The 72,089-nt window shown below is 36.6% G+C and overlaps 1 pseudogene; it reads left to right on the top strand.

Moving 5' to 3' along the window:
* The first annotated feature begins 47,595 nt into the window (after positions 1-47,595).
* LOC100669261 (olfactory receptor 2T33-like) lies at positions 47,596-49,644 on the top strand (annotated as a pseudogene).
* The last annotated feature ends 22,445 nt before the right edge of the window (positions 49,645-72,089 follow it).

Genomic DNA, 72,089 nt, shown 5'->3' with positions numbered 1-72,089 from the left:
AATACCGATCCAAATTGCAACAGCATTCTTTAATGAGATGGAAACACTAATCACCAAGCCAATGCGAAAAGGCAAGAGGCCTTGGATAAGTTAAGTGCTGCTAAAGAAGAACAAGGCAGAAAGAAGGCCTCGCACTACTGAATCTTAGAACCTACTATACAGGCATGGCAATCAAAACAGACTGGTATTTGTACGATGACAAACACATAGACCAATGGAACAGAATTTAGAACACGGATGTAAATCCGTCCAGCTATGGGCAGCTGATTTTTGACGAAGGACCAAATTTTGTTAAATTGGGAAAAGACAGTCTCTAACAAATGGCACTGGCAAAACTGAATGTCCATCTGTAGAAAAAATGAATCAGGACCCATACTTCACATTATAAACAAAAACTAACTCAAAATGGATCAAAGACCTAAACATAAAACCTAAAACAATAAGGATTTCATTTTACTTGTTTCAGCAATCAACATCCATGGAAGCGGCAGTGGGCAAATCTGCTACAAAAGACCTCCTTAAAGTGTTAAAAAGCAAGGATGTCACCTTGAAGACTAAGGTGCCCCTGACCCAAGCAATGAAAGCTGGATGATGAGTAAGGAAGACTGAAGAAAAATTGGCATCTGTTGGTGAAGAATATTGAATATATCATGATATGCCAAAATAAGGAACAAATCTGCCTTGGAGGAAGTACAGCCAGAATGCTCCTTAGAAGCAAGGATGGTGAGACTTCATCTCATATACTTTGGGCATGTTGTCAGGAAGGATCAGTCTCTGGAGAAAGACATCATCCTTGGGAAAGAATAGGGTCAGTGAAAAAGAGGAAGGCCCTCAACAAGATGGACTGACATGGTGGCTGCAACAACGGACTCACGTATAGCAATGATCGTGAGGATGGCACAGGATCGGGCAGGGTTTCCTTTTGTTGTGCATAGGGTGGCTATGAGTCAGAAATGACTCGAGCGCACCTAGCAAAAACAACAACAATAAGGAGATAGAAATTATAACAAAGTACTGAATACAAATTAACATTAATCTTTCTCAAACTCTTGCAAAAGAAAATAGTAGGGAACACTTTGTAATTGATTCTATGATAACATAATCACCCTGATACCGAAGCCAAAAAACCCCACAATATCCCTTATGAATATGAATGCAAATCTCCAACAGAGTACTAACAAACCAAATCCAGCAGCAAAATACTAGCAAACCAAACATAGCAGCATATTGAAAAGACTATAAACCACGTCCCAGTGGAACTTATCCCACAAATGCAAGAGTTGTTAAGCATAAATATCAATTAATTAAGAAAATGAAGGAAAAATGATTTTTTTTTTAATTTTTATTAAGCTTCAAGTGAACATTTACCATTCCAATCAGTCTGTCACATGTAGGTTTACATACATCTTACTCCCTTCTCCCACTTGCTCTCCCCCTATTGAGTCAGCCCTTACAGTCTCTCGTTTCGTGCCAATTTTGCCATCTTCCCTCTCTCTCTATCTTCCCATCCCCCCTCCAGTCAAGAGTTGCCAACACATTCTCCCGTGTCCACCTAATTTAATTAGCTCACTCTTCATCAGCATCTCTCTCCCCACCACTGACCAGTCCTTCTCATGCCTGATGAGTTGTCTTCGGGGATGGTTCCTGTCCTGTGCCATCAGAAGTTCTGGGGAGCATTGTCTCTGGGATTCCTCTAGTCGCAGTCATACCATTAGGTGTGGTCTTTTCATGAGAATTTGGGGTCTGTATCCCATTGGTCTCCTGCTCCCTCAGGAGTTGTTTGTTGTGCTCCCTGACAGGGCAGACATCGATTGTGGCCGGGCACCAACTAGTTCTTCTGGTCTCAGGATAATGTAGGTCTCTGGTTCATGTGGCCCTTTCTGTCTCTTGGGTTCTTAGTTGTCGTGTGACCTTGGTGTTCTTCCTTTGCCTTTGCTCCAGGTGGGTTGAGACCAATTGATGTATCTTAGATGGCCGCTTGTTGGCATTTAGGACCCCAGGCGCCACAATTCAAAGTGGGATGCAGAGTGTTTTCATAATAGAATTGTTTTGCCCATTGACTTAGAAGTCCCCTCAAATCAAGTTCCCCAGACCCCAGCCCCTGCTCCGCTGACCTTTGAAGCTTTCATTTTATCCCGGAAACCTCTTTACTTTTAATCCAGTCCAATTAGGCTGACCTTTCTTGTATTGAGTGTTGTCTTTCCCTTCACCCAGGAAAAATGATTTGATTAATGAATGCAGAAACATCATTTGACAAAATCCAAGACCCTTTCATAATAAAATCATTCAACAAACTAGAAATGTAAGGAAACTACATGTATCTGATTAAGGACACTTATGAAACACCCACAGCTAACATCACACGCATTGGTGAAAGACTACAAGTTTTCCCCTAACATCAGGAACAAGACAAGGATGCCTGATTTCATAACTCTTATTCTACATTTTTCTGGAAATACTAGACAGAAAAGTTAGGCTAAAATTTTTTTTAAAGGCATTTGAATTTGGAAAGAAGTAAAATTTTTCCTATTCAAGATGACAAGATCTTATACATAGAATATCCTAAGGAATTCTCTCTCTTTCTCTCTCTCACATACACACACCCACAAATATACAATACAAATAAAAAACAAAAAGAAACTATTAGATTTAATATACAAATTCAACAGAATGGCAGGATATCAGATCAACACACAAAAATACAGTTCTGGAAAGCCAAACTTGTTATTATTTATCTATTTATCCATCTATTTATTGATTTGTTGATATAGCTATCTCTTTACTTATTCATCTATTCATTCATTCATATGTCTGTCTTTCTGTATGCCTGTCCATCCATCCGTCCGTCCGTCCACCCATCCATCCATCCATGTGTTCATTCATCCATCCATCCATGTGTTCATTCATTTATTTATCTCTCTCTATTTGTTTACTTATTACCCTTTTGAGCTTCACATTTCTTCAACACCAAACTTCAAATTGACCTGGATTTTAAGGGAAAAAAAGATGTCAATGACTTCTTAATTATGCCTATGGGAAAAATTGATTCACTTGATTAGTTTTCTTCATGACACGTTTGCTTTAAATCTACTTTAAATTACTTCTCATTAAGCTTGATTCAAAAAAATTGGATGGTCTTTTTTTTCCTTATTTGTATGAATTTAAAGAGCTTAAATTTGGAGGAAAAGAGACTTAATGATTCTCTCTTGGTTCACTATTTTGAGCCCAAGCACCCATGTGTATAGACTCAGTGCTTCTCAGGTGGTGGCAAAAACATTCATTTGCCCTGTGTTGGCTATTAGGTAGGAAGGCTGCCCCTGGCTGGAAGGAGGTCAGCCCTCAACAGTGATCATGTCGTTGGGAGAGTCTTTGAACCTGAGCAGAGAGAGTGACTGTATTTATAAAGTTTATTTAAGTAATTCTCAGTGCAGAGAGTTTGTTCTATTTTTGTTTGTTGAGTTTTTAGTAGAACCATGTAACACAGGGGTGTAGAAAGCTGTTAAAAGGATTTGTGTCTGTGTTTGAGCAAAGCAATGCAGGTGATGCTTCCATCCCTGAATCTTAAAAAAGAATCTTAGTTTATGTAAAATAATAATCAAAAAAGCAGTAAAAACAGCAGCATCAATAATAATCATCATTAAAGCTGTTGAGTGTTTGCAGCATGCTGGACAATGTTGTAAGTTGTTTGCATGTGTTAACTAATTTACTTTTTAATAAACAATATTAGTGGTAGATGCTATTACCAGTAACACTTGAAAGTTAATAATTAATACCTGAATCAAGAGAGCAAATACCTTCTTACCTGTCCAGGCCCCTTCCAAGATTATATTGATTTTATATTTGCATTTTTATTTTCTGGTTCTAAAATCAAGTGCCAAAAACTGCACAAGTTTCACATTATTCAAAATTTACAAATGTCACCTTGATATTCTAGGTATATTTCCACCAGTGAACAAAAGTGAGGCAAGTGTTGACCATTCACAGGACTCAATTCTTCAGTTAAACTCTGAGATTTGGTTTCCAGAATGCTTATGTTTTATCCTATGACTGACTCAATGATTGTTTGACAACTGGAGTTTCTTTGTAAGGTGTTTTAGAGAATAATGAGATAAAATATTTCAAATTAAGAAGTAATTATGTTATAAATTATAATTGAGGAAAAATGAAGATAAGAACTTACTGATGTGACTTATATCTCTGTGTGTGATAGAGTTAACCTATGTATTTTCTCTCTAAACTCTGACCTACATCACCTTTCTTCTTAAGTTATTGCACATTTCTTTTTCCTACTTGAGCACAGCAGCTGTCTTATGTCATCCCATGGAATTAGGTAAGAGAATTGGCTGGTTAAAATCCCACTTCGCTTTAATTTTTCCAGATTAAATGTATCTCATTCAAATAGAACAACTTTAAGTGGGCATCATGCCAAAATCTAAATTCCTGTTTATGAACTTGGAGACATTTAAACCTTAGGGGCTGAAACATTTATATTGGATCTGTGGACTTTCAGAAAGCTGAGTCTCTTACTTCTATGGTCAAGCCAACTTGTTTATTTTGAGAATAAAATTATAGCAGTATTTAACATAATATCTCCTACATTATATAATTATCAGTATTACATGCATATTTTGTACAGAAAAAAATCAAAGTAAATATTAGTCGATTACTAATTACGTGGAGTCTAAATCTACACGCATATTTTAAAGGTAAAATAGAGTTAACTGGTTTTTCTTTTTTTAACATTCAGTTAAGATTCGTTATTTGATTTGTTTTTCACTTGAACAAATATATTTTGAGCCTTGACCCTTTGTTCTTTTTTTTTTCTCCCAGGAGTGTAGACACCAGGCCTCATAAAATATCACCTACAATTTCTACAATGTGCTTAATTGTGGGCTAGAGACCTAGTTTCCCCAGAAGGCCTCTGAGAAACAAAATATGAATTCCACCATGATTAGGCAGTCAGCCCATTTCTATCAAGAGGTTGAAAGCCTCATATAAGGATGAGAAAATGAGTTTGAACATTTCTTTTTTTAATAAAATTTTTCATGGTAAATGATTGAAGGCTTATTGTCTGAGGCAAAAAAAAAAAGGCAATCTTGCATACTCGTAGTGTGGTAACAGTTCCTGAAATGTGTTTCAGATTAGAGGTTTCTACAGTTTTGGATTCCTTTTCAAATCTATTTCTCTGCCACCCCGTAGAGGTGCCAAATAAAGTAGCTTGATTATTCATAATATATGCAGTTTGTCTCTGTGACTCTTTGATATATATAACCAACAAACAATATAATTTAACTTAAAACTTTGTGAAAGACGGACTTGCTGTGAGTATGTAACACTATCCCCAAGTGGGATGACAGGGAAATCTATTTAATTTTGCAGACCCCTTCCCCAGCGTCTTACCTAATGTTTTATTTCAAATAAAATTTCCTGGGAAAATGAAACATATCTCTATATGAGACACTATATATCTCAACTGAAATAAGTTTTAAAATTAATTACTTTATATCTGGAAAAGAATGTGGATGTCTACACATCTAATGAAGAAGAATGTGCTTTTCAACGCAGTAGCTTATTCTTCAGTTTTAAAAACATGACCCGCTGGATGTGAGCAGTCTCCTTCATAACAACAACCATTCAAATCTCAAATAGCTGTTTTAGGCCACTAATTACTCTGAATTTAACCTAAAATATTACAATACCTTGGAGACTTTACTACAATTCACATCAAAAAGATCAATATACAACTAATCTCAGGGACACTATTTAAAGGAATGTGTTTTATTTGATAAATTTTGTAGAGTGGATTGTATTGTTTTTTTTTGCACACTCATTTCCTTGATTCGCATGATATCTGGGCTGCCCAAATTATCCCGATTACATTTGAATGATTTCTGCAAAAATGAGTATCAAGGTAAGTTATGTGAGATTGATTTGACCATATATTGAATTGAAATTTTCTTGGGGCGGCAATCACAAAGCAGCAAGGGGAGAGACATTTCTTGGGAAGGTGAGATAAGGGTTAGGGTTTGAAGGTCCAGTGCAACCCCTACTGGGCAGCAAGGCCCTGCAGCTATCACTAGTAGTCTTGACTGGGGTAGAAAAAACATTTCTTTCTTATTTTTGCCTTACCACTTTACATTATGCTTAGGACATAGTCATGTTCAGGAATATTATTAGAAAGGTGAAAGGTTGTAAACTATGTAAAGTATTTCAAGCAATACAAACACCTGTTAAGAAACTTATGCAGTGGTATTAAAATATTTTGTAAATTGTTTTATTTTCAGTGAAATATATATGCTTATATGCATATGTATGTATGTGTGTATATAATGTGTAACTGTCTAGTTTTCATAACCGATTTTGAATATATGCACATTATCTCAACAAGTTGATGTTTTTAGTTGCTTTCTCCATTTTTATCACGTACCCTTCATTTCAAATTTCTCCTGTATGTTTAATGTATTTCTATAAATTACACAAGAAAAATTCCTAATATGAAACTGTTAGTTAAAAAAAAAAGCGGTTTCCATCAAGTCTATTCTGACTCAAAGCCACCCTGTAGGACAGAGTAGAACTGCCCAGTATGGTTTCCAAGGAGCCGCTGGTGGAATCGAGCTGCAAACCTTTTGGTAAGCAGCCCTAACTCAACGACTGCGACAGGTGTGAAAATGATCAAAGGTCGTGAGAAATGATTAGCAAGTTTTGAAAAGATCTACCGTGTTTTACCAAAACTATGCTACTGCATATCTGATAACGTTGCTCACAACATTTTTGGCCTAATAATTTAATAAAGTTGTTTTGTTTAACTAGGTTTTAATATTTTGGGATTATTTCTTTATTTTAAGCCTTCTATTTCATTTTTGATGTATCACTTATTTGTATATATTTTTTCTGCTTAGTCAGCTCTTTTCATTTTTATTAATTTTTGGTAAATTGGATTTTATTTGTGATATTAAAATTTTTTATTTATTTTAAGAATTTAATTTGGGTTCTTGTTTAGATTTATAATTCTTTACATGAAATTTTTTGGGGTAAAAACTACAAAATCAAAATAATGACCCCCACCTGATGAAATGGGCATTCCAATAGTTTGGAAATTGTTGCCAGTGTTCCCATTTTCTTTTTTTTAAATAAATTTTTCCTTCCATATATATGTTTATATTACTTTGTCATTCAAAAATTTATACATGATTTTTTTCATGGCATTGGCAGCAATCCCTATTGTGTCAGCACTCTCCCCCTTTCCACGCCACATTCCCACATTCCATTTGTCCAGTTTTCCTGTCCCTTCCTGCCTTCTCCTCTCTGTTTTTTGGCAGGTGTAGCCCATTTGATGTCATATACTGTTCTTTTTATAGGCCTGTCTTTCCTTTGGCTGAAAGATAAACTTCAGGGGTGGCTTCAGTTCTGAGTTAGAAGGATCTCCAGGGGCCATAGTCTCCAGGGTTCTGCTCTGACTGGGATTACAACAGAAAGTCCTGGACAGAGTGGGAGAAAATGTAGAACAAATGATCAAATTCACAAAAAGAACAGACTTCTCTACATATTTTATTGAAGGAGCCCTGGCTGTACAGTTGTTAAGCACTGGGCTTTAACCCAAAGGTCAGGGGTTGGAACCTACCAGGAACTTCAAGGAAGAAAGATGTGGCAGCCTGTTTCTATAAAGATTAACTAGATTCCAACTCATAGTGACCGTATAGGACAAAGTAGGTTTCGAAGGCAGTAAATCTTTACAGGAGCAGACTGCCACATCTTTCTCCCTCAAAGTACCTAGTAGGATCAACCCACCACCTCTTCTGTTATCAGCCAAACACATAACCACAGCACAAACAGGGCTCCTTCTGTACTGATGGTAGCTTTAGAAATCCTATGGGGCAGTTCTGCTCTGCCCAGGGGTCACTATGAATTGGAATTGACTCCAAGGCAATGGGCAGAGTATATAATTTATTGATGATACATAGTCATATAATAGTTATATAATTTCTATAAACCCACTGCCATGGAGTCAATTGCAACTCATAGTGACCTTATAGGACAGAGTAGAACTGCGCCATAGGGTTTCCAAGGCTGTAAATCTTTACAGGAGCAGACTGCCACAGCTTTCTCCTCCTGTTCAGCAGCTGGTGGGTTCCAACTACCGCCTGCCTTTCAGTTACCAGCTCAGTGCTAAAATCACTACACCAGAATCAAGACTACTGATAACTTCTACAGCTATTGTATTCTTACTTTCCTGTTTTTCTATCATGCCCAATTATCACGCTATTTCATCACATTTATATCCATAAAATTTTATGTGTTGTATTTCCTCCTCTTCATTCTCTGATCAACATTTTTTTTTAATTTTTATTTCTAACTCAATCATTTTCTTTCAGATTTTTATTAAAAAATTGCATCATGGTCTGAAATATATAACCTATCTTAAAATTTAGATTCTATTTACATAAATTGGTTTACAGTGAACTAGCTTGCAATGACATTTATTTTGTCCTTTCAGTTACATGTGTTTGCATTTGATATTTTTAAAACATAAGCCAGTTTTTTGGATAACCATATTTAAATAATATTTTATTATCATTGAGTATTGTTATTACTAATGTGAAAAATTTTAAGAATATTAAAAATATAATGTATTAGAATGTCGCTAACTATAAATTATAATTTATACAATTTATCAAACACTTTTAGCAAGTTAAATGTTTTTCATTTATTAGGTTTTCAAAAACAGTAAAGCTTTTAAATAGAATTTTTTTTTTCTTTTTTGTGTTGTTGTTTTTATTTGTCATACTCTATTTCATGGGTTAGAACATTCAAAAAAATCATAATGTTGTTAGAATAAGTCTTTGTTTTTTTCTGAATTATACAAACATCCATCATTATTTTATATCATTGTGTTTGCAGTTTTAGAGAAAAGCACTGTTCTTTGAGAAAGGCCTATAATGAAGAATGACGGTTCAATAGGATCAAAGCTTTTTAGAATATATGAAATATGTGTAGTATCTTTCCTATATAACTTAATGATATGATTACTTATAGTCAAATGTGCCTTAGTTTATACTAACTTGGCTGACTATAGATAATGTTAAAAACAAAATTTCTACAAGATTAGGTTTGTATATGAACCCATAAGTTTAAATTGCAATTTATGAATGGGAAGTTTCAGACAAGAGCTTTCTAATTCATGAATAGCAACTACAGGTTATGAGTTCTTATACAAATTTAATTTTGTAAAAATTTTGTTTTTAACAGTTCTGGTGATGGGGATGGGATTAATGGAATGTTTTGAACTTGGTTAAGCTCAGCAGGCAAGTCTTAATTGGTTAACTCACATTTTGGCTTCTGGGAAGGTCAGGCATTTGTAGGAACTAGACTTAGGTTTGGTTTGCTGATGTGGGGCTTAGCATAAGTGACTGCACCTTGAACCAAGTATAGTCAGGTCAACAATAAATAAAACTTTATGATAGATCATTGAGTTCTATATGCTAGAATTGTATTTATATTTGCATGTATGTATAATCAACCGTTGGTATTGTCAATTAATTTTCATATTTGTCACACTTTATATTAAAGCTGACTAGTTTTTACTGAAAATAATTTTAATTTCTCAACTTCGTTGAGCAATATTTGTAATAACAATTACCTAAAACTTTCAAATTTTAATGGGGCATCAATACCTTTTGACTCCATATCTCAACTGAGGAGCAAGTAATAACATTTTACTAACTGACATTTCATCCAAGTGCAGTTTAAATGTAAATTTCCCCTATTAATATAAAAGGACCAAGTCAAATTCAAAATGCCATTCTTGACATGTTCCTTGAGTTAAACTTAGATTAATAATTGCTAACGTAACATTTTAATGTTTCTTTCTCCAGCCCTTCTTAAAGGTCTTGCATATTTGTTTTTTGCCTGGGCAACAAATTTCCACATACAATTACAGATATTATAGAAATAATCACCAATTCATTTACAAGAGTTATAGTATTCCTGACATACAAATGGTAATATAACATTTATTACAACCTATAGCCAATATAATTTCAAAATTGAGAAATGGAGAAAGAAATTCTTTTTGTAAGAATATTATACCATATTTGAACATCACTGTCATGTTTAATTATTTAAATGAATGGAGTGAAAGATTTTTTTTTTCATACCAAGTAAGCACATCTCCAATCTCTCATCTTGAAGATATTTAAAAGGGGAGAAAAGACTCATGTTGGCAAATCATCTAAATTTTTATTTCCAGATAAAATTTTTTTTTTCAAATTGGCCATTGCTCAACAGACACAGATTCAGTGCATACATAGAAACAAGGGGAGAAATAGTCACCTAAAGTGATTCAAGGAAATTCTACTGCATTTAATAATCATTTTGTTTTCTTTTGAAGGACATTCAATGTTGTTTACACTGAATTTTCAGATATTGTCTGCTTTATTTTTATTTAAGCCATGAAGACAGAAAATCAAACTTTTGAAACAGAATTTATACTTCTTGGCTTTTTCCAATATGGCCAAATGAACACTGTCCTCTTTGTTACCATTGTGGGCCTCTTCTCAGTGACTTTGATGGGGAATATCATACTGATCCACCTCATCCGATTGGACACTCCACTCCACACTCCCATGTACTTCCTCCTCAGTCAGCTCTCCTTCATTGACATGATGTACATCTCCACCACGGTACCCAAGATGGCAGCAAACTTCCTGTCAAATAGTAAGACCATTACTTTTTTAGGTTGTAAGATTCAAACCTTTGTGGTTTTGACCCTTGGTGGAACTGAAGCTCTTCTTCTTGGTTTCATGTCTTATGATAGGTATGTAGCGATCTGTCACCCTTTACATTATCCTGTGCTCATGAGCAAGATGATCTGTTTGTCCATGGTCACATGTGCATGGGCCAGTAGTTCTATCAATGCTTTAATACATACACTGTATGTATTTCAACTTCCATTCTGTACATCTCGGATCATTAACCACTTTTTCTGTGAAGTTCCATCTCTAATGCCTTTGGTGTGTCAGGACACCTCCTAGTATAAGTATACCGTCCTCTTTAGTGTCCTTATCATTCTGCTACTACCATTCATGGCCATTCTGGCTTCCTATGCCTGAGTGCTTATTGTGGTGTACCAGATGAGCTCAGGTAAAGGGCAGACAAAAGCCATCTCCACGTGTTCCTCTCATCTGATTGTGGCAAGCCTATTCTATGGGACTGCTCTCTCCACTTTATCTTCCTCAGGGTAATGCAAGACCACACACCTTGCATTACCCTGAGGAAGATAAAGTGGTGGTGGTGTTTTACAGTATCATTACACCTCTTCTGAACCCATTTATCTACAGTCTGAGGAATAAGGAGGTCATGGGGGCTATGAAAAGAGTTTTGGGAAAATAGACATTTGTACAGAAAATATGACTTTAAGAACCCTTTATAGTTTGAGACTGAACAACATGATTTGATTAGCCTACTGTCTAGAGAGATGTAAGCTCAAAGAAATGTTTACAAAATAAATAATTAGACAAATGCCTTCATATCTCCTCTCTTCAGAAATAACTAAATCACTACTATTGGAACTGGATTGATTTACAATGTATAAGCAAGAGAATGGTTGCCATTATCTACGTTGTTTATCTTCTAAAGCAGTAGATTTAGTACCTATAAACACAATACTCCTATGTCATAGCAAATATTTTTTCTTCTTTAATTTGCTGAAATAAAATGCATAGAAAATATAATTTATTGCAAAATGCGTAATACCTAGATAATATATATGATGACCAAACTGTAGTATAGAGCAGATTTCATATATCCACTCATTCTTTCATTCATTGAACAAAAGTTTTAATGCTTTAACTTTGTATGTGACGCAATTATAGGCACTGGTGATATGGGATTGAGCAATATAAAACTGAGATAAATGTCTGCTCTCTTAAAGTTTACATTTCATTGTGAGGAGAAAGACAATATATAAAATTAATGCATAAATTGTACAGTATATCAAAAAGTATTAATTGCCATGAAGAAAAACTAAGTGGAAAATTGGAATAGGGAAACTAAAAGATGTTTGCAATTATAAGTAAAATAGAGAAGGGAGGAACAAGAATGTGACAATTTGTCAGACTAAAAGGAGTTAAGGAAGAAAATCAAGTGGACATCTGAGGAAAAGTGTTCTGGGAAAAGCAAAGAGCAAGTGAGAACTTCCGTGATGGGAACATGCCCTGCATAGTCACAAAAGATCAAGGAGTAAATTGATGAGACTTAGGCAATAGGTAGATGTAATGGGGCCAGAACATGTAGTATAAATTAGATCAGTATGAGGATTCTGGATTTTAACCCAAAATGCTGGGCAACCATTGCTGAGTTGTGAGTATAGAATTGATGTGAACACAAGGAGGCCATTACAGTAGCCCAGTTGTGACAAAATATGGCCTTGGATCGAAGTGATATTAGTGGAGGAGCAAAAGCTGGCCAGATTCAGGAGACTGGGAGAAAGCAGATATTTGAGTTTTGTGGACACATTGGGATATGAAACGCTACGAAATAAGAGGCATTCAGAATTGGGCTAAGACTTGGACTAAATAATTGGAAGTATGGAGTTGTCATCATTATAGTTTGGGGGAAGCCACAGGTGGAACGTTTTCATCATTCAGCATCTCTTGTGCTACTTTCACGTTGACTTCTTGGCCCCACAAACGCAGTCATTATTCTGACTTCTATCACCATTAAATAGAGAAGCTCTTATTTCTCATCACCATTGGGTAGAAACTTTGGAATCAGAAAAAAAAAAAAGTTCACTTTGATATCTGTCTTCTTTCAGTCAACATATTTAAAAGATCTAACCATATTTTTGTGTGTCTCTGTAACTCCATCATTTATATTACAAAGCTGCATTCCATTGTATGGTTCCTGAGCAATTGTTTCTGTTCTGATGCAGGAAATGTTTGGCTATCATGAATAAAACTGCCATAAAACTTCCTGCACAAATGCTTTTTGAGAACATATTAACTGAATTATCTTGTATATACATCAAAGATTGAAATTGCTTGGTCATATTTTAAGTACATGTACAGCTATGAATGTGTTATTGCAATGTGGGTTTAATCATTTGTATTCCATTCAGCAATACAAGAGAAATTCTTAGAGTCTAATTGTTGATAATAAATAATGCAGTGACTTGCTAAACTACCTGGCACTAAATATAAAATTGGATATAAGCCATGACAATAAAATCCAACCAGTGCTCAAACAGTGCATGAATAACGGTATTGGAAGAAAGTATACATTTTCTGTGAAGTATTTAAGATAATCACTGACAAGATTGTTTTTAATCCATTGTCAATAATTTTAATAATTATGGTTTGTAATTCACAATGTTCAGTTTTCCACAACAGCAACAACAAAATATTAGGCATGCAAATAAACAGGAGCACATGGCTCATTCACAGGAAAAAATAAATTTGAAACAATCCCTGAGTCAACTCAGATATTGGAATTACTAGAGAAATAATATAAATAAACTGTATTAAATATGTTCAAGGTGCTAATGCATACCATGTACAAAGGACTAAAGGTGACCAGTAAAATAATGTCTTAACAAATAGAGACTGCCAGTAAGGAGATAGAAATTATAAAAGGACACCAGATAGAAATTAACAATAATCTTTCTCAAACTCTTCCAAAAAATAGAAGGCAACTCATTCTAGAATGACATTATCACCCTGATACCAAAGCAAAAAAAAAAAAAATAAATCACAATGTACCTTATGAATATGGATGCAAATCGTCTATAAAATACTAACAAACCAAATTCAGCAGCAAATTGCAACAAAATACTAGCAAACCAAATATGGCAGCATATTGGAAGGACTATACACCACAACCCAGTGAAACTTATCCCATAAGTGCAGGAGTGGTTAAACATAAATACCAATTAATAAAGAGAATGAACAAAAATGATTATATTAATTGATGCAGAAAAATCATTTGACACACTCCAATACCCTTTCATAATAAAATCACCCAACAAACTAGAAATGTAAGGAAACTGCTTGTATCTGATTAAGGACAGTTATGAAATGCCCACGGCTGACATCACACACATTGGTGAAAAAGTAAAAGTTTCCGTAACGTCAGGAACAAATCAAGGATGCTTGACTTCACAACTCTTATTCCATATTATTATGTAAATACTAGCCAGAAAAGTTAGGAAAAAAAAAATAGGAAATGGCATTCAAATTTGAAAAGAAGTAAATTTGTTCCTATTCAAATGACATGATCTTATATACAGAATATCCTAAGAAATACTCTGGGCTCAAGCATAACAATGATTGTGAGGATGGCACAGGACAGAGCAGTGTTTCCTTCTGTTGTACACAGGAGTCGCTGTGAGTCAGAACAAACTCGACATCACCTAACAACAACAACAAAGAATACACACACACACAACAAACCAACAAAAACAAAAATGAACTATTAGATTTAATATACAAATCCAACAAAATTGCAGGATGTCAGATGAACACACAAAAATCAGGTTTTGACTAGAGCTCTGGAGAACCAAACTTGATAAAAACTTGATATCTCTGCTTATTTGTTTATTCATTCATTCATTTATCTCTCTCTATTTATTTACTGATTACTGTCTTATACTTTAGATTTCTTCAATACCAAACTTTAGCTCTTTGAACCTTATCAGAGAGAGTGACTGTATGTACAAGGCTTATTTTAAGTAATTCTCCCTGTAGATAGTTTGTTCTAGTTTTGTTTATTTTTCTCTTGAAACTTTAGTAGAACCATGTCACACTGGGATGGGGAAAGCTTTTAGAAGGATTTGTGTCCACATTTGAGCAAAGCAGTGGACAAGATGCTTCCATCCTTGAATCTATCTTAGTTCATGTAAAATAATAATCCAAAAAGGCAGTAAAAACAGCATCATCATTAATAATCATCATTAAAGCTAATATTTATTGAGGGCTTACAGCATGCTGGACAACATTGTAAGTTGTTTGGCCCCTGAGAGATGTCTCTCTTTTTATGCCACAGGAAGAGTTCTAGGTTTTCATGTTCTCATACCCATCCAAAGTAGCTGACAACTATCTGTGTATAATACACTTAAATATTTTTCTCACACAATATCAAGTGATAATAATAATAAAACAATAACAACAAGCACCACTTAAAGGTATCAAACCTAACTTCAGAGGTAGATTTTCATTGAAACTTAAGAAACTTGAACTGCAGATCTTCTCACCTGTGCAGGCCTCTTCCACAGTTATATCAATTTTATATTTGTATTTTTGCTCTCTTGTTCTTAAAGAAAATGCCAGAAACAGTACAAGTTTCACAGTATTCAAAACTTAAATATGTCACTTCGACATTCTAGAAATCCTTCCACAAGTGACTGAATGTGAGGCAAATGTTGACTATTCATAGGACTCAATCGTTCAGTAAAAATCTGAGATTAGGGTTCCTAAACACCTGTGTTTCATCCTAAAACTGATTCAGTGATTGTTGGCCCCTGGAGTTTTCTCTGGAAGGTGATTTAGAGAATAATGAGACAAAATATTTCAAATTAAGGAATAATTATTATAAATTATAATTTATGCATTATAAAATAACATATATATCATAATTGGAGAAAAATGAAGATAAGATCTTACTATGTGATTTACATCCCTGTCTGTACATGAGAGAATAAACCTGTGTATTTTTTTCCCAAAATCTAACCCACATCGAGTTTCTTCTTAAGTCATTGCAATTTTTCTTTTCCCATTCTTGAGCACAGCAGCTATTTCATGTCATCCCACAGAATCAGGTAAGGGAATTGACTGGTTAAAATTTCAACTCACTTCAGTTTTTACAGATTAAGTACATCTCGTCGAAATAGAACAACGTTATTGAGCACCATGCCAAAATCTAAATTCTACTCTACACGTGGGCACTTTAACCCTTAGGGATCACAGCATCTGTATTTGATCTGTGGACTTTCAGAAATCGGAGTCCCTTACTTCCATGGCCAAGCCAACCTTCCTATTTTGGGAATAAAATTATTGCAAAATTTAGCACATTAATAATATCCTCAGTATTTCATGCATATTTTGTATAGAAAAAAATCAAACTATACATTAGCTGATTACTATGTGGAGTCAAAATCTACGTACATATTTTAAAGGTAAAATAGTTAACTTTTAAAAAAATTTTTTAAAGCAATCAGCTAATATCAATTATTTGATTTTTTTTTTCACTTGAACAAATACATTTTGAGGCTTGACCCTTTGTTCATTCCCCTCCCTCCCCCCAGGAATGCAGACACCAGGACTAATGAAATATCACTTGTAATTTGTACAATGTGCTTAACCATGGACTAGAGGTCTAGTTTTCCCAGAAGGTCTCTGAGAAACAAAGTATGAATTCCACCCTGATCAGGCAGCCAGCCTGTGTCCACCGAGAGGTTTAAAGTCTTATATAAGGACGAGAAAATGAGTTTGAACGTTTGATTCTTTTTTCTACTAAATTTTTTCATGGTAAATGATTGAAGACTTATTTGCTGAGGCAAAAAAAAAAAAAGCAATCCTGCAAGCTCATAGAATGGTAACACTTCCTAAAATGTGTTTCAAATTAGAGATTTCACAGCTTTGGATTTCTTTGTGAATTTATTTTTCTGTCATCCTGTAGAAGTGTCAAGTAGCTTGATTTTCCTAATATATGCAGTTTTGTCTGTGACTTTTTAATATATATGACAAATAAATAATATAATTTAACTTAAAAATTTTTGAAAGACAGACTTGCTGTGCCTCTCTAATACTGTGCCCAAGTGGGGTGACAGGAAAATCGTCTGTGTAATTTTGCAGATCCATTTCCCAACTCCCTGTTTAATGATTTATTTAAAAAAAAAAAAAAAGTCTTCTAGGAGAATGAAACAGATCTCTATATGAAAGATGATATATCTCAATTAAAATAAAATTTTAAACTATTTTTTATATATGTAAAATAATCTATATGTCTAACTGGAAACCCTGGTGGCGTAGTGGTTAAGTGCTACAGCTGCTAACCAAGAGGTCGGCAATTCAAATCTGCCAGGCGCTCCTTGGAAACTCTATGGGGCAGTTCTGCTCTGTCCGATAGGGTCGCTATGAGTCGGAATCAACTCGATGGCAGTGGGTTTCTAATGAAAAAGAGTATGGTTTTCAACACAGTGGCTGATTTTTCAGTTTTAAAAACATGGCCTGCTAGAGTTAAAGCAGTCTTGTTCATAATAACAACCATTCAGATTTCAAATAACTCTTTTGGGCCATTTATTACTCTGAATTTAACCTAAAATATTATAATACCTTGAATACTTTGCTACAATTCGTGTCAAAAAGATCAATATACAACTAATCTCAGGGACACTATTTAAAGGAATGTGTTTTATTTGAAAAATTATGTAGAGTGAATAGTATTTTTCTTGCATGCCCATTTCCTTTGATTTGGGCAATTTCTGGGCTGGCTAGATTATCCACATTACATTTGGATGATCTCTGCAAAAATTGAATATCCAGGTATGTTATCTGAGATTAATTTGGCCATATATTGATTTTAAATTTTCTTAGGACAGTAATCACAAAAGAGCAAGGTAAGAGACGTGTCTTTGTAAAGCGAGAAAAGGGTAGGGTTTGAAGGTCCAGTGCAACCCCTACTGGGCAGCATGGCCCTGGAGGCATCACTAGTAGTCTTGATTGGGGTAGAAAAAAATGTTTCTTTCTTATTTTTGCCTTGCCACTTTGTATTATGCTCAAGGCATAGTCATATTCAACAATATTATTGGAATGGTGAAAGGTTGTAAACTATTTCAAGCGATACAAATTCGTGGTGAGAATCTTTGCAGTTGAATTAAAATACTTTGTAAATTGTTTTATTTCAAGTGAAATATATATGCATACATGCATGTGCATATATATTTCTATATATAATGTGTAGCTGTCTAGTTTTCATAACTGATTTTGAATACATGCACATTATCTCACCAAGCTGATATTTTTTAGTTCCCTTATCTGTTTTTATCGTGTACTCATCATTCCAAATTGCTTCTGTAAAATATATTAAGTTTACTATACTTCTACAAATTTTTTATACAATGAAAATTCCTAACATGATATTGTTAGTTCAAAAAAAAAAAAGTATGCCTTAGTTTATACAAACTTGGCTGACTATAGATAATGTAAAAAATAAAATTTCTACTAGATTAAATTTGCATATGAACTTATAAGCTTTATTTGCAATTCATGAATAGGAAGTTTCAGACAATAGCTTCCCAATTCATGAATAGCAGATATAGTTTATGAGCTCATATACAAATTAATCTTGTAGAAGTTTCATTTTCAACAGATTTCTGGTGATGGAGAAGGGATTAATGGGACATTCTGAACTAGGTTAAGCCCAGGAGGCAAGTCCTAACTGGTTAGTTTACATTTCGGCTTCTGAGAAGGACAGGCATTTACTGAACGAAGACTTACATTTTGGTGTGCTCATGTGACTGCAACTTGGACCAAGTATAGTCAAGTTAATGGTAAATATAACTGATGATGAGTCATTGAATTTTATATGCCAGAATTGTATTAGTACTTGCATGTGTATAATCAACAATTGTTATTGTCAGTTAATTTTGTGCTTTGCTGCTAACCAAAGGGTTGGCAGTTCGAGTCTACCAGCCACTCCTTGGAAACCCTATGGGGCAATTCTACTCTGTCCTATAGGGTCTCTGTGAATCGGAATCAACTCAACAACAAGTGGTTTTATATTAAAGTTGGCTAGTTTTTAATTGAAAATATTTTCTATTTCTTAACGTTGTTCTGCAATAAGAATTATCCAAAACTTCTGAATTTTAAAAAAGCCATCAGTAGTCTTTTGATTTCATATCCTGATTGAGCAGCAAGTGATAAACTTTTACTAATTGCCACTTCTTCCAAGTGCAGTTTAAATGTAAATTTCCCCAATTAATATAACAGGACTAAGTAAAATTAAAAATGCCATTCTTGACATGCTTCTTGAGTTAAATTTAGTTGAATAATTGTTAACTTCTATTTTAATGATTCGTTCTCCAAACATCCCTTAGGTCTGGCATATAGATAGATAGATAGATAGATAGATAGATAGATAGATAGACAGACAGACAGACAGACAGACAGACAGATAGATAGATGATAGGTAGGTAGATAGGTAGGTAGGTATGTAGATAGGTAGGTAGGTAGATAGATCGATCGATCTTTTTTTTTTTTGGAGGGCTTTGTCAATGAATTCCCATTTACACTTACAGATGTTATCTATATAACCACCAATTCATTTAGAAGAGCTAAAATATTCCTGACCCACAAATGTTAATATAATTAAAAACAAAATTTTTTCTTACAATGTATAAAGTGTAGCCAATACAAATTCAAAATTGAAAAATGGAGTCAAGAAATTTTTTTTAAAGAATATTATACCATGTTTAACCAACAGTGCAATTCTAAACTATATATATGAAGGAATTGAGTGAAAGATTTTTTCACAACACATGAACATGTCTCTAGTCTATCATCATGAAGATATTTACAAGGGGAGTAATAACTCATGATGGCAAATCATCTAAATGTTTTATCCCCATATTATATTTTTATTCTGTGATCAATTTTAAAGAAACGTTATTTTTATTTTATTTTTTCAAAATGCCCATTGCTCAATAGACACAGATTCAGTGCATAAAAACCCAAAACCAAACCCATTGCTGTTGAATTGATTCTGACCTATAGTACCCTATAGCACAGAGAAAAACTGCCCCATAGAGTTTCCAAGGAGTGCCTGGTGGATTCAAACTGCTGACCTTTTGGTTAGCAGTCGTTGCACTTAACTACTACACTACCAGGGTTTCCTGTATAAAAACAGGGAGAGACAGTCACCTAAGCTGATTAAAGGGAATTCTACTGCATTTAATAATCATTTTGTTTTCTCTCAAAGGTCAGTGTTGTTAATGGAATTTTCAGATATGGTCTGCTTTGTTTTGATTTAAGCCATGAAGACATAAAATCAAACTTTTGGAGCAGAGTTTATATTTCTTGGCCTTTTCCAATATGGCCAAATGAACAAGATACTCTTCGTTGCCATTACTGTCATCTTCTCAGTGGCTTTGATGGGAAATATCATACTGATCCACCTCATCCGATTGGACACTCTGCTCCACACTCCCATGTACTTCCTCCTCAGTCAGCTCTCCTTCATTGACATGATGTACATCTCCACCACGGTACCCAAGATGGCGACAAACTTCCTGTCAAATAGTAAGACCATTACTTTTTTAGGTTGTGAGATTCAAAGCTTTCTGTTTTTGACTCTTGGTGGAACTGAAGCTCTTCTTCTTGGTTTCATGTCTTATGATAGATACATAGCAATCTGTCACCCTTTACATTATCCTGTGCTCATGAGCAAGACGATCTGTTTGTCCATGGTCACATGTGCATGGGCCAGTAGTTCTATCAATGCTTTAATACATACACTGTATGTATTTCAACTTCCATTCTGCAGATCTCGGATCGTTAATCACTTTTTCTGTGAAGTTCCATCTCTATTGCCTTTGGTGTGTCAGGACACCTCCCAGTATGAGTATACTGTCCTCTTTAGTGGCCTTATCATTCACTACTACCTTTCATAGCCATTTTGGCTTCTTATGCGCGAGTGCTTATTGTGGTTTACCAGATGAGCTCAGGTAAAGGGCAGGCAAAAGCCATCTCCACGTGTTCCTCTCATCTGATGGTGGCAAGCCTATTCTATGGGACTACTCTCTCCACCTATACAAGCCACATTTCTTGCATTACCCTGAGGAAGATAAAGTGGTGGCGGTGTTTTACAGTATCGTTACACCTCTTCTGAACCCATTTATCTACAGTCTGAGGAATAAGGAGGTCATGGGGGCCATGAGAAGAGTGCTGGGAAAATGGATATTTGTACAGAAAATATGACTTTAAGAACCCTTTATAGTTTGAGACTGAACAACATGATTTGATTAGCCTACTGTCTAGAGAGATGTAAGCTTAAAGAAATGTTTACAAAATAAATAAATGTGACAATGCCTTGGTTTCTCCACTTTTCAGAAATAAGTAAAGCATTGTTATTGGAACTGGGTGGATTTGCTGTGTAAAAGCAAGAGAATGGTTGCCATTATCAACTTTATCTTCTAAAGCAATAGATTTAATCCCTGTCAACACAATGCTCCCATGTCATAACAAATTTTTAGTACCTTTTTTAATATTCTGAAATAAAATGCACATGAAATATAATTTACCATATAATACATAATATCAGGAAAATACATATGATGACCAAACTATAATATAGAGCAAAACGTATACAACCATTTGTTTATTCATTCATTGAGCAAGGGCATTAATGCTTTAACTCTGTATGTTTTTTACCAAAAAGTATTAATCACCATGAAGAAGAACTAAGTGGAAAATTGGAATCGGGAAAACAAAGGATATTTGCAATGTTAAGTCAAACAGAGAAGGGAGAACCAAGAATGCAACATTTGTCAAAAACTAAAAGGAGTCGAGGACAAGAGACAAGTGGATATCTGTGGATGAATGTTCTGGGAAGAGCAAAGAACAAGTGAGAATTCCCTGAGGTGGGGACATGCCCAGCATAGTCACAAAAGATCAAGGAGTAAATTGGTGAGACACAGAAAATAGGTATATGTTTTAGAGCTGGGTCTTACAGTGTAAATTAGATCGATGTGAGGATTGTGGCTTTGAACCTAAAACAATGGGGTACCTTTGCAGAGTTGTGGTAGAGAACTGATGTGGGCAGAAGAAAGCCATTGCAGTAGTCCAGCTGTGACAAGATATTACCTTGGACCAAGGTGATATTAGTGGAGAGGCAAAGACTGGGCAGATTCAGGAGACTGGGAGAAAGCAGACATTTGAGTTTTGTGGACACATGGGATGTGAAATACTATGAAATAAGAAGCTTTCAGAATTGGGCTAAAACTTGAAATTAACAACTGGAAGTGTGAAACTGTCATCATTACAGCTTGAGGGAAACCACAGGTGGAGCATTTCATCATTCATCATCTCTTATGCTCCTTTCATGTTAATGCCTTGGGCCCACAATTACAATCATTATTCTGGCTTCTATCGCCATTAAATAGAAGCTCTTATTTCTCATCACCATTGAGTCGAAACTTTTAAATCAGAAAATAAGTTCTCTTTGATGTCTGGCTTTTTTTCCTAAACATGTTTAAAAGGTTTAACCATATTTTTGAGTGTCTCCATCATTTTTATTACAAAGCTGAATTCCATCATATGGCTTAGAATAATTATTTCCATTCTGATGTCAGAAATGTTTGACTATAATGAATAAAACTACCATAAAGCTTCCTGTACAAGTGTTTTTTGAGAACACGTGAACTCTATTCTCTTGTACATATACCTAAATTGAAATTGCTTGGTCATAAATTAGGCACGTTTAGCTCTAATAAAAAAAAAAAATTTTTTTTTTTTTAGCGTTATCCAAATTGGATTTAATCATTTATTTTCCAATCAGTAATATATGAAAACTTCCTAGAGTCTGAGTGTTGATAACGAATAATGCAGTGGGTTGCTAAACTACTTGGTGCTAAATATAAAGTGGGATATAAGCCATGAGAGCAAAATACAACCAGTGTGCCATCAGTGCATGAACAATGGTATTGGAAGAAAGCGTACATTTCTGTGAAGTATTTTAGAGATTCACTGACAAGATTTTTTTGGATCCATTGTCAATAATTTTAATAATTATATGTAATGGCCTTTAGGAACACTCATTTTTGGTTCAAGACAAAATGTGTTTATTGGTCTATGAATGCCTTACTTCGGTCAGTTTGTTTATAATATAATGTATACCTGTAAGTTCACCACCCAACCCAACAACTAAAATAGTAAATTTATCTTTAGTGGTCCTCCAACTCATGGCGAGCCCATGTGTGTCAGAGTAGAACTGTTCTTGGTAGGGTTTTCAACGGCTTATTTTTCTAATGTAGATCACCAATCCATTCTTCTGAGGTGCCTCTGGGTAGACTCGAACCACCAAGCTTTCAGTTAGCAGTGACTATGTTAACTGTTCGCACCATCCAGGGACTCCTCATATCCTCCTGTACCTCCATCATCATTCTGAATTTTTGGATTTTTAATTCTCTTGCTATAATTATAATATAGAATTCATAGGGTATTAGAAAATATTTTTAGATGCTGTAGAACTTAATAAAGGGGTCTTAAGTTGTAGATAATCTTTTTGAAAATTGTTTTTTCAGTTGACATTACTAATGCTCCAGGTTGAATGAAATGACAGCCCATTCTATTTTACAGTTGAATGACATTCTATTTTAAGACTATACTACACATTTATCCATTTTTTGTTGTTGGTGTTGTTGCTGATAGATGCTGGTTTTATTTCTAGTTGTCTACTATTATATACAATGCACTTTTAAACATTGTTGCATTTGTCTCCTGTTTCCCATAAACAAGAGTTTGTATTTTGTATATATCTATGAATGGAATTGGTGGTGAAATTACTTACGTGTGTAAACCATTTGTGTTTTACATAAAGTTTGAAATTCTAATTTATACTTACTATCAAACACGAAAATAACAAATCCATATTTTAATAAATGTACATTCAAATTTAATGAATTTTAACATATTTAAATATTTTTTACACAGACAGATTGCATGAAAGTTCACGTCTGCAGACCACATCAGTCGCTGAAGTATATGGTTGCATGTCCAGTTGCTAGCTTCAAGTTTCAGGTAATCTCCACCCCAGCTTCTTGATCTTGGCTTTAGAGTTTTATACATCCTTGATCTTTTATTATTGTAATTAATTTTTGTAGTATTTTTGACCATTTTCATGCTTTTGAGTTCCAGTAGAGCCTAAACCTGACTAAACACGATGCCTAAACTTCAATAGCTATAGCTAACAAACTTTTTTTAAGTAAATAGCAATTTGAAGGATGATTTGTGTAAGTGATATAGAATAAAGAAATCCATATACAGTACATTCACAACTAATCACATAGATTATCGCAAATTGAACAAACCTATATGAAAGTAGTAACATATTATTAGCACTTGAGAAGATTCCTCATGCCTCCCCCAGCTGCTGCCCATACTTACATGTAATGAAACAATTATATTTAAGTGCATTATCCATGAATTATACTGAACAGTGAAAAAATAAATAATTTCAACTATTACATAAATTCAATATAATCCCCATTAGAATCCCATCAGTGTGTGCATGTGTGTGTGTTTAATTTACAAGTTGGCTATAGAATTTATACAAAATGATGCAAAAAACAGTAATAGCTCAAAGGGAATTTTAAAAATAATAAAATGAGATGCATCATTCTACATGATATCAAAAATTTGTATTGATATAATTATAGACCAATGGAAGAGAATACATAATTCAGATGCACACATATGTGTACAATGATGAGTCACATATGTCAGGTGCTTGTATGGGGAGTAATAAAAGGATACACATTTCAGTGAAAGTTGTTGGATCAATTGTATATCCGTGTATATTTTTAAAAAATGAGATGTGGATAATGTCAGTGAAAATGACCAAGTTGATAGCCTCAGATAGCTTCTGTGGAGGGCCTGTTCCTGCACAGAAACAACAACAAAGCAAAAAGTGTTAGAATCAACTTTTTTAGAAATTTAGAAAGTTTTAAAATATTTACAGCAACCAAGCAAATACTGAAATAAGACAAAACCAGAAAACCAAACCCACTCCCATCAAGTCGATTGCGACTCATAGCGACCCTATAGGACAGAGTAGAGCTGCACCATAGAGTTTCCGAGGAGCGTCTGGTGGATTCGAACTGCTGACCTCTTGGTTAGCAGCCGTAGCACTTAACCACTACACCACCAGTGTTTCTGAAATAAGAGAAAGGCCACTTAAAAACATCAGGAGAGGGGATGTTACAGAAAACAGTGTGTTAAGAAGGTATAGGATTCATTCCCTCCACTGAAGCAATGAAAAACAAAAATCAAACCCAATGCCGTCGAGTCGACTCCCACTCATAGCGACCCTATAGAACAGAGTAGAACTGCCCCATAGAGTTTCCAAGGAGCGCCCGGAGGCTTCGAACTGCCGACCCTTTGGTTAGCAGCCGTAGCACTTAACCACTAGGCCGCCAGGGTTTCCCTGAAGCAATGAATAAGTGGAAAAAAAAAAAAAACTGACAGAATAAACATTAAATGCTTTGTGAGAAAAGATGCTGTTGAATTTTGATGAAAAATGGTGGCATTTTTGTTTATTCACCTACTATCCCCCATTCTCCACTTGGCAGCTGCCATGAAGACAGCAGCCCACACTCCTGGTGTGGCTTGCTGGTGCCAGGGTGTGGACAAGACAGATCTTTTTTCTAAAAATGTTGTTGTTGTTTATTTTGACCAATCTGGTAGTTCCAGAGATACCTGCTCTGAGATAGGCCTTGGCTTTACTCCTCTCAGACATGAGTGGCTACCAGGTGGTATCTGTCTGTCAAAAGCCTTAAAGACATGTAATGCCATAACCAGCTTAGGTAAGGAATGGAGAACAGGGAAAGAAGCAGACAAACCTGATAGCCTGGAAAAGAAGAGGCTGACGAGGCAGATGCATGGGAGAATAAACTGTTTGTAGAGATACTGAATGTACTGAAGGATCAGAGATCCAATGCACATACCCAGGTTGAATGCATGCTCAGACAAGACCTAAGAGGACCCTAGGTTTGAGCCTCTGGCAGATCTTTGGGCTCTGCACAAACGGAGGTATAGACTAAGGCCCAATTGTAGGTGGCCTGGCTAAGCATTGAAAGAGTACCTAATTCAGAGTCAATCTTCAATGACCAGGAAAGGGTTTTTAGTTTTCTTTTTCTTCTCTTTTTGACTCCAAAAAAGGTCTCTATCAGGTCACTGGTTGACCACTAAAATAACTGAAGACAGACTTCAGTGACCACACATGGCAAAGAAAATAGTCTATGCAAAATAATAAATACATATAAACAAATAAATAGTTTGGAAATGTCACTAAACAGATGACCGCAGCCCTCAACAATAACAGCAAGCACTAGGTAGGCTGGAGAATCTGTTTTTCAGAGTTAACACATAAAATTCACAAAGCCCAGTATTTGGTAAAAATACTAGGCATGCCAAGAAACAGGAAGTACAACCAATTCACAGGAAAAAAAAAAATCGGTAAAAGCAGTCCCTGAAGAACCAATGACATGGAATTGCTAGGCAAATCATTTAAATCTACTGTGTTAAACGTGGTCAAAGACCTAAAGGAAATCAGGAGAATAATGTCTCAACAAATAGAGAATATCAATAATGACAAAGAAATTATAAAGAAGGCATCAAATAGAAATTAACATCAATCTTTCTCAAACTTTTCCAAAAACTAAAAGGAAGGAATAATTTGTAACTCAATCCATGATGCCATCAGCATCCTGATATTTAGCCAGACAAAGCCATCAGAAAAAAATATTGCATAGAAATATCTATGGAAATCCTCAACAAAATAGTAAAACTCCAATCCAGCAGCATATTAAAAGGACAATATGCCATAACCCTGTGTGCTTTGTCCCACAAGTGCAGCATATATAAAAGTCAATCAGTGTAATGCAACACATTAATAGAATGTAGGGAGAGGGGGATGATCTATCAACTGATGCAGGAAAAAGCGTTTAACAAAAAAACACTCAAAAATCAGGAATAAAAGCGAACTTCCTATTGCGTGAGAGTCAAAAATGGCCTCTGTGTATTAGCCCCAAGTTGTTTACTTCTTCAAGTAAGCTGAGGTGTATTATATGAGAGAAAAAAAAAAAAAACTGGCATGAAACTCAAACTTGTACATGTCCAACTGATTTAAAAATAGCCCAAATTTTTAGCCACTTAAAACCTGCCTGTTTTACATACCCTGCAAAACTGGACTCAACTTCTGCTAGTCCTAAAAAAAAAAAAAAAAAAGATAAATTCCTGTAGTTATAAAGACCCTAAGATGCTGCTGCTTTTAGAGCTCTCTGACCCAGAGACTTATCACCTGGCTGCAGGAGGATATCTCTTCTCTCCCCTGGGAGCTTTCTTGCTCTCTTCTCCTTCTGATGCTACCTGTGACTCTAGCCTCTGGAAGACCTTCTGCTACAGGGACCACCCCCTTGCATGTGACTTTCAATGTGTTGGCCCCATTAAATAGCTTGTTGTGCAATACTGTCATATAGCTCTGAATTTCCTTCACCTTAGTACACTTCCTTAAAATGATAAAGGACAGTTGTGAAAAGCCAACAATTAACATTACACTCAATGGTGAAAGACTGAAAGATTTTGCCATAAAATCAGGAACACGGCAAGGATATCTCTTTTCCCTACTTCTATTCAACACTGTGGTCTTTTTGTTCACCTCTGTGAATGTGAAAACTGGACAATGAAAAAAGAAGGCAGAAGAAGTACTGATGCATGGAAGTGTGGTGTTGGTGGAGAATATTGAATGTACCATGGATTAACAAAAGAACAAAAAAATCAGTCTTACAATAAAACAATGAAATGTTCCTTAGGAATGAGGATGACAAGACTTCATCTTACTTACTTTGGACACATTATCTGGAAAGACCGATTCCTAAGAAAAGAAGTCCTGTTAGGTGAAGTAGAAGATCACAAAAATAAAGGAAACCTTCAAAAAGATGGATTGACGCAATAACCACAACAATGGACTCAAACATACCAACAATCATTAGGATGGCATGGGACCAGGGAAAATTTCTTTCTCTTATATATTAGGTTACTTTGAGTAGAAGCCAACTAAATAGCAACTGCTCTCAACAACAACATTCGGCGCAAGACATCAACAACAACATAGCTACAGCTTATCTTCATATAAAACAACCAAAAAAAAAAAAAACAGTTGCAGTAGAATCAAACTCAACTCACAGTGACCCCTTGGGTGTCGGAGTAGAACTGGGCTCCGTCAGTAGGCTGCACTGTGTGTCTGTACCATAATTTGTTTCCCATTCGTCTGTTGATGAGCATTTAGGTTGTTTACATCTTTGTGCTGTTGTGAATAGTGCTCCAATGGACATGGTATGCATATGGCTATTCCTGCGACTGCTCTTACTTCTCTTGGGTATATTCCTATGAGTGGGATTGCTGGATCTTATGGTATTTCTACTTCTAGCTTTTTAAGGAAGCACCAGATTGTTTTCCAAAGTGATTGTATCATTTTACATTCTCACCAGCAGTGCATGAGAGTCCAATCTCTCCACAACCTCTCCAACATTTTTATTTTGTGTTTTACGGATTAACCAAACCCATTGTCATCGAGTTGTTTCTGACTCATAGAGACCCTATAGGACAGAGTAGAACTGCCTTGTGGAGTTTCCAAGGAGCGCCTGGTGGATTCAAACAGCCAACCTTTTGGTTTACAGCATTTAACCACTACACCACCAGGGTTTCCATTTTTTGGATTAGTGCCAGTGTTATTGGGGTGATAAGGCATCTCTTTGTAGTTTTAATTTGTATTTCTCTGGCGGCTAATGATCACGAGCATTTCCTTGTGTGTACATTAGCCACCCGAATATCTTTTTTGGTGCAGTGTCTGTTCATATGCTTTGCCCATTTTTAATTTTTTTATTTGTCTTTTTGTTGTTGAGGTGTTGCTGTATTTTGTGGATTTTAATGATTAGACCCTTACCAGATATGTCATAGCTAAAAATTTCTTCCCGATCTGTAGGTTCTGTTTTTACTCTTTTGGTGAAGCCTTTCGATGAGCATAACTGATTTTTAGCAGATTCCAGTTATCTAGTTTCTCTTCTGATGTTTCTGCATTGCTAGTTATGGTTCCGTTTATGTCATGTATTAGGCCTCCTAGCATTGTCCCTATTTTTTCTTCTGTGATCTTTATCATTTTAGGTTTTATATTTAGGTCTTTGATCATTTTGAGTTAGTTTTTGTGCATGATGTGTGGTATGGGTCCTGTTTCTTTTTTTTGCAGACAGATATCCAGTTATGCCAGCACCACGTGTTAAAGAGGCTGTCTTTTCCCCCATTTAATGGACTTTGGGCCTTTGTCAACTATCAGCTGCTCATAAACCAAACCCACTGCTGTCGAGTCGATTCCGACTCATAGCGACCCTATAGGACAGAGTAGAACTGCCCTGTAGTGTTTCCAAGGAGCACCTGGTGGATTCAAACTGCCAACCTTTTGGTTAGCAGCCGTAGCAATTAACCACTACACCACCAGGGTTTCAGCTGCTCATAGGTGGATAGATTTACGTCTGGGTTCTCAATTTTGTTATATTGGTCTATGTGTCTGTTGTACCAGTACCAGGCTGTTTTGACTATCATGGTGGTATAATAGGTTCTAACATCAGGTAGTGTGAGGCCTCCCACTTTGTTCTTCTTCTTCAGTAATTCTTTACTTATTTGGGGCTTCTTCCTTTTCCATATGAAGTTTGTGATTTGTTTCTCCAACATGCTAAAAGTTGTCATTGGAATTTGGATTGAGATTGCATTATATCTGTAGATCACTTTGGGAAGAATTGACATTTTCATAGTGTTGAGTCTTCCTGTCTATCAGCATGGTATGTTTTTCCACTTATGTAGGTCTCTTTTGATTTCTTGCAATAGTGTCTTGCAGTTTTCTTTATGTAGGTTTTTTACATCTCTGTTTAAATTTATTCCTAAATACTTTATCTTCTTGGGGGCTATTATAATGGTATTGATTTGGTGATTTCCTCTTGGAAGTTCTCTCTTTTGGTGCAGAGGAATCTGACTGACTTATGTATGTTTATCTTATATCCTGGTATTTTGCAAAATCTTCTATTAGTTGTAGTAGTTTTCTTGTGGATTTTTGGGGGTTTTCCATGTATAAGACCATATCATCTGCAAATAGGGATACTTTTACTTCTTCCTTACCAATTTGGATGCACTTTATTTCTTTTTCTTGCCTTATTGATCTGTCTAGGGCCTCCAGTACAATGTTGAATATGAGTGGTGATAAAGGGAATCCATGTCTGGTTCCCCTTCTGAAGGGGAATGCTTTAAGACTCTTCATTTAGGATGATGTTGGTTGTTGGCTTTGCATAAATGGCCTTTATCATGTCCAGGAATTTTCATTCTATTCCTATTTCGCTGAGAGTTTTTATCAAGAATGGGTTTTGGACTTTTTAAAATACCTTTTCTGCATCAATTGATAAGATCATGTGGTTCTTGTCTTTTGTTTTATTTATGTGATGGATTACATTGATTGTTTTTCTAATGTTGAACCATCCCTGCGTACCTGGTATGAATCCCATGTGGTCAGGGTGAATTATTTTTTGATATGTTGTTGAATTCTATTGGCTAGAATTTTGTTGAGGATTTTTGGGTCTATATTGGTGAGGGATATTGGTCTGTAATTTTCTTTTTTTGTGGATCTTTACCTGACTTTTCTATCATGGTTATGCTGGCTTCATAGAATGAGTTTGCGAGTATTCCATCCTTTTCTATGCCTGAAATGCCTTTGGTAGTAATGGTGTTAACTCTTCCCTGAAAGTTTGGTAGAATTCTCCAGTGAAGCTGTCTGGGCCAGGGCTTTTTTGTTGTTGGTGGTTTTTATTTTTTTAATTATCTCTTCAATCTCTTCTTTTGTTGTGGGTTTATTTAATTTTTCTACCTCAATTTGTGTTAGTTTAGGTAAGTAGTGTGTTCCTAGAAATTTGACCATTTCTGCTAGATTTTCAAATTTGTTAGAGTACAATTTTTCATAGTATTCTGTTATGATCCTTTTCATTTCCATTGGGTCTGTTGTGATATCACCCATTTCATGTCTTATTTAGGTTATTTGCTTCCTCTCCTGTTTTTTCTTTTGTCAATTTGACCAATGGTTTATTGATTCTGTTGATCTTTTCAAAGAACCATCTTTTCATATTGTCTACTCTTTCAATTGTTTTCCTATTCTCTATCTCATTCATTTCTACTCTAACCTTTATTATTTCCTTTCTTCTGGTGCCTGAGGGCTTCTTTTGTTTCTCTCTATTTGTTCAAGTTCTAGGGGTAATGTTTTGATTTTGGCACTTTCTTCTTTTTGAATGTGTGCATTTATTGTTATAAACTGACCTCTAAGCACTGCTTTTGCTGTTTCCCAAAGGTTCTGGTGAGACATGTTTTCATTATCATTTAATTCTATGAATTTATTTTTTCCATCCTTGATTTCTTCTATAATCCAGTAGTTTTTAAGCAAGGTGGTGTTCTGTTTCCATGCATTTGATTTTTTTTCCTTGATATTTCTGTTATTGATTTCTAATTTTATGTCATTATAATCAGAAAAGATGCTGTGTAAAATTTCAGTGTTTTGAATTCTGTTAAGGTTTGCTTTGCAGCCCCATATGCAGTTTATTCTGAAGGATGTTCCATGTGAGTTGGAAAAGAATGTACACTTGGCTGCTGCTGGATAGATTTCTGTATATGTCTATGGTCTTCTGTATCTTTATTTTCTTTCTACATGTTCTGTTCTTCATTGAAAGTGGTGTGTTGAAGTCTACTATTATGATGGATTATCTATTTCTCTTTCTATTAGGGTTTGTTTTGTGTGGCTTGGAGCCATCTCATTAGGTGCTTATGTATTTATTATAGTTATGTCCTCCTGGTGTATTGACCCTTTAAAGGTTAAGCTGTGTCCTTTCTTATCCTTTGTGGTGAATTTTGCTTTAAATATGTTTTGTCAGAGATTAATATTGTCTCTCCTGCTCTTTTTTTGTGATTGTTTACTTGATATTTTTTTCCCATTGTTTTAGTTTTAGTTTGTTTGTGTCTTTGAGTCTAAGTCGTGTCTGTTATAGGCAGCATATAGGCAGATTGCATTTTTTTAATCAGTTTTGCCACTGTTCATTTCTTTATTAGCGTACTTAGTCCATTTACTTTCAGTGTAATTATTGATTGGTAGGAGTTTAGTGCTGTCATTTTGTTGTTGTTGCTTGTTTTTTCGGTGGTGCTGGCAGTTTCTTTGTTCCACTTAATTTTCTGTGCTGTTGAGTGGTTTTTCTTATGTATTTTCTTTTCATATTTTTTCATTATTGTTTATTTTGTTTTTGCTAAGTCCTCATGTTTTTCTTATTTTGATGGGTAGGTTTGTTAGCGTCCTTTGTGGTTACCTTAAAATTTACCTTTATTTTTCTAAATTTAAACCAACATTTTATTTCTTAATATTGCCTTTAACTTCCTCTCCATATGTTCTGGTGTGGCACAGGTGTCCAAGTTTTCAGTCACCAAATGTGTGGTGCAGACTCTCACCTACAGTCCCAGACTGTCAGGGCTGCAGATTGGTGTTTGAAGCAGGAGCAGGTATCCGGCTGCTGTAGGGGGTATGTGTGGAACAAGGCAGGGGGCTGATGGCTGCCCCTGGATGCCTTGGTGAGGGTGTGTTCCTTTTTCCCGAGAGCATGTAGTGAGGGGTATTGCAGCTGGTCCTTGGGCACACAGTCCTTTTGACTGTAGGGAATGGGAGACACCGTTTATTCTCAGACCCCTATTACACGAGTGGCTAGACGGAGTGAGGAAACCCTGGTGGTGTAATGGTTAAGTGTTACAGCTGCTAACCAAAGGGTTGGCATTTCGAATCCACCAGGTGCTCCTTGGAAACTTTATGGGGCAGTTCTACTCTGTCCTATAGGGTCACTATGAGTCAGAATCAACTCGACGGCGCTGGGTTTGGTTTTTTTTTTTTTTTTTGGTTTAGATGAAGTGAATGTTACCACCAGCCCTCAGGCCTCTGGGGTAGGTGGCTGAGGTTCTGTGCTTAAGAGGCAGGGCCATGTCAAATGTCATGAGTCTGCAGCTCCTCCTTGGCTGCTGAAGTTGAAAATGGGCTTCAGGTGTATGCCCTGCTGTTATGATAATGATGGCATGTGGTGTTGAATCAGCCCACACAGGTCTAAACCCACTGACCCAGTGCACACAGGTCTAGGCAGGAGTAAAGGATTCTGCAAGTCTGCGGACCCCTCATGCCAGTGGCTCAATGAAGGGGCAGGGCCTCCTGACTCACCCTGAGTTCCTGGCTTAGGGGGAGTGACAGTTCTTGAATACTGCCAGACTGGTTTCAGAGCAGAGCAGGGTGGGGGTAGGTGAGGGAAAGTAACCAGTTCTCCACTGTGAAACTCTGGGAGTAGAATTTATTTTGCCTCCCAGTGGTAGGTTAGATGTTTGCACTTAACGTTTGCAGGTCCAGCGCTGCTTCCACCTAGCTCCAGAGGTGTGTGCAGACTCGCTGCTGCCCAGCTTCACCCAACATGGTGAGGTGCATCCCAAACACTACTGCTCACCTCAGCCTGCAGGCACAGGATGACCTAGTCAGCAGGGCACTGGCAACCTAACAACTGGCACTTCTTTGCTGTTTTTGAATTATCCCTCCTTCTCCCTGCCACTCAATCCAACTCTTCAGCTTTGTCTTTTATGATCAGGGCTTCTAGATTGTTATATATAATCAATTCACTTGTTTTTTCAGGTCTTTGTTGTAAGAGGGACAACAGGAAGAGTCTGACTATCCCACCATCTTGGCCACACCTCTTAGTTTCCTATTTCTGCTGTATCAAATTACCACTCATTTAACAAAATTTATTATCTTAGAGTTCTGAAAGTAAGAATTCTGAGATTGTTCTCACTGGGCTAAAATCTAGGTGTTCATAAGGTTCTCTTTCCTCTGGAGGCTCTGTAAGAGAGCTGTTTCCATGCCTTTCCACCTTTTAGAGGCTAACCACATTCCTTCACTCATGATCCATGTCTTGGTCTTCCAGTCTGCTATAACAGAAATACCACAAGTGGATGGCTTCAACAAAGAGAAGCTTATTCTCTCACAGTCCAGTAGGCTAGAAGTCCAAATTAAGGGTGCCAGCTCCAGGGGAAGGTTTTTGCTCTCTGTTAGTTCTGAAGGAAGGTCCTTGTGATGCATCAGTCTTCCCTTGGTCTGGGAGCATCTCAGCACAGCAACCTCAGGTGCAAAGGACATCCTCTGCTCCCAGCACTGCTTTCTTGGTGGTATAAGACCCCCCTATCTCTCTGCTCATTTCTCTCTTTTATATCTCAAAGAGATTGGCTTAAGACACTATCCAAACTTGTATATCTCATCAGTATATCTGCCACTAATTCATCTCATTTCATCATAGTGACAGGATTTACAACACAGGGAAATCACATAAAATGATGGACAATCACACAATACTGGGACTCATGGCCCAGCTAAGCTGACAGACATTTTTGGGGAACACAATTCAATCCATGACAATCCACTTCCTCTTTTTTCAAAGCCAACAATTTTGAGCTGAGTCCTTCTCACACTGCTATCTCTGATTCTCTCTTCCTCTTCCCTCTCCCACTTTTAAGGCCCTTGGGATTACAATGAACCCACCTGGATAATTTAGGATACTCTTTCTTAAGGTCAGCTGATTAACAATTTTAATTCCATGTACAATCTTAATTCTCCTATGCCATGTAACTTAACATATTCACAGATTCCAGGGATTGAGACAAGGACACCTTTGGAGAATCTTTTTCCTGTCTTCCGTATTGATATTTTGTAAAACCATGTCTGTTCAACAGGCAGACATCAAGGCCAGCTCCTGGCAATACAAAAACCTAATTGATAGTGCCAGGTCAGCTCCCAGATGTCAAAAAATATTCTCTTTCTTCTTCTAGGATATTTGTACTCAGGTCTCTTCCCTTTGAGTTAATTCATCTCACTGTACTATGACTTTTTGTTTAACTGTATCTATTTACAAACTTCAATAAAATTAAAATATCTCTACTGCAGTAAAAAATGTATTAAAATAATTAATTAAACAAGTACAATTTTGCAATGACTATAGTGGCTATTGCGCCAGTCTGCCTCAACAAAGGTCTCCCTTACCCTCTCTGGCCCGGTATTTCCCCAAGCATGAGGTCCTGCATTAGATTGATCCCTCCTAATGGTTTGTCCAAAGGAAGTGAGTCAGACAATGTTCTGTTGTGATCCATAAGTTTTACATTGGCTAATTATTGGAAGTAGACCACCAGACCATTTTCCTAGTCTAATCTTATTAAGGTTTTAACCTTGGGCAGTAACTTAACTTTACTAAGATCCAGTTTCATCAAAAGTCAGTGGGAGCTAAAAATAACATCTTCATGAATCTGCTTCGATGAAATCATGCAAATAGACTGTTAGGAACGATGTAGCTCACTCAGTAATTTCTCAATAAATATTTTTTAAATAATTTTTATTGTGCTCTAAGTGAAAGTTTACAAATCAAATAGGTCTCTCACAAAAAAACTTATATACACCTTGCTGCATACTCCCAATTGCTATCCCCCTAATGAGACAGTCCGCTCTCTCCCTCCACTCTCTCTTTTCATGTCCATTTCACCAGCTTCTAACCCCCTCCACCCTTTCATCTCCCCTCCAGGCAGGAGATGCCAACATAGTCTCAAGTGTCCACCAGATCCAAGAATCACGCTCCTCACCAGCGTCCCTCTCCAACCTATCTTCCAGTCCAATCCATGTCTGAAGATGGTTTCAGGAAAGGTTCCTGTCCTGGGCCAACAGAAGGTCTGGGGGCCATGACCACCAGGGTCCTTCTAATCTCAGTCAGACCATTAAGTCTGGTCTTTCTATGAGAATTTGGGGTCTGCATCCCACTGCTCTCCTGCTCCCTCAGGGGTTCTCTGTTGTGTTCCCTGTCAGGGCAGTCATGGGTTGTAGCCGAGCACCATCTAGTTCTTCTGGTCTCAGGATGATGTAGTCACTGGTTCATGTAGCCCTCTCTGTCTCTTGGGCTCGTAATCACCTTGTGTCCTTGGTCTTCTTCATTCTCCTTAGATCCAGGTGGGTCGAGACCAATTGATGCATCTTACATGGCTGCTTGCTAGCGTTTAAGACCCCAGATGCCACTCTTCGAAGTGGGATGTAGAATGTTTTCCTAATAGATTTTATTGTGCCAACTGACTTAGATGTCCCCTGAAACCATGGTCCCCAGACCCCTGCCCCTGCTACACTGGCCTTCGAAGCATTCAGTTTATTCAGGAAGCTTCTTTGCTTTTGGTTTAGTCCAACTGTGCTGACCTCCCCTGTATTGTGTGCTGTCTTTCCCTTCACCTAAAATAGTTCTTATCTACTATCTAAACCCCTCTCCCGCCCTCCCTCCCTCCCTCCTGTAATGACAAAAGAATGTTTTCTTCTCAGTTAACTATTTCTCAAGTTCTTATAATAGTGGTCTTATACAATATTTGTCCTTTTGCAACTGCTTAATTTCACTCAGCATAATGCCTTCCAGGTTCCTCCATGTTATGAAATGTTTCACAGATTCCTCGCTGTTCTTTAACGATGCATAGTATTCCATTGTGTGAATATACCATAATTTATTTATCCATTCATCTGTTGATGGGCATCTCAGTTGCTTCCAGCTTTTTGCTATTGTAAACAGTGCTGCATAAACATGGGTGTGCATATATCTGTTTGTGTAAAGGCTCTTATTTCTCTAGGATATATTCCAAGGAGTGGGATTGCTGGATCCTATGGTAGTTCTATTTCTAGATTTTTAAGGAAGACCCAAATTGATTTCCAAAGTGGTTGTACCATTTTACATTCCCACCAGCAGTGTATAAGTGTTGCAATCTCTCCACAGCCTCTCCAACATTTACTATTTTGTGTTTTTTGGATTAACGCCAGCCTTGGTGGAATGAGATGAAATCTCATTGTAGTTTTGATCTGCATTTCTTTAATGGCTAATAATCGTGAACATTTCTTCATGTATCTGTTAGCTAACTGAATGTCTTCTTTAGTGAAGTGTCTATTCATATCTTTTGCCCATTTTTTAATTGGGTTATTTGTCTTTTTGCAGTTGAGTTTTTGCAGTATCATGTAGACTTTAGAGATCAGGCGCTGATCGGAAATGTCATAGTTGAAAACTTTTTCCCAGTCTGTAAGCCTTTTTACTCTTTTGGTGAAGTCTTTGGATGAGCATAGGTTTTTGATTTTTAGGAGCTCCCAGTTATCTAGTTTTTGTTTTGCATTTTTAATAATGTTTTGTATACTATTTATGCCATGTATTAGGGCTCCGAACAGTGTCCCTATTTTTTCTTCCATGATCTTTACATTTTTAGATTTTATATTTAGGTGTTTGATACATTTTGAGCTCACTTTTTTTGCATGGAGTGAGGTATGGGTCTTGTTTCATTTTTTGCAGATGGATATCCAGTTATGCCAGCACCATTTGTTAAAAAGACTGTCTTCTCCCCCATTTAACTGTTTTGGGGCCTTTGTCAAAAATCAACTGCTCATATGTGGATGGATTTATATCTGGATTCTCAATTCTGTTCCATTGGTCCATGTATCTGTTGTTGTACCAGTGCCAGGCTGTTTTGACTACCGTGGTGGTATAATAGGTTGTAAAATCAGGGAAAGTAAGGCCTCCCACTTTGTTCTTCTTTTTCAGTAATACCTTATTTATCCGGGGCTTCTTTCCCTTCCATATGAAGTTGGTGATTTGTTTCTCCATCTCATCAAAGAATGCCGTTGGGATTTGGATTGGAATTGCATTAAATGTATAGATCCCTTTTGGCAGAATAGACATTTTTATAATGTTAAGTCTTCCTATCGATGAGCAAGGTATGTTTTTCCACTTATGTAAGTCTCTTTTGGTTTCTTGCAGAAGTGTTTTGCAGTTTTCTTTGTATAAGTCTTTTACATCTCTGGTAAGATTTATTCCTAATTATTTTATCTTCTTGGGGGCTACGGTAAATGGCATTGATTTGGTGATTTCCTCTTCAATGTTCTTTTTGTTGGTGTAGAGGAATCCAACTGATTTTTGTATGCTTATCTCGTATCCTGATACTCTGCTGAACTCTTCTATTAGTTTCAGTAGTTTTCTGAAGGATTCCTTAGGGTTTTCTGTGTATAAGATCATGTCACCTGCAAATGGAGATACTTTTACTTCTTCCTTGACCATCTGGATGCCCTTTATTTCCTTATTTAGCCTAATTTTTCTGGCTAGGACCTCCAACACAATGTTGAGTAAGAGCGGTGATAAAGGGCATCCTTGTCTGGTTCCCAGTCTCAGTGGGAATGCTTTCAGGCTCTCTCCATTTAGGGTGATGTTTGCTGTTGGCTGTATATAAATGCCCTTTATTATGTTGAGAAATTTTCCTTCTATTCCTGTTTTGCTCAATTTTTTATCATGAATAGGTGTTGGACTTTGTCAAATGCCTTTTCTGCATCAATTGATAAAATCATAGGATTCTTGTCTTTTGTTTTATTTATATCATGGATTACATTAATTGTTTTTCTAATGTTGAACTATCCCTGCATACCTGGTATGAATCCCATTTGGTCATGGTGAATTATTTTTTGATATGTTGTTGAATTCTGTTGGCGAGAATTTTGTTGAGGATTTTTGCATCTAAGTTCATGAGGGATATAGGTCTGTAATTTTCTTTTCTTGTGGTGTCTTTACGTGGTTTTGGTATGAGGGATATGGTGGCTTCATAGAATGAGTTTGGTAGTATTCTGTCCTTTTCTGTGCTCTAAAATACCTTTAGTAGTAGTGGTGTTAACTCTTCTCTGAATGTTTGGTAGAACTCTGCAGTGAAGCTGTCCGGACCAGGGCTTTTTTGGGGTGGGGGGGTTTGATTGCCTTTTCCATCTCTTCTTTTGTTATGGGTCTATTTAGCTGTTCTACCTCTTTTTGTGTTAGTTTAGGTAGGCAGTGTGTTTCTAGGAATTCACCCATTTCTTCTAGGTTTTCAAATTTGTCAGAGTACAATTTTTCCCAGAAATCTGATATGATTCTTTTAATTTCTGTTGGGTCTGTTGTAATATTGCCCATCTCATTTCTTATTCAGGTTATTTGGTTTCTCTCCTGTTTTTCTTTTGTCAGTTTGGCTAGTGGTTTATCAATTTTGTTAATTTTTTCAAAAAAACCAGCTTTTGGTCTTGTTAATTCTTTTCATTTTTTTTTTCTATTTCTTTTAGTTCAGCTCTAATTTTTAGTATTTGTTCTTTTTTCTGGCGCCTGTGAGTTTCTTTTGTTGCTCTCTTTCTATTTGTTCAAGTTGTGGGGATAATTCTTTGATTTTGGCCCTTTCTTCTTTTTGTATGTGTGCATTTATTGATATAAATTGACCTCTGAGCATTGCTTTCACTGTATCCCAGCGTTTTTACAGGAAGTGTTTTCATTCTTATTGGAATTTCTTTATTCCATCCTTAATGCCTTCTAGAATCCAGTCTTTTGTTTTGTTCAGTTTCCAAGTGTCTGATTTCTTTTCCCTGCTTTTCCTGTTATTGATTTCCACCTTTATGGCCCTATGGGCAGAGAAGATGCTTTGTAATATTTGAATGTTTTGGATTCTGCTAAGGCTTGCTTTATACCCTAATATGTGGTCTTCTAGAGAATGTTCCATGTGCACTAGAAAAGAAAGTATACTTGGCTGCTGTCGGGCGGAGTGTTCTGTATATGTCTATGAGGTCAAGTTGGTTGATTGTGGCATTTAGGTCTTCCGTGTCTTTATTGAGCTTCTTTCTGGATGTCCTGTCCTTCACCAAAAGTGGTGTGTTGAAGTCTCCTACTATTATTGTTTTGTCAGAAATTAATAACTCAATAAATATTAACTGTTCTGATTTTTGTTATTGATTTTAATATTATTATTTTCTCTTTTAATTAATTTATTCAGGGTTACCAGAATTTGACTTATATTTCTACTTCCATTTTCTTTTTTCTCATATTATTGACTATATCCATAGGTATATGCCTGTTTGAAAATAAAATTCAAATATCCCTTCATAGATTGGTTTGACAATCCTAGTATAATTATATAATATAATTGTGTGGTTTGTCTATCTAACCACATTGCACATGCAAACAGGATGTGCCTCAAACTAGCAGACAACTAGGAATGAGGCATGTACAACCACTGGCATCAACCATTCCATGAGTGCTACGGCCATCTGTGATCAAGACATTTACACAATATTGGCAAAGTGAAAGCCACTATTATTATTTCTAGAAAGCAAACAGTAAACAGTAAAACAAATTCTCAAAGCAGATCTGCTTATTCTTTTCCAAACTACTCATATTCTTTCTAATATCACTGTACTGACACATTGTGTTTCTGGTCAAATGTTGTCTTCATGTCACCACTGCCTCTGGCTACCACCATGCTACCTGGGACACCTGCATGGCTTCCAAGGCTTCTGTTCTACCCCTGGGCCTCACTGGGCCTTGCTTCACTAATGGAAAGACCCCTGCACAGGATCTCGTGAGCCTCTGCCACTGGGCCCTTCTTGACCTATGCTGCTGCCTCCTACCATGCTACCCAGGCCAGAGTGGTTCTCTGTCTTGCTGCCATGATACCAAGGCCTACCCTGCATGAGGGAATGTATTGTTCCCACCACGATGCCCGAAGGGGGAAGGAAGCAAATTATACCAGCCACACTCAGGTCTCTGTCCTGCATGTACAAGTGTTGCAGTACTTTAGTAGGAGGCACACCCCTGCACAAACACACTCAGTTCTCTCTCTATGGACCAGCAAGGCCACCATCCCTGTCTTCACTATTACAACTCTCTCTTCTTGATATAGGGAGTTCTAAGTGCAGGGACCCTGGGTCCAAAGGATGCACTCCACTCTACACTCTTTTTGATGGTGGCGAGGGGCCCCAGAATCTCTGTGGATTTGGCCCTTATATAAGCCTAACAGAATAGGAACAGCGACCAATCTCCTTGTTGGACCACAAAGGGCACAATCCCATTAAGTGAATTTTCAGTCCACTAGTTTTGTAGTAAATCTACTAATACCTTGCAGAATTTTGGCCCAGACAATCATTTTGTGAAGTTACAAGACCAGGGCAAGAAAGCCATATAAAAGTGATTCATTGCACTGCAATAATTCAGCCCATTTTCTTAACCCTTAACCAGTTCATAAGCAGAGCTGTAACAAATCAATCAGTTAATGCTTATTATATTTTGATTATGTAGCACAGCATCGTATAACCTCCCATATTGGAGCTCCTGAGTGGTGCAAACACTTATACTGTATAATCTCCTGGAGCGGAGCCCCTGGGTGGTACAGTTAACATGTTCAGATGCTAACTGAGAAGATGGAGGTTCAAGTCCACCCAAAGGCACCTTGGAAGAAAGACCTGGTGATCTACTTCTGAAAAATCACCCATTAAAAACTCTACAGAGCACAGCTCCACTCTGACACACACAGGGTTGCCATGAGTCAGAGGTAACTCAATGGTAACTGATTTTTACTGTTTTCTGTTGCAAGATAAAGACATTAAAAAAAAAACTCTCATTACTGTGCGTCAGTTCATAAGTCAACATATCCTGCTAAAGCAGAGAAGAAAGGAGATACTGAAATTATACTTGTTTGATAGATCTGGTGCTTTATATTTATTCTATACCCGAAACCAAAACTAAACCCATTGTCATCAAGTCTATTCCAACTCATAGCGACCCAATAGGACAGAGTAGAACTGCCCCATGGAGTTTTCAAGGAGCTTCTGGTGAATTTGAACTGTTGGCGTTTTGGTCAGCAGCTGAGCTCTTAACGACTGCACTACCAGGGCTCCTTATTCTATACAGTAGCCCCTAAAAATAATCCTATGGAAGAGGCATTATGATGCCCCTTTTACAGATGATTAAACTCAGGCTCAGAGAGGTTATATAACAGGCCCAAAATATATAGCTAGAAAGTTTCAAGACTGGAAAAGTTCAATTTGGTCACGGCCTTTTGTTGGGTAAGACGTGTATAAAAGTCCACTCTATTCCCACATCATTACCAGCTCTTTCTTGACACATTAGTTATTGTGAAAGTTTAGGTTAACAGGATTATGGACTAAGTGTATTTTCCAGGCATGAGTTAAGTGCTTTATGCATCGTAACTCATTTAATACTAATAATATTATAAGGCAAGCATCAAATTCAAAATAATCCCATCCTGACTTTAGCAGGTTGATAAAACAGGCCATTTTCTTCAGAGATCAAATATCCTGAGATTTTAAAATAATCCTGTACGGAGGTGATAAATGAGGAGAGCATGTGGTCATCTGTATTCTTCCGAATGCTTTCCCACGAGCATTTCTGCAGCCTGAAGCTCAGGAATCCCTAAGGCTTTAGCCAGGTGCCTTGTATTTTATACCAGCAACAGAGGTATTGGTGGGGATCCGAACGGTGATCTGGGAACCAGAGGCTTAGAGTATTCCACACCTCCTGCACGGTGGCTCCTCTGATGCAGGTTAGTGCTACGACTCCTAGACTGAGTGCTTACAACCGGGGATGGTATGCGCTAATGCTTTCATTGTGGCCCACTTAATTTCTGTAATTTAAAAAACTATATCACAATCATACTATTTGGAAACCACGGAAATTAAAGCACCTGCATTGCACTTGATAACATCATAACTATTCCTTTTATATTCTTCCATAGACATTTTTTATAATTTGTTTATACAATTAGCATGATATCTAAGATTGTTCCAGCTGTTATATTGTGCTCCATGGGAAATTTATTAGTTCTGTAATAGTTCAGGATGCACGTTGTGGAAAACCTTGCAAAATAAGCCCTTTGTGTTTACAGGGTCTCCTCCCATCACTTCTTTTTTAGTCATATTTTAGAATGATATCCGCAACGTATAGCAATGCTTCAAGGGACAAGACTAGCTCTCTGGCTCTCACTCCGAATTGCCAAATTGACTAATAAAGGATTTTTCACTTTTACCCTGAGATTAATTTTCATTGCATTCCTACCAGTAATGCATATCATAAAGAAACATTGAGTGTATAATGTTTGAATGCATAAAAATTATAAAAATTTAGTTTAAACTATGTATTAATTTCCAGTGAGAAAGAACTTCCTTTCATACTTATATTGCACTAACGTATCTTTATCAAATTATAATTATGAAAATAATATTACAGGTATTTCCCAGTGTAAGACAGGGTTCCATTCTGAAGACTCTGTCATGTCAGTTCTGATATAAGTAGAATATCTATTTTTAAGAAAATATTCATTATTTTTGCCTCCTATTATGAATATCTTTATAAATCCAATCTTTATTTATCTTTGGGATTGGCATGAGAATGATAACATCAACAAATTACGTGCTACAACGTTATATGTAGTACATATTACTAACAATAAGATGTACAAAGATAAAAAAGGACAGTCATAGGGCAGTTCATTGTAACTCAAACATGTCTTAAGTCGGGGGCGATCTGTACTAAGCTTCTCAGGAAAGTTGAGTCTTAGTTAATACTCTGACTCTAAGGTAAATGGATGCATATATCTGATTCTATTAAATTCTCTATTCATGAATTTCTCTTTGGGGAAAAGTTTGTGTAGAGATAAAATTTATGTTGGCTATCTTTTATTGATAACATACTAAATATAAATAATTTAATTAAACATTCTACATGCACTATCTTTTTTCATTTTTACAAAGTAAGACAGTTACCCATTTTAAATACACTAACCTGAGACGCACAGTTTATAAGAGAGCTGCCTAACTTCACAGAACTCACAGTTGCTCCAGTGAGCTCCAGCAGATTTCCCAGACTGAGATGCACTAGGAAGAAAAGGCGAGCGATCTACTTCTGAAAAGTCAGCCAAAGTGAACCCAATGGATAGCAATAGTCCAATCAACAATCGATTTTGGGAATGGCGCAGGACTGGGCAGCATTTTGCCCAGTGTAGCCGTGTGTTAGGTGACTTAATGGCATCTAACAACAACGATGTGTTTGAGAGCCCATTCTTTATGTTGTTTGCTTTATTCAAAAAGTTTTGTCACTATTTTTAAGATAATAATTGGAACAAAAAACTGGCTGGCAAGCCCAAAATAACTGTGGGGAGTTTACTTTCATGACTAGGATTTTGGACCCATGCTTCCTACTTTTGAGACCAGGGAAAAATAAATTAATCTAACCCTCCATTCCTTCATCTGCAAATCTGATACAGTGACAGTTTACCTCATTTAATTGTTGTGACATTCCATGAGGCAATGCACATCCAAGGTTAACATAGTACTTAGGACATTGTTTCCTACAGTTGTAAAAATCCTTGTTATGTCTGAGTTACTCCATCTATATCATGCAGATGTGAAGTAAGAGTCATTTTGGCTTGGAATTGTTTTGGATTGAATTGAAGAAATGAACATACTAGTGCCAGGCCAGAATATTGGACAGGTGGGTATGTAACACAGAGTGTACCTTTGAGAAAGGGGAAGCTTTGCTAATTCTGGGAACACCACATTGAGGTAGACAGAAAAATGTGACAATGGATCTAAAAGTACTCTGAGCTCTCTGCAATTACCCACTTTATACAACTAGAAAATAAATGGGAACAATTTTTTATCCTATTTTAAATTGTACAGAGATATTATAGACAACTAGAAGTTTATCTGACCTGCATATCCCTCTTCTACTTTGGTAGTGTGGAATTACAAAGAATTGAATTCACTTGGGAACAAATGCCTTTTTGATGTGAAATACAGATAATATTTTCTCTTTTTACCTGCTATTTTAAAATTTTTTGATTGAATTTTGAGACATTATTGAATTTGTGACAAGTTTCATGATATCTGTTACAATTCTTATAACACATTGAATATTAAAGGCATGAGAACACATTGCAAAATTAATAATCAAATAACCTAATAGCCTTGGAATAATTAAATTTACCATGGTCATGAGTGTTTCCTCTATGTTCAAAATAAATTCATAGACGGTAGACAGGACAGACAGAAAAATCTAAAGGAACAGAGAAAACATGTCACTTATGCTGAAAAATGAAGACTGATACGTAATGATATTTTTGTTCTTTGATATGAAATAAATAACATTACATTACATGTGAGTTATGGGAAAATACTAATTTTACTTTCAAAATATTTTGGTAGGAAACATCTATAGATGACCAATAATAATATAATAATGATAATAATCAATAACTTTATAGAGCTATCTTCTTGTGCATGCATTCTCCAGTGTACTTATATGCATTTTATTTTGTAATTATCAAATAATCCTATAGTAGATACTATTATGTCACCTCATTTTGTACATAATGAAACTGAGGTTTAAGCATATTGCTCAAATTTATCCAACTACTAAACAGTGGCATAGGCATTCAAACTCAAGAAACCTGGCCATCAAATATGTACTTTTATATTCAATCTTCAGATGAATGCAGCTACCAGTTTAAATGTTTACTATTAGATCAGTCATGTAACTTTTCTGAACTTCGTAATTCATGCCGACTAAATGTGAAATATACATTTATTTCACATTATATGAACTGTCCAGCAAATAAAATGCCTGATATGATAATATTTCAAATACTCTTAGTTTAAAATAATTTCATCTTAAATTTAAATCTACAGAAGACGTTCAAAATCATATTCATTGAATCTTGGCATCTGAGAAACATTGGAAAGCTGCCCTTAAGCTCAGGGCCTTAGCAGGTGGTTATCAAATCGCCGAAGCAGAGAATGAGCCCCAATGGAAACAAATGAAACCAGTGCTCCAGTACAGCTGTCTACCACAGTCCGCGAATTTTCCAGTCTAGAAACAAGGAGAGTGGCTCATAGCAAAGTAAGTGACCTTCCCCAAATCTCACACGTATTTGTGAACAAAATATGGACAGGTCTTTAGAGTTCTGACTCCTAGTCTTCGTGTTATTTAAGCAACTCGTAACTCGTATGTCTATATCCAGTGTGCCCTGACCCAGGGCCGGCTTAAGTGAATGAACTTTGCATGTCATGACCTCCAGTTCAGCAGCAGCCAGAGACACAGACCTGTCCATCCACCCAATGCAGTAAGAAACGCTAACAAAGAAAATAGATTAGGAAAGGAAAATGTTTCCTTAAAAATAGAAAGTCATATGAATTTAAAAAGTAATAGGAAAACACAGCTTACCTGAAACTAATAGGAAAGTGAATACATTATTTAAAAAAAAAAAAATCTACAGACACAGACTACTTTACACCTATGTTTTAGTGGCCTTTAAGGCCTTTATTTTGTTTTAAAAAAAAATCAGAGACTACACATTAAAAGATGAACTATAGCAATACATTTTGTGAGTTTAATATGTTTAATATTCATGCATGCAAAGACAGTACAATGTAATATTAAATCAACAATGAACATAGATTCAAACAACTTATATACCAATAACAAGTTGATCCAAATAACATTGAAATTGTTTAAAATGGTAGCCTATTAATGAAACGCAGAACATTAATATTAAATTATTAATATCATATAAGTATCCCAAATATATGTAATGTAAAATACAAAACTACAGTCCAAAATAACAAAAATGTCAAATATATAAAATCAACTGGAGAAGATATTCACAATGCATATAAATAACAAGTTATAAAGATATATAAATTATATATATAATTAAATACATAAATTACAAAATACATGGGAAATTCTTTAAATTATTAAGAAAAAGCCAAACAATCTAGAAACCATGAATAAGAGATATTCACAGAGAATTTGCAGAAGAAATCCAAGAGGTCGATGAATAGATTAAAAGAGTTTCTGCCATGTAACTTAAATGACATGCAATTTAAATTTATTTTCACACTTATTTGATTGCTGTTAATTATCGCATCTAACAGTAAAATATGTGGAGGAATTATCACACAAATTGACAGTTGACTGGAGTGTAAAAGGTGGAGATGCAATTATCTTAAACCCAAAATATTCTAGTAAAATATTTACTTGAGAAAATATCGCCACATGCACAAGGATATGGGTTATACCAACAAAAGACTGGAAAGAAGCTAAGTATTCTTAAATAAACATTGCATATATATACATGTATATTTATATATATAAATTGCATATATATGATGTAATAAAATTTGGCAGTAGTTAACAATATATTAAACTGAATATATATATGTTTCACTCAAAATATATATATTTGAGGGAACAAAGCATAAAAGAATGATATGCTCACTATTATAGCATATTTATATCAATTTTGAAAAATGGAACGTCTACATATTTTAATGATATGAAAGTCATTGTTGGTATATACTAAGAATCAAAAAATTTTAATATGTATTAAAGGTCTGAAGATCATAGACCATTCACAAAATTTGCAAAGTTTTCCAAATAAGTTACAGAAAAACTAAAAAAGGATTTACACCACAGATTATGAATGAAGTCCAAACATAATACTGTTGGTAATCCTGAATTCACAGCTCTCTTTGACAATTTGAATTTGTGAGCAAAAGACACCACTTACCTAAGTATAATAGGTGAATCCATTTACATGTGCATCCATTCCTACCACCAAAAATACTTAGACGTAAAAGAAATGGAAGTTATAGGTTCTAGTGAAAAGAGAAGCTATTCTGAAAGTGAATGAGTACCTGTGTATTTTACCTGTGGGAGATGTTGGACCTCAGGTTCATTATATGAGAATATCATTTGGATAAGTCATAATTAATGGATTAGTTTTTGTCTTCTACTTTTAAAAGCATAAGATTATTGATGTCCAAATTTACATGAAAATTGCATACAATACGAATTATGTTCATTTCTGAAATTATTAACTTTTTTTGAATGGATAAAACCAAAACACCTGTGCTGTCAAGTCAATTCGGACCCTATAGGACAGAGTAGACCTGCCCCATTGAGTTTCCAAGGAGTGGGTGGTGAGTTTGAACTGCCAACCTTTTGGTTAGCTGCGGAAAGCTTAACCACTGTGCCACCAGGGCTCCCTTAGAATGGATATATAAATTAAAACCAGCAGCATTGTTTAAGAACATAATACATAAAAGTTTAAATGTTGAGGGGGTTCTAAACTTAACGAGATGTAGGCACCATGATCCGGAATGCAAGTCATGATAATATAAATGATGAGGTGATGGCTACAGTAGTATCTGTGGTGGCTGAAAGCCTAGTGTGTTTAGAGCACAGGTTGCATGTAAGTGTGGAATAGAGAATTTTTGCTTTTGTTTTTTCCCCATCAAACTTAGTTTTATTGGTTGTAATTTTTTTGAAACTTTCAAAATTTTAATTTGTCTTGATATTGAAGAAAATCATGTGAGAATACATTAAGCAAATATCTAAAACACATGCAAAAGTAATAACTATAGGCATATCTCCTCAATACCTACTAAAGTGCATAAACCTGAATTTCCTTCAATATAGAAATACCAAAAGTGTAAAGAACTCGGATTGCATAAGTAACATTTCATAACGCCATGAGTAAATTATGTGTGGCATACTGACAAATTATTAAAAAACAATAGAGGTATAATTTGTACCACTGTATATGTATGTTATCTAATTTTGTGTGAATAAAAAATAATGTATAGTAACAGCAGAGATGGATAGTAGTATGCTATGGCAAAAATCTTGTTTGTAAGTGGAAGATTAAAGTAGTAATTAGTCCTCCAAGTCTGAGATTTCCCAAGTCATTTGATCAAGTTTTCATAAAGATATGTACAAGCTTCCTTTTAAACAAATCTCATTTCTGCATCATTCTTACATCTTTCAGGCACCAGTAGAGCCATGGTCAATGCAAACGGCACCACAGGAATCAACTTCATTCTTCTAGGGCTCTTTAACCACACACAGATCCACCTATTCCTGTTTGCCATGGTGCTTATGATCTTCATCACCTCACTGATGGGCAACACCCTTATGATCATTCTCATTCATGTGCACCCTCAACTCCATATGCCCATGTACTTCCTGCTTAGCCAGCTTTCTTTCATGGACATGCCGCTGGTCTCCACCTTCGTTCCCAAAATGGCAGCCAACTACCTGATAGACACTAGGTCTATCTCTCCCACTGGCTATGGAGTCCAGATCTTCCTTCTTCTCACTCTGGGAGGGAGTGAATTCTTCCTCTTAACGGCCATGTCCTATGACCACTATGTGGCCATATGTCACCCACTGCGCTACCCCATTCTCATGAGTCAGAAGCTCTGTTTACTCATGACATCAGGTTCCTGGCTCCTGGGAGGGATCGATGGGCTGATGCAGGCTGGTGCCACCTTGAGCTTCCCTTACTGTCACTCACGGGAAATCAATCACTTTTTTTGTGAAGCACCATCACTGGTAGCCTTGCCTGTGCTGACACCACAATTTTTGAGTTTTTCATGTATGTCTGCTGCATTCTGATGCTCTTGATCCCTTTGTCTCTCATTTTGGCCTCATACAGCCTTATCCTGGCTGCAGTGCTCCGCATGCAGTCAGCTGGAGCACAGAAAAAAGCCTTTAAGACCTGCTCCTCTCACCTGGCGGTTGTGGGACTCTTCTACGGCACCATCATGTTCATCTACATGAGGCCCAAATCTAACGGTTCAGAGGACCATGATAAGGTGGTCTCAGCTTTTTATACCATCTTCACACCTGTCTTGAACCCCCTTATATACAGTGTGAGAAACAAAGAAGTCAAGGGGGCCTTGAGGAGGTGGCTGGAAAAACATTTTATGTGATATCAATGCTGAGCATAATTTGCCAAAATGGCAGCAACCAAACTGGTTACAGGTTACGTTTCTAAAATACTGTTTTGTTATTTTGTTCATCCCATTTAAATTCTTCTTTTGTGTTGTATCAAGTTATTTTGCTCTTACTTTGCCAATCTGGCTGCATTGTTCCTGTATGATTATTTTTATATATGGTAAATTAATTAAAAATTATATTTGTCCTCCTGTCATAACTTGCAGTGGTGTTTTTACTCTGAAATTAGGGCTCTGACAATAAGTATGATTGATTGAGTTTATAAATAGCATATGATATGTGTATAATTTGTATTTTTGATAAATAATGGAAATCATTAATTTTGATGGGGATAATACCTTTTGAAAACAAAACGTAGATCCTAAATCACATAATAAAGATAAAATAAATTCACATGAAATAAGGACCCAATGTGACCATCAAACATAAAATACGTAAGAAGATATCAAGAAATATTTGCAAAATGTTGCTGTGGGAAGATTTGTTAAAGAAACTTCCAGACAGAATATAAAAATGCTAATGGGCTTTTCATGACCTATGTTAAAACGTAAGAGCAGAGAGATGAGCTGAAGAAAAAAATATATTGTGTACAAAGGAGTCAGTACACAGTGGATTCAAAAATAAAACTTTCAGCAAAGAAGTCTCAAATTAAGAAAGGGCCTCAGGCCAAAGATCCAACACAAGTTGTGACTCTAAAATCATTTATTAAGGCTTCAGGACGATTTAAGACACAGTGCCTTAAATAAACATCCAAAGAGACAAAAGACCTTCTATAAATCTTGAGAGTCTTGTAGATTCTCTTTAGTTAAAAATAAATGGGACTACTAAAATGTTTTAGGGCACTGTAGTGCAGCAGAGTCGTAGGAAGCCCAAGGTTGGTAGTTGTGGGTTTTGTCTAATGGAGTAAATTCCAGTAAGATTCATGGAAAACTCACAATGTTTGTAATCATGTTTTTCTGACAGAAATATCACTAGTTTGGTCTAAGGAGTAAGCTGATTGTGGTGACTACTCAGTTTTCTCATGGTAGAGCAAGGGTGACTCAGAAAGCAGAGGCAAAAATCATGTAGAATAATTCCCAGAGAATCACACTGAATCTTAATTAAGGAGGTGGCAACAATTTCTACCAGAATTGCAGAATTGCAAGTGACTGTATGCCGCCCCAGTCCCTATTTTAAGAAGTGTCTGAAGAGTAATTGTGTTGGTGCAATTATAGAATCCCCATGCTGTGACAAAGAGAGAAACCAAGACTTCTAGTGCACATCCCCAGCTGAGAGCCCAGCCAAATTCAAAGCCATTTTTTTCAGTCCTTGGTGGCACATCATGCAAGTGTATCTTTCAGCTCCCAGTTGAGCCACTTCCACTGATGTTGCATGGAGTAGAGATGAGCTGTCCCTGATGAAACCTGCTGAAATTGCAAATTCATATGCAAAATAAATAATTGTTATTTTAAACTGCTGTGCTTTGTGGATACACACACACACACACATACACACATATACACACACTGGAATAGTGCTTAGGTGAATATATGTGTTACCTAAAACCCATAATAAAGATATCAACTACATTTGAGTAAAAGGGGTTATAATTCTCTTTCCCTACTTCATATAATCTGGAACCATTGTTCTGAATATAATATTATTATCTGTTTAGAATTATTTTATATTACAGAGAAGTCTTACCACTTTGGCTTTGATTAAAGTTTTAAGATGTTCTAGAAGTGAAAAATCAAAAACAATGTGGTTGAGGAAAAACCACTTAGATTTTTCTGTGAGAAGGCCGGGGTTGCCGTCTGGGATCAGTCAACTAAGAACAGGTACCTTGGGTAAGTTAGCTTCTCTGATATACAGCTATTCTGTCTGTAAAAACAGCATTCCTAAAATTAAAAATATATATATAATCAAGATTAAATTTAAGTTAGTAATGTGAAAATAGCATGACAGAGACTTCAGTGCCTGGAAACATGGCAGATGAGGTATCATAACCAACACACAGAGCTAGTTGAACAGATAGATAGACAGACTTGGAAACAGATTACAGGCATGTGGATCTAAGTTTTTCTTTCATGCATTAAAGAACTGCATATATATACCACAGGCACACACATACACAAATAAAAACAGTAATTAGAAAAATAAGGCAGAAGGAAGTAGCTTCTTTACCAGAATATTAGTCAAAGGAAATAAAAAAACAATGCTGTATCAACTTTCATGGCTCTGTGTTTCATGGACAACAGGAGATAAACTACAAGGCCCCTAAAGGTGAGGATTCAGAAGAACTCTGAATAAACCAGGGAATGTAAGGGACAACACAATTCTGTCTGAGTTAGCTAGAAATTAACCTCCCAGCTCCTCAAGTAGGTCCAGGAAATCTGCTGAAAATTCTTTCTCAGTGAATGGCACCAAGTAGAGTGGCTGAGAACTCAGTCAAGAACTTGTAGGTCACATAAAAAGCCCATAATTGTCTGCTGGAGAGAGAGGTCCCATGGAGCAGCATTGCGGCACTAGACATGGGAGTGAAGAAGTATTCTTGGACATCCAGCCCAATAGGTTTTCAGATGACTCCAGCCAGTATCTGATTGCAACTTCAAAATGGACATTCCAGCAAAGAACCAAACCACTCAACCCAGAATCCTGGGGAGATAATAACTTATTGTTTTAAACTGCCAAGTTTCGTGGTGGTTTCTTAGACAGCAATAGCTGTGAAGATATGAGTTAAAATATATAATACCTTTTATTGTTTGAGTAGATGAAGTTGTAATAAAATTAGTTTTTGATTAATTAAGTGTATGGTACATTGTCCTAGATTATCACTAAACATAAAGAAGTGAAGTGCATATTGCCTTAAATGATACAAAGAAATTGTGAAATGCAAAAAATAATCAATCCAAAGAAGACAAGAATGAGATGAAGGGGGGACACGGAGAAGATAAGTAACTAAAAATCACTACATTGAATAATATAAAGATTTTTTTAATTTAAAATAAAAACACTAATAAGCTGAAAAACACAAGTTTTTCAGCAAATGTAAATAGAAATGTTCCAAGCAAAGAATCTAGACTGGAGAAAACCTTTTAGTATTTTAAATTGTTGTTCTTAGGTTCCTTCATGTCGGTTCCTACTCAGAGCGACCCTATGTGTATCGTAATGAAACACTGCCCCATTTTGCCCAACCTAACTATCATTTCTATGTTTGAGTCCATTATTGCGGCCACTGTGTTAATCCATCATTTTTTGCTGACCCTCTACTTCACTAAGCATGATGTCCTTCTCCAGGGACTGGTTCCTCCTTATAATATGTCCAAATTACATGGGACAAAATCTCTCCATCCTTGCTTCTAAGGAGCATTCTTGCTGTACTTCTTCCAAGACAAATTTGATCATTCTTTTGACAGTCCATTTTATATTCAATATTTTCCACCAGCACCGTGATTCTAAGGCATCAATTCTTCTTTGGTCTTCCTTACTCATTGTCCATCTTTCACATGCATAAGAGGCAACTGAAAATACAATAGCTTGGGTGAGGTGCACCTTAGTCCTCAAAGCGACATTTTAGCTTTTTAACACTTTAAAGAGGGCTTTTGCAGCCAATTTGCCAAATTCAACACATCCTTTGATTTTTTGACTGCTGCTTCCATTGGAGTTAATTGTAGATCAAAGTAAAATTAAATCCTTGACAACGTCAGTATTTTCTCAGTTTATCATGAGGTTGGTTACTGGTCCAGTTGTGAGGATTTTTGTTTTCTTTATCTTGAGGTGTAATTCATACTGAAGGCTGTAGTCTTTGGTCTTCATCAGCAAGTGCTTCAAGTCCTCTTCACTTTCAACAGGCAAGGCTGTGTGTTCTGCATATTGCAGGTTGTTAATGAGTTTTTCTCTAATGCTGATGCTGCCTTCTTCATATAGTCCATCTCAGATCATTTGCTCAGCATACAGATTGAATAAGTGTGGTGAAAGGATACAGTCCTGACGCACATCTTTTCTGATTTCAAAGTAAGCAGTGTCCCATTGTTGTGTTCCAATTACTGCCTCTTGGTCTATGTAGAGAATCCGCATGAGCAAAATTAACTGTCCTGGAATTCCCACTCTTTGCAATGTTATCCAAAATTTCTTATGATCCACTCAGTCAAATGCCTTTGAATAGTCAATAATTAACACATAAAAATCTTTCTGTTCCACAGTCAGCCCCTGGCCTTGTTCTGACTGATGATATTGAGCTTTTCCTTTGTCTCTTTCCGTAGATGTAGTCGTTTTGGTTACTGTGTATTCCATCTGGTGAGGTCCATGTGCATAGTCGCCGTTTATGTTGGTGAAAAAAGGTATTTTTAATGAAGAAGTCATTGGTCTCACAAAACTCTATCATTCAATCTCCGGCATTGTTTCTATCACCAAGGCCATATTTTCCAACTACCAATTGTTCTTCTTTGTTTCCAACTTTCACATTCCAATCACCAGTAATTACCAATGCATCCTGATTGTACGTTCACTCAATTTCAGACTACAGAAGCTGAAAAAAATCTTCAATTTCTTCAACTTTGTTCTTAGTGGTTACTGCCTAAATTTGAATGATAGTCGTATTAACTGGTCTTCCTTATAGGCCTATGGATATTATCCTATCACTGACAGCACTGTACTTCAGGATAGACCTTGAAATGTTCTTTTTGAAGATAAATGTAACACCATTCCTCTTCAAGTTGTCATTTCTGGCATAGTAGGCTATGTGTTATCCAATTAAAAATGGCCAATATCAGTCCATTTCAGCTCACTAATGCCTAGGATATCGATGCTTATGTGTTCCATTTCGTTTTTGAAGATTTCCGTTTTTCCTAGATTCATACTTCGTATATTTCAGGTTCCAAGCATTAGTGGTATTTTCAATTGCCTCATATGCATGTGAAAGATGGACAGTGAATAAGGAAGACTGAAGAAGAATTGATGTCTTTGAATTGTGGTGTTAGCAAAGAATATTTAATATACCAAAAGAACAAACAAATCTGTCTTGGAAGTAGTACAGCCAGAATGCTCCTTAGAAGCCAGGATAGTGATACTGCATCTTACATACTTTGGCCGTGTTGTCAGAAGAGATCAGTCCCTGGAGAAGGACATCATGCCTGGTAAAGTACAGGGTCAGCTTAAAAGAGGAAGACCCTCAATGAGATGGACTGACACAGTGTCTGCAACAATGGGCTCAAGCATAACAACGAGTGTAAGTATGGCACGGGGCCGGACAGTGTTTCTTTCTGTGGTACATAGGATCGCTATGAGTTGGAAGCGACTCCACTGCACCTAATAACAACAACAATAAACATCTTTCTGGTATTCTCAGCTTTTAGCCAAGATCCACCGGACATCAGCAATTATATCCCTCCTTCCATGTCATTTTCTTTATTTTTTTTCTTTTAAATCAGGATTTTTTTATTTTGGTATTTATTTAACCACAACTTCTTTAAAAAAAAAGAAAAGAAAGGGAACACATATCTTTGTACCCAAAGCCTAGTACACAGAGCACATATTTCTTGTAGAGCAGAGTCGTTATACATGGTTGTCTGCCCAATGGATCAGAATCAAGTCATACAGAAATACAGCTGTATATGGCTTTAGTATGTCATATCTTCTTTGACAAGACAAGTGATGGAACTTACCATTGTGTCAGTTGGGTAGTGCTCACATAGTTCATCTGAAGAGTTAGTGTTTCTTACTCTTTGGTCTGCCATCCTAATGATCCAGATCTTTCTTCATTATAATATCCTGATTCAATTATCCTTTGAAATCCTTCCATAGGCTATATACTTACATATTCAAATTTATCTCTCTGGGTTTATAGTCTCAGTCTTCCTCAATACATATAATCAACTAATATACAAAAACAGAACCACTGTGGCCAGAAGTAGAACTGAAGTTAATGTAACAGTGGTTAAGAGTTTCAACCTAGGTTTACATTCCTACCCATTACTATCCATAGGACTCTGGATGTGATAATAGCACCTACTTCATGGGGTTAATACAGGCATGGAATGAACAATGTATGAAAAGTACTTGGTACCGTTCCTGACAGTGCACAATAAATGTTGTAATTATAATTAACAATGCACAGACAGGTCTTTGTTATTATGTGATAGCAATGACGGAAATAATAGTAATTCCCAAATGCTATCAGGTGGATATTTTGATTTTTCTCTCTCTTTTTTTAATTGTGCTTTAGATGAAGATTTACAGAGCAAATTAATATCTCATTGAGTAATAAATGCACATATTGTTTTGTGACATTGGTTGCCAACCCTACACCATGTCAACATTCTACCCTTGTCAACCTTGGGTTCCCCATTATCAGCTTTCCTGTTCCCTCCAGCCTTCTCATCCTTGCCCCTGGGTTGGTGTGCCCATTTAGTCTTGATTTGTTTTATGGGTCTGTCTAACCTTTGGCTGAAGGGTGAACCTCAGGAGTGACTTCAGTACTGATTTAAAAGGACGCTTAGGGGCCGTACTCTTGAGGTTTCTCCAGTCTCTGTCAGACCAGTAAGTATGGTCTTTTTTTGTAAGTTATAGTTTTGTTCTGCGTTTTTCTCCAGTTCTGTCCTGGACCCTCTATTGTGATCCTTGTCAGAGCAGTCGGTGTTGGTAGCTGGGCACCATCTAGTTGTGCTGGACTCAGTCTGGTGGAGGCTGTGGTAGCTGCGCAGCCCATTAGTTTCCACATCCTTTTCTGAATCAGTTTGAATTTCCGGAAGTTTCCTGTTGATGTACTGCTGCAGCCATTTTTTATCTTCAGCAAAATTTTACTTGAGTGAAATTTTAAGGAGGCATATTTAAATATAAAGACAAAGAATATATGAAATTTAAAAGGTCAAAAAGATACATCAGACAAATATTAGTTAAAAGGAAAGGTGGTTTAGCTATAAAATATTAAACAAAGCAGATTTTAAGAAAAGAAATCTCTAGATATGAAGATGCTCACACACACCATATAAGACAGGCTCTATTTTTTGGATTATTAGTTTGGAGTCCTGGTGGTGCAGTGGTTAAAAGCTGACACTTACCAAAAGGTTGGCAGTTCAAATCCACCAGCTGCTCCTTGAAAACCCTACAAGGCAGTTCTGCTTCACCCTATAGGGTTGCTATGAGTTGTAATTGACTCAACATGATTGGTTTTTATTTTTTCATACTAGCCAGCATGTTTTGTAATGCTCCTTGGTTTTCAGATACTTTCACTGACTTTATTTGACTCTATACCAAGGAGAACTACATTTCCCAAGATCCTTTGCCAGCATATTTCTTGTAGGAAATCACAATGTAAGACTGTCAGAAGATTAGAAAGGCTATAGGACAGAAGTCAGCAAATTTCTCCTTCTCTCTTTCCCCACTTCAACTATAGTTCCTGGAAGTAACCATGGCTCGCCATGATTTCGCTTCCAATGAGATAGCCACACTCTCCATGGTTTCAAATATTGTCTGCTGGTCCTCACCTTGGTTCTGGGTTCTGCATGAGGGCCCCACCCATGGGGTCCTGGAAGCCATCTTGTCCTGATGTTTGACGTTTTCCTGGGTGTTGGGAGCAACATACTGATGGGAGTCTCTAGGTTGATTCAGCTTCCCTTGTTTGGTTCCTTGATTCCTTCATCCCCTATTGAAGTACTTATCTGAATTTCGTTCTCTCTTTTGAAATAGCTAGTGATCTTTCTCCTGATAACTGGTTTTTAGATGAGGAAATTAGGCTTAGAAAACTTAAATAAGTTTTTGAAAGAGACAACCTACTGGAGACATTTTCTTATGATGATGAATAGAGAAAAGTGAAAATATAATATCACTGAAACTCTAGGCTTGGAAGTGGTATACAGACACTTTCAGCCACATGCTGTTGAGCAGACTTTATCACATAACTAGGTTAATGCGTGATGGAGTGAAGAAGTGTGCTCCTCATGTGATCAGCAGAAGGCAGTAATTATTTGTCAAATGGTAGTCTCTTTATCACAGACTCCAATCACCATGGGCAGAAAGTTAGTTGAAAAAACTCTTTAGCAACCATAAGAGTATATTCCACAATTATCATGGTAGATAGGAAACCCTGGTGGTGTGGTGGTTAAGTGCTACGGCTGCTAACCAAAAGCTTGGCAGTTCGAGTCTACCAGGCGCTCCTTGGAAACTTTATGGGGCAGTTCTACTCTGTCCTATAGGGTGACTATGAGTCAGAATCAACTCAATGGCAGTGGGTTTTTTGTTGGGTTTTTCGTCACGGCAGATAAGGTAATATGAATCTTTTAAAAAGCATATCTCAGAGAGAAGACCCGGGGCAATGATATAAAAAATAAATGAGAAAACTACTCCAAGGAGGCAGAAAAGTGGCCTTATCAGTGACTATTCCTCATCTGAAATATAGTAGGCCTTTAAATGTCTGCCTAATGGAATTTCAGAATTTCTGGGGGCCCATGATTCCTGTGGATATCTCATTCTTTCCTAATACCAGTGTTTATTTCTGTTATCCTGTCCCTGTCCAACCAAGACATGCTGGATATTTGGATAACTGGGAAATTTAGATAATTCACAGGTCATCAGATAAAAGATGGACCTTATTGGTGACTGCTTATCACCAAGAGATCCTGGGCTTTTAGCTTATTCCATGACTGAATGGGACATTTGGTTGTCTCCTTTGGAGAGGAGTTGGGACCCAGAAGGGTGAACTACTTGATTAGGAATGTGGGTTAGTCATCTGATCTTCATCCTTCCTGGCTCAAGTTTAGATTGCACTTCCCTTTTCTTTGAAGTTAGGTGTGGACTGTGAAACATCAGTGCAAGTGACAAGTGTAACCCATGGCAAGAATTAAGAGCCAGTGAGTGAAATTCCATGTTCTTTACGTCTCGGAAACTCTATGGGGCAGTTCTACTCTGTCCTATAGGGTCGCTATGAGTCGGAATCGACTCGACGGCACTGGGTTTTGGGTTTTACATCTTCCATAAATTGCTGTTGCTTCACAATGAGGGAAGCACCATCAGCCTGTGTCCCTGAGGAAGGACAAATCCCAAGATAACATGCAGCGTGATCCAGAAATCCACTATTGTGGTTTTATGACAGAGATTTTTTTAAATCACTGGTGTTATACTACAGCATAAACTAGAATATTATAACTAATTGCCCACATTCTAGACAAAAATTCATGTTTGTGATTCCACTCATCTAAAATTAATAAAATCTTGTCATTCCAGTGAGAAATTTGGGAATGTAGCTAAGTACACAGAGGGTAAAATTTCAATGTTGAAGGGGAATTAGATTTGTGTAAGTGGTAAAGACCAATGTTAAAACAATTTGGTAGTTTTTTAAATTTTTTCTAACAAAATAAGACATAAACTCTGAAGTAACCCAATCTTCAAAAATACTGATATAGGATAGATGGAAATTACACAGGAGAATACAAAATAAATTCTTTTGTTCTTCTCATGTTTTATAGAATTAATTAGGAGTCCCAAAGAGAAGGATATAATCCCAGAAATTATACTTTTCATTAAGATTTCTGCCATTTTATTTTCATATCAAAAATATTTGAAAGGTAAAAATAAATATATCCTTCCAGCTTTCAAAAATAGTCACTGAGTGTATCACAATAAACTGTTCTCTTAATTTGTTTTATTTCTGTCAGTATGCAATAAAATTGCCAAGGAAAACAATAAGGCATCAGCCAATATACTGGATTATGCAATGCTGGGTATATTCCTCAGCCTCCCTCAGAGGATGCACATGATCCCTTTCCTCACGAAAGGTGCTCTCACTTGTAAATTACTTTCACAGAAAAACAAATATTTCTAATGCTAAGAAAACGTGGCTATAGGCATCAGATAGAGCATCAAAAATCAGAAAAAAAGTATTTACTTTTTATTAGATGAAATAAATTTCTAAATGTTCACCATCACTACTCATTTTTCTTTTGGTATCTGGAGACCATAAACATCACTATTTGTGGCACCATGACCTGCACAGTGACTAATAAATGATAAGTGTTTGATAACCTAACTGTTGATCTAAATAATATGTAAATTGGTGGCTATATTTTCTTTTTTTATGTAGCATAAAGTAAGTTCCCTAAAGCCCGTTGCCATCGAGTGGGTTCTGACTCCTACCAACCCTACACGACAGAGTAGAGCTGCTCCATAGGGTTTCCAAGGAGTACCTGGTGGATTTGAACTGCTAACCTTTTGGTTTGTAGCTGTAGCTCTTAACCGCTATGTTACCAGGGTTTCCAAAGTGAATCCAGGGTCTTATATCAAAACTTGCTACTATATCAAAACTTGCTACTACATTCTGTAAATTGTATTTACAGGCTTGGAGTGGATAAGAAAAGAAATTATAAACAAGGAATTATAAAATGGACTCATTGAGAAAAAATGTATATATATATAGTCCAATCAAATGAATTATTTGCAAGGGAAAAAGAATTAATATTTTGTTATAAAAGCTATGATTGGCAATAAATTTACTTTAAGTGAAATAATAATAGCAAGATATAAAATTGTTCTAATTTGAAATTTTTAAGCTTAGTTTAAAAATCATAAACAGAGTGAGGGTAATGGGGAAGTTATGGTATACCCAAGTTTTTCAGAAGTAAATATTTAGCAAATGTGTATGGATAACAATTCTTTTTTTTAATATTAAGTATTCTTTTTATTGTGCTTTAAGTGAAAGTTTACAGTTTGAGTAAGTTTCTCATACAAAAAACTTATACAAACATGGTTAATGTGATCCTAGTTGCTCTCCCTACAATGTGACAGCACTCTCCTTCTTTCTCCCCTGTGTATTTCCTGTGTCCATTCATCCAGTTCCTGTCCCCCTCTGCCTTCTCATCTCGCCTCCAGACAGGCTCTACCCACACAGTCACAATGTGTCTACTTGAGCTAAGAAGCACAATCCTCACCAGTTTCATTTTATGTCTTATAGTCCAGTCTAATCTTTGTCTGCAGAAGTGGCTTCAGAATGGTTTTAGATTTGGGCTAACAGAGAGTCCAAGGGCCATGACCTCTGGAGCCCTTCCAGTGTTCAGTCAGACCGTTTAGCCCGGTCTTTTTACTAGAATTTGAGGTCTGCATTCCACTTTTCTCCTGCTCCATCAGAGATTCTCTGTCGTGTTCCCTTTCAGTGCAGTCATTGGTGGTAACCGGGCACCATCTAGTTATTTCCTTGAGTCTTTGGTGTTCTTCATTCTCCTTTGCTCCAGGCGGATTGAGATCAGTTGATGCATCTTATATGGCCGCTTGCTAACTTTCAAGACCCCGGACACCACTCATCAAAGTGGGATGTGGAATACTTTCTTAACACAATTTGTTATGTCAGTTGACCTAGATGTCCCCTGAACCACGGTCCCCAGACCCCCACCCTTGCTACTCTGTCCGTCAAAGTGTTTCGTTGTATTCAGGAAACTGCTTAGCTTTTGGATTAGTCCAGTTGTGCTGACTTCCCCTGTATGGTGTTGTCCTCCCCTTCACCTAAAATAATTCTTGTCTACTCTGTAATTAGTGAATATCCCTCTTCCTCCTTCCCCATTCTCGTAAGCATCAAAGAACGTTTTCTTCTGTGTTTAAACCTTTTCCTGAGTTCTTATAATAGTGGTCTCATGGAATATTTGTCCTGAGACTGACTAATTTCAATCAGCATAATGCCTTCCAGATTCCTACATGTTATGAGATGTTTCATGGATTCATTGTTTTTCTCTATTGTTGCATCGTATTCCATGTGTGAATATACCATAATTTGTTTATCCATTTATCCATTGGTGGGCACCTTGATTGTTTCCATCTCTTTGCTATTGCACCGGTGCTGCAGTGAACATGGGTGTGCATATATCTATTCTTGTAGGGCTCTTATTTCTCTACACTATATTCCAAGGAGTGGGATTGCTGGATCGTATGGTACTCCTATCTTTTTAAGGAAACGCCAAATCGATTTCCTAAGTGGTTGTACCATTTTACATTCCCACCAGCAGTGTATAAGTGTTCCAGTCTCTCCACAACCTCTCCAACATTTGTTATTTTGTGTTTTTTAGATTAGAGCCAGCTTCGTTGTGGTAAGATGGTATCTGATTGTAGTTTTGATTTCATTTCTCTAAAGGCTATTGATCATGAGCATTTCCTAACGTAGCTGTTAGCCGCCTGAACGTCTTATTTGGTGAAGTTTCTGTTCATACCCTTTGCCCATTTTTTAATTGGTTTATTTGTCTTTTTGTTGTTGAAGTTTGGCAGTATCTTGTAGATTTCAAAGATTTAGACACTGATCGGATTTGTTGTAGCCAAAATTTTTTTCCCAGTCTATAGGTAGTCTTTTTACTCTTTTGGTGAGGCCTTTGGATGAGGATAAGTGTTTCATTTTTAGAAGCTCCCAGTTATCGACTTTACCTTCCAGTGTTTGTGCATTGTTGGCAATGTTTTGTATTCTGTTTATGCTATGTTTGAGGGCTACTAGAGTTCTTCTTATTTTTTCTTCCATGATCTTTATCATTTTAGATTTTATATTTAGGTCTTTGATCCATTTTGAGTTAGTTTTTCTGCATGGTGTGAGAGGTATGGGTCTTGTTTCATTTTTTTGCAGATGGATATCCAGTTATTCCAGCACCATTTGTTAAAGAGACTGTCTTTTCTCCATTTAATGGACTTTGGGCCTTTGTTAAATACAAGCTGCTCATACATGGATGAATTTATGTCTGAATTCTCAATTCTGTTCCATTGGTCTATGTATCTGCTGTTGTGCCAGTACCAGGCTGTTTTGACTACCCTGGTGTTATGACATGTACTAAAATCAGGTAGTGTGAGGCCTCCCACTTTGTTCTAATTTTTCAGTACTGTTTTACTTATCTAGGGCCTATTCCCTTTCCATATGAACTTGGTGATTTGTTTCTCCATCTCATTAAAAAATGCCATTGGAGTTTGGATCAGGCTTGCATTTATCTATAGATTGCTTGGAGTAGAATAAACATTTTCACAATCTTGAGTCTTCCCATTGAAGAACAAGGTATGTTTTTTCACTTATGTAGGTCTCTTTCGGTTTCTTGCAGTAGTGTCTCATAGTTTTCTTTGTACAGGTCTTTTATGTCTCTGGTTAGATTTGTTCCTAAGTATTTAATCTTCTTGGGGCTATTGTAAATGGTATTCATTTCATGATTTCCTCTTCGACTTTTTCTTTGCTCATATAGAGGAATCCAACTGGTTTTTGTATGTTTTTCTTGTATCCCGATACTTTGCTGAAATCTTCTATTAGTTCCAGTAGTTTTCTTGTGGATTCTTTAGGGTTTTCTGTGTATAAAATCATATCATCTGCAAATAGAGATAGTTTATTTCTTCCTTACCAATTTGGATGCTTTTTTTTTTTTCCCCTAGACTAACAGCTCTGGCTAGGACCTCCAGAACAATGTTGAATAAAAGTGATGATAAAGGGCATCCTTGTCTGGTTCCCGTTCTCAAGGGGAATGATTTCAGACTTGCTCTATTTAGGGTGCTGTTGGCTGTTGGCTTTACATAAATGCCCTTTATTATGTGGAGGAATTTTCCTTCTATTCCTATCTTGCTGAGAGTCTTTATCATGAATGGGTGTTGGACTTTGTCAAATGCCTTTTCTGCATTAATCCATAAGATCATGTGGTTCTTGTCTTTTATTTATATGATGGATTACACTGATTGTTTTTTAAATGTTAAACCATCTCAGCATACCTAGTATGAATCCTACTTGGTCATGGTGAATTACTTTTTCAATATGTTGTTGGCTAGAATTTTGCTGAGGGTTTTTGTGTCTAAGTTTATGAGGAATATTGGTATGTAATTTTCTTTTTTTGTGGTGTCTTTTTTTTTTAGAATGAGATTGGGAGTATTCCATCCTTTGGTATGTTCTGAAATACCTTTAATAGTAGTGGTGTTAACACTTCTCTGAAAGTTTGGTAGAATTCTCCAGTGAAGTCATCAGGGCCAGGGCTTTTATTTATTGGGAATTTTTAATTATCTTTTCAATATCTTCTTTTGTTATAGGTTTATTCAGTTGTTCTACATCTGTTTGTGTTAGATTAGGTAGGTAGTGTGTTTCTAGAAATTTATCCAATTCTTCTAGGTTTTCAAATTTGTTGGAGTACAATTTTTCATAATATTCTGTTAGGATTCTTTTAATTACAGTTGGGTCTGTTGTAATATTGCCGATCTCATTTCTTATCTGGGTTATTTGCTTTCTCTTCTATTTTTCTTTTGTTCATTTGGCCAATGGTTTATCGATTTTGTTGATCTTTTCATAGAACCAGCTGTTGGTCTTGTTAACTCTTTCAATTGTTTTTCTTTTTTCTATTTCATTTAATTCTGCTCTAATTTTTATTATTTTGTTTCTACTGGTACCCTAGGACTTCTTTTGCTGCTTTCTTTCTATTTCTTTGAGTTGTAGGGATAATTCTTTGATTTTGGCCTTTTCTTCTTTTGGATGTGTGCATTTATTGCTATAAATTGACCTCTGAGCACTGCTTTTGCTGTGTCCCACAGGTCTTGGTAGGAAGTGTTTTCATTCTCATTTGATTCTATGAATTTCTTTATTCCATCCTTAATTTCTTCTATAACCCAGTAGTATTTCAGCAAGGTGTTGTTCAGTTTCTGTGTGTTCGATTTTTTTTTCACTTGCTTTATGTTATTGGTTTCTACTTTTATGGCTTTACAGTCAGAAAAGGTGCTTCGAGATATTTTGATGTTTTTGATTCTGTTAAGACTTGCTTATGACCTAATATGTGGTCTATTCTGGAGAATGTTCCATGTGCACTGGAAAAGAAAATATGCTTGTCTGCCGTTGGGTGGGGTGTTCTGTATGTGTCTATGAGATCAAGTTGGTTGATTGTGGCATTTAGATTTTCACTGTCTTTATTTAGCTTCTTTCTGGATATTCTGTCCTTCACCAAAATGGTGTGTTGGAGCCTCCTACTATTATTGTAGAGCTGCCCATCTCTGTTTTCAGTGCTTTTAGAGTTCATTTTATGTATTTTGGAGCCCCGTCATTGGGTGCACAAAAGGCTCCTTCCTTATCCTTTGTGGTAGATTTTACTTTAAAGTCTATTTTGTTAGAAATTAATATTGCCACTCTTCTTTTTTGGTTGTTGTTTGTTTGGTGTCTCTTTTCCATCCTTTGAGTTTTAGTTTGTATCTTTATGTCTAAGGTGTGTCTCTTGTAGGCAACATATAGGCAGATCATTTTTTTTAATCCATTCTGCCACTCTCTGTCTCTTTATTGGTGCATTTAGTACATTTACATTCAGCGTAATTATGTCTAGGTATGAGTTTAGTGCTGTCATTTTGATGACTTTTTTGGGGTTATTGACAGTTTCTTTTTTCCACTGAATTTTCTGTGCTGAGTAATTTTTCTTTATGTATTGTCTTTTCCTCTTTTCTATTGCTGTTGCTTTTGTTTTTGCTGTCTTCATGTTTTTCTTTTTTTATTATTATTTTGATGTGCAGGATTGTTATTTTCCTTTGTGATTACCTTGATATTTACCCCTATTTTCATACTCCATATGAAAGATCTATGACTACATCTTTTAGTCCTTCTTTTTTGAGTTAATGTTGTCATCTTTTACTTCATGATGTCTGTTTCGCTGTTCTGAGCATTTTAGCTTTGATTTAGTTTTGTGATTTCTCTGTCTTGGATGATATCTGGTTTCCCTGTTCTCTGTTCTTGTCTTGGATTGTTATCTGATGTTATTGAGTTTCTAACTGGAGGATTTCCTTTAGAATTTCTTGTAATTTTGGTTTGGTTTTGGCAATATCCCTCAACTTCTGTTTATCTGGAAATGCCATAATTCACCTTCATATTTGAGACAGTTTTGCTGGATAGATAATTCTTGGCTGGCAATTATTTTCCCTTGAAGTCTTTATATATGTCCTCCCATTGTCTTCTTGCCTGCATAGTTTCTGCTGAGTAGTCCGAGATTAGTCTTACTGACTGTCCTTCACAGGTGACTTTTTGTTTATCCCTGACTGCTCTTAAAATTCTCTTTTATCTTTGGTTTTGGCAAGATTGACTATAATATGTCTTGATATCTTTCTTTTGAGATCTACCTTCTGTGGGGTTAGATGAGCATCTTGGATGGATATCTCATCTTTCATGATATCAGGGAGGTTTTCTGCCAACAAATTTTCAACAATTTTCTCTGTATTTTCTGTTTTTCCTCCCTGTTCTGGTACTCTGATTACTCGTAGGCTATTTCTCTTGATAGAGTCCCACATGATTCTTAGGATTTCTTCATTTCTTAAAATTCTTTTATCTGATTTTTCTTTGAATATATTGGTGCCAAGTATTTTGTTTTCAGTCTCACTAATTCTGACTTCACCTTCTTGAATTCTGCTCCTTTGACTTTCTACTGAGTTGTCTAATTCTGAAATTTTATTGTTGATCTTCTGAGTTTCTGACTGCTGTCTCTCTAAGGATTCTTGAAGCCTATTAAATTTTTCGTTATTCTCTTGAATAACCTTCTTAATTCCCTCAACTGCTTTATCTGTGTGTTCCTTGCCTTGTTCTGCATTTTGCCTGATCTCTTTTTTATTTTTTTTCTTTCCTGATATCTTGAAGAGTTCTGTATATTAATATTTTGTATTCTATCTCTCGTAATTCTAGGAATATATCTTCATCTGGAAGATTCCTCAATTCTTTGCTTTGGAAGCTTGCTGACACGATCATTGTCTGCTTCTTTATGTGATTTGATATTGACTGTTGTCTCTGTATGTTTGCATACTGTGTCCTAGCTTCTTGCTTTGTTTTGTTTTGAAATACTTAATAGGCTGCTCAAATTAGTTGGCTTGATTAACGGAGCCTTTGAAGCTCTAATGTCCTGTCACCAGATGGCTAGAGCTGTTATCAGATATATGAGCCTAGAAGTCCATTCAGTTTTCTTGTAAGGATTCAGCTCATATTTCCAGGTAGTTGGTCACCAAGTGTGTGGTGTAGGCTCTCACCTACTGTCTTTGAGGAGCAGTGGTGATTGGTGTATGCACAGGTCTCTTGTTGCATCAGGTGGTCACACTCTGAGCAAGGTAGGGGGCTGACAACCTTTCCCTGAGTGTTTGTGAGGAAGACACGCCCCTGTTCTCTAGAGTGCACAAGTGGGTGGGCTCTGCAGCCATACCATTGACACCCGATACTTTTAACTGTAAGGACTGGGAGACACCACTTATCCTTGTATCCCTGATATGGGTGGCTAGGTGGCATAGGTGGAGCCACCAGTCCTCAGGCCCCTGATGTGGGTAGTTGAGGACCCTGCTTAATAGAGCAGTGTCAAGCATCAAGAACCCACCTCGCCACTGCACAGCTGAAACCGTTAAAGTCAGACCTTAGGCCACATGCCCATGCACTGTAACAAGAAGCCAGCTCCTGAAATGGGCCACACAGTTCTATGCAGGGGTGAAAGCCATTCAAAGTCTATGGACCACTTGTGCCTGGACAGGAGATGCTTCTGCCCTGAGTTTCCAGCTTAGAGGAGCCATCAGATTATTTTTTCCCTGTTTGTTAATTTACTCCTTCTCCAGTGGCTCTGGTTGCATGCCAGGACCTATCTCAGGCCCAGGGAAATCGAATGTCACTGAAGCCAGCTCGGGGGCCTGGGACAGTGGGGTGATGGATCAGTTAAATGGGGGAGAGTTTTTTTGAAAGGGGAGGTATTTGATCTGTGCAGTGAATTAAATGCTAGCACTTATGCAGAGAGCGCTGTTCTTCTCTGATTCTGGAGGTGTGAGTAGACTCTGCCACTGGCTCTCTGTGGCTGGGGAAACCGTGTACAGAAAGCTACTCCCAGCCCCTCTGCAGTCACACCAGCAGATCAGGGATGAGGGGCGCTGGTTCCCACTGAGTTAGGTCCGGCAACTTCTTGCTGCTTCTGAACCATATCTCCCTCCCTCTGTTGCTAAGTCCAATTTCTTAACTTTGCCTTTGATGTTCAGGGCTCCTAGCTTGTCATATATATAATCAGTTTACTTGTTTTCTCAGGTGTTCGTTGTAAGAGGGACTATTGGAAGCATCTGACTACTCTCTTATCGTGGCCCTGCCTGCATCTGATGCATTCTTGTCTAGCTATATTTGATAGATATTTTTCTAGGTTAGAATATAAGTTTTCCTCATGCTTTCAAAGTAGACATTATGTTCTCATGCCTGACTGATGGAAATTCAGTCATGGGAATTCTTTCCTTTTTTTTTTTTTGATTCAAAATATCCTCTTATAAAATGTAATGAAGAAAAGTATGTAAAATTATTTATTTGCATTTTATGAATTCCTAACTTGGATTGTTTCTAGGATAAATATAAATATTGAAAACAACTGCAAATATATCATCACAAAGTTTCACAATCCATATTTGCAACGATGGTTGAGGGCACCTGCTTTCCCTTGGACCATTACTATTACTATTTTTAAATCTTCCAATATCTGGTAAACCATTTGGAAAAATGATGAATTCCAACCGCCATTTTAATTTAAATTTATTTTTTAGTGAAATTAGATAAATTTCCATGAATATAGTAGTGTCTTCTTATCTTCTACTGGACTCTCCTGACATATATTTTGCTAATTTTTATACTTTCATGTTGATTTGAGGAGTGCTATAGGAAATAGGAAACCCTGGTCTGGTGGTATAGTGGTTAAGAGCTATGACTGCCAGTCAGAAGGTCGGCAGTTTGAATCCACCAGGTGCTCTTTGGAAACCCTATGGGACAGTTCTACTCTGTCAAAATTGACTCAATGACAATAGGTTTTGGTTTATATGTATCATAAAGACAGGAAAGAAAGAAGAGACCAAAACGGATGTCAAAACAGACTTCGAAACTTGCTCTAAAATATCCAGTAGCTAAAGGGAATAGAAGAAATTAAGAAGTAGAAGAGCTGAACAGAAGATCCAAAGGGCAGCTTGAGAAGACAAAATAAAATATTGTAATGAACTGTGCAAAGATCTGGAGCTAGAAAATCAAAAGGGAAGAAAACTCTCAGTATTTCTCAAGTCAAAAGAACTGAAGAAAAATTCAAGCTGCAAGTCGCAATATTGAAGGATTCTATGGGCAAAATATTGAACGAAATATCAAGAGAAAGATGGGAGGAATACACAGAGTCATTATACCAAAACTAATTGGTCAATGTTCAACATTTCAGGATGTAGCGTATGATCAAGATCCAACGGTACTGCAGGAAGTCCATGCTACGCTGAAAGGAATGGCAAAAAACAACGGTCCAGGAACTGACAGAGTACCAGTTGAGATGTTTCAACAAACAAATGCAGCACTGGAAGTGCTCATTTGTCTATGCCAAGAAATTTGGAAGACAGCTACCTGGCCAACCAACTAGAAGAGAGCCAATATATATGCCTATTCCCAAGAAAGGAGGTCCAATCAAATGCAGAAATTCTTGAACAATATCATTGATATCACATACAAGCAAAATTTTCCTGAAGATCATTCAAAAGTGGCTGTAGCAGTGTATTGACAGGGAACTGCCAGAAGTTCAAGATGAATTCAGGAGAGGATATGGAATGAGGGATATCATTGCTGATGTCAGATGGATCCTGGCTGAAAGCAGAGAATACCAGAAAGATGTTTACCTGTGTTTTATTGACTATGCAAAGACATTCGACTGTGTGGATCATAACCAATTATGGATAACATAGCAAAGAATGGGAATTTAGAGCACTTAATTTTGCTCATAAGAAACTTGGACATAGATCAAGAGGCAATCGTTCCAACAGAACAAGGGGATACTTCATGGTTTAAAGTTAAGAAAGATGTGCATCAGGTTTGTATCTTTTCACCATACTTATTCAATCTGTACGCTGACCAAGTAACCTGAGAAGCCAGACTGTATAGAAGAATTTGGCATCAGGATTAGAGGAAGACTCATTAACAACCTGTGATATGCAGATGACAAGACCATGCTTACTGAAAGTGAAGAGGACTTGAAGTACTTAGTGATAAAGATCAAAAACCACAGCCTTCATTATAGATTACACCTCAACATAAAGAAAGCAGAAATCCTCACAACCAGGCCACTTAGAAACGTCATGATAAAAGGAGAAAATATTGAACTTGTCAAGGATTTCATTTTACTTGGAGTGACAATCAAAGCAGCATTCAAGAAATCAAATGACGTGTTACTTTAGGCAAATCTGCTGCAAAAGACTTCCTTAAAGTGTTAAAAAGCAAAGATGTCACTTTAAGGACCACGGAGTGCCTGATCCAAGCCATGGTGTTTTCAACTGCCTTATACGTGTGTGAAAGCTAGACAAAGAGTAAGGAAGACCAGAGAAGAGTTGGTGCCTTTGAATAATGGTTTTAGTGAAGAATATTTAATGTACCGTGGACTGCCAAAAGGAGAAAAAAATCTGTCTTGGAAGAAGTACAGCAAGAATATCCTACTGAGCAGTTACATCTCTCTTATAGGGTTGCTGTAAGTTGGAATCAACTCAATAACAATGGGTTTCATTTGGTTTAAGTGGCGTTCAAGGAAAAAATGTTTTATATAAATATCACAAAATACATTTCCTAAATCTAAATTGATAATTTAGATTTAGGAAATGTATAAATTTTGTTGCATTTTTTATTTATGAGAAAATAAAATTTATAACTCTTCAGGGTTATACTTTATCTATATTAATAGGGTGCCAATTATACTTTCTGAGCATTCTTTTTAGTTCATATGATTTTTCAGCTGAGTCTAATAATGTTTCAGGTTGATCATATCATATGTAAATACCATTCGTTTTTGCTAGCTTTTCAAAGGTAAGATATTTTTGGTTCCAGTGTCGTTTGCCATGATATCCAGGTCTACGATTTCCAAGAAAAATGCTGAGTATTTGATCCTTAATGTTTGATTGTAACATTGATGGAAAACATTAACAGTATTTTATTTTCCATTTAAACTACATACACATTTTATCATATTACAGATTTTTTTCTGCCTCTTCTAGACTATTTAAAAAAATTAGTATGTTTGTATTTAGTGTTCTATGGGAATTTGTATTATTTTTTACCAAAAAGGTTTATCCCCCACTGATGTGATGTCAGGGTTTTTCTCTAATTTGGAGTCATCATTGACTTCTCTCTTTCTCTAACATCTTATACACAACGCTTTCTCTTGGTTGTATCTTCAGAATAGATTCCATATCTGCCCCCTTCTAAATTACTCCCTTGCCAACACCCTGGGCCTGGCTGCCACTACAGCTTGCTCAGACACTGTAAGGGCCTCCTAGCTGCTCTCCCAACCTTCAATTTTCCCTCTAGAGTCTAATCAGACAACAACCAGGGGGAAGTTCTTAAAACATTACTCAGGTGACATGTCTCTCTGATCAAATCTTTTCAAAGATTTTAAATAAATCCAAGTCCTATAGGCTGCCATGATAATCTTTTGGACATATCTCTCACCTCACTACAGAGCACCCCTCTCTCCCTTGATTTCTGCTGTGCATCCTGCTCATTTTGTTTCATTTTCTCTAGGCCTTTGGACTGGGTTTGGTTCTCTCTCCTAGTATTTTTTTTTTTTTTTTGCATATTTTCCTGTTGTTTGGCTCTCCCCTTTCATTCAGATCTCTGCTGAGATATCACTGTTAAGAAAGGACTTTGCTGACCAACTAATTTAACCTATAAATTAACATTCTACTTCAATGCCTTGCTCATTTTGTAAGCATTAGCATCACTTTGATTTTTACTGTATCTCTATTTGTATATGCATTTTTTGTGTATTTCTACGTTGGACTGTAAGTTTCTGATGGGCAGAGAATTTGTCTGATGGTTTACTTATGTTTCTATGGGACCTGAAACAGCAGTTGACAAACAATATGCACTTACTTAACATTTTTTTTGTATTTTTTAATTAACTTTTATTAAGCTTCAAGTGAATGTTTACAAATCCAATCGGTCTGTCACATATAAGTTTACATACATCTTACTCTGTACTCCCACCTGCTCTTCGCCTATTGAGTCAGCCCTTTCAGTCTCTCCTTTCGTGACAATTTTGCCAGCTTCCCTCTCTCTCTATCCTCCCATTCCCCCTCCAGACAAGAGTTGCCAACACACTCTCAAGTGTCCACCTGATATAATTAGCTCACTCTTCATCAGCATCTCCCACCTGCTGACCAGTCCCTTTCATGTCTGATGAGTTGTCTTCGGGGATGGTTCCTGTCCTGTGCCAACAGAAGGTCTGGGGACCATGGCCGCCGGGATTCCTCTAGTCGCAGTCAGTATGGTCTTTTTATGAGAATTTGGGGTCTGCATCCCACTGATCTCCTGTTCCCTCAGGAGTTCTCTGTTGTGCTCCCTGTCAGGGCAGTCATCGATTGTGGCCAGGCACCAACTAGTTCTTCTGGTCTCAGGATGATGTAGGTCTCTGGTTCATGTGGCCCTTTCTGTCTCTTGGGCTCTTAGTTGTCGTGCGGCCTTGGTGTTCTTCATTTTCCTTTGTTCCAGGTGGGTTGAGACCAATTGATGCATCTTAGATGGCCGCTTGTTAGCATTTAAGACCCCAGACGCCACATTTCAAAGTGGGATGCAGAATGTTTTCATAATAGAATTATTTTGCGAATTGACATAGAAGTCCCCTCAAACCATTTTCCCCAGACCCCC

Source organism: Loxodonta africana (assembly GCF_030014295.1).
Source record: "Loxodonta africana isolate mLoxAfr1 chromosome 22 unlocalized genomic scaffold, mLoxAfr1.hap2 SUPER_22_unloc_1, whole genome shotgun sequence".
In the NCBI taxonomy this organism is placed as follows: domain Eukaryota; kingdom Metazoa; phylum Chordata; class Mammalia; order Proboscidea; family Elephantidae; genus Loxodonta; species Loxodonta africana.
The sequence above is the reverse complement of the archived record's forward strand: the minus strand, read 5'-3'. Positions and strand labels throughout refer to the sequence as shown.